At 35.8% G+C, this 71492-nt stretch overlaps 5 protein-coding genes across 13 annotated transcripts; 3 read left to right on the top strand and 2 right to left on the bottom strand.

Moving 5' to 3' along the window:
- Nucleotides 306–4932, bottom strand: LOC109223571 (protein sym-1). Its single transcript, XM_019387935.1, has 7 exons — nucleotides 4319–4932; nucleotides 3537–3624; nucleotides 2447–2541; nucleotides 1555–1627; nucleotides 1363–1455; nucleotides 1157–1243; nucleotides 306–641 (listed from the first exon to the last, which is right to left on the bottom strand). The coding sequence occupies exons 1-7, from the start codon at nucleotides 4693–4695 to the stop codon at nucleotides 561–563; spliced, it is 894 nt and encodes a 297-aa protein (XP_019243480.1). The 5' UTR covers nucleotides 4696–4932; the 3' UTR covers nucleotides 306–560.
- Nucleotides 11575–17163, top strand: LOC109223573 (probable 18S rRNA (guanine-N(7))-methyltransferase). The gene is made up of 9 exons (XM_019387938.1): nucleotides 11575–11828; nucleotides 11918–11993; nucleotides 12839–12922; nucleotides 12999–13054; nucleotides 13962–14018; nucleotides 15012–15061; nucleotides 15399–15551; nucleotides 16337–16472; nucleotides 16584–17163. The coding sequence occupies exons 1-9, from the start codon at nucleotides 11727–11729 to the stop codon at nucleotides 16746–16748; spliced, it is 879 nt and encodes a 292-aa protein (XP_019243483.1). The 5' UTR covers nucleotides 11575–11726; the 3' UTR covers nucleotides 16749–17163.
- LOC109223574 lies at nucleotides 21558–28684 on the top strand. Of its 7 annotated transcripts, none has more exons than XM_019387939.1 (8): nucleotides 21654–21773; nucleotides 22544–22570; nucleotides 23591–23681; nucleotides 23805–23848; nucleotides 24125–26593; nucleotides 27020–27124; nucleotides 27304–27478; nucleotides 28231–28684. In XM_019387939.1, exons 3-8 carry the CDS (start codon nucleotides 23595–23597, stop codon nucleotides 28435–28437), a joined length of 3087 nt encoding a protein of 1028 aa, XP_019243484.1. In that variant the 5' UTR covers nucleotides 21654–21773; nucleotides 22544–22570; nucleotides 23591–23594; the 3' UTR covers nucleotides 28438–28684. The 7 variants fall into 7 exon arrangements, with proteins under 7 accessions (XP_019243489.1, XP_019243484.1, XP_019243486.1 ...); XM_019387941.1 differs by lacking the exon at nucleotides 21654–21773 and adding an exon at nucleotides 21787–22095; XM_019387942.1 differs by lacking the exon at nucleotides 21654–21773 and adding an exon at nucleotides 22349–22437.
- On the bottom strand, nucleotides 31265–38145 carry LOC109223576 (DNA-binding protein RHL1). Its single transcript, XM_019387946.1, has 9 exons — nucleotides 37705–38145; nucleotides 37043–37153; nucleotides 35746–35832; nucleotides 35407–35618; nucleotides 34868–34941; nucleotides 34486–34616; nucleotides 32687–32797; nucleotides 31747–31785; nucleotides 31265–31585 (listed from the first exon to the last, which is right to left on the bottom strand). The coding sequence occupies exons 1-9, from the start codon at nucleotides 38128–38130 to the stop codon at nucleotides 31547–31549; spliced, it is 1230 nt and encodes a 409-aa protein (XP_019243491.1). The 5' UTR covers nucleotides 38131–38145; the 3' UTR covers nucleotides 31265–31546.
- On the top strand, nucleotides 50106–59075 carry LOC109223577 (plastid division protein CDP1, chloroplastic). 3 transcript variants are annotated; one of them, XM_019387947.1, is made up of 12 exons: nucleotides 50106–50763; nucleotides 52703–52816; nucleotides 52894–53031; nucleotides 53402–53506; nucleotides 53607–53729; nucleotides 54137–54505; nucleotides 54675–54770; nucleotides 54855–54971; nucleotides 55594–55659; nucleotides 55736–56521; nucleotides 56985–57175; nucleotides 58545–59075. In XM_019387947.1, exons 1-12 carry the CDS (start codon nucleotides 50455–50457, stop codon nucleotides 58627–58629), a joined length of 2499 nt encoding a protein of 832 aa, XP_019243492.1. In that variant the 5' UTR covers nucleotides 50106–50454; the 3' UTR covers nucleotides 58630–59075. The 3 variants fall into 3 exon arrangements, with proteins under 3 accessions (XP_019243492.1, XP_019243493.1, XP_019243494.1); XM_019387948.1 differs by having other exon boundaries at nucleotides 55739–56521; XM_019387949.1 differs by having other exon boundaries at nucleotides 54137–54427.

Below are 71492 nucleotides of genomic sequence, written 5' to 3' on the forward strand. Positions count from 1 at the left end.
TAATAATCTACGATCAGGCTGGACCTTTTTTTTTTTGGCTTTATTACTTTCTCATTGTGATGAAAAACAATAAAGTTTCTCATTGTTAACTTGAATCAACACAGGGTACTGAAGCACAAGCAAAAATCCTCTTTTGTGTGACATGTTGCCTCCAATTTTTAATTTCTTCAGCTTTATTCTCTTTTAAAAAATCAACCATTCTAAACAAGAAAAAATGATACTAAATTTACTTCCTATTTCTAAAGGAGTTTGCGCATACCTCTGCTAATCCAAAGAAGTGAAAGAACAGTCACTATTAGATGGAGTTGGAGAAGGCCGCGGGGCATATAACAATTGCACAACATTCTTCTCCAGGGAGGGGAAGCACCTCGGGTGTTTCTTCTGTTATAAACCCGCGTATCAAATCACATTGACTAACCAACCAACCATACCGCGTGTTCAAATCTCAGGCAATACGTATATCTGACAAATATAATTTACTTCTTCTGATACTTCTAACAAACAGTTTTTTTGTTTACTTTTTCTCCGATAAGCAAATAATTATCCATTCCTATGTATACCTATTTCACAATAACTTCTTTGTGGGCTTTATATGACAGTATGACATTCCACACTAAAGCGATGAAGTTAGCAGCAAGGACCTGCAACAACAGAAGAGAGAATAGAACAGTCCGGTTGGTTACAGCAGTATACAAACATGTAAATAAATCTGAACACAAGAAATAAACTGCACGTAAATAGTAGTAATTGCAAACAGACATTTGCTCCCAATTAGAGAATTAAAGGCTGTAAAGGCATGACTACAACTTATATGCACGCTTAGCATAATGTATCACAATAATCAAGACTCAAGAGTGATCGAAAAAGAGGTTCAGGTGACGAGTTCTTCGCAGTATTGCTAAAACAACCAACTGAATCTCCAATACTGTAGTTTGGCGGAGTCTGCACACCCCAAAACACTACAAGTATAGCTTAAATTGCTAATCCGGCTTTATGTTAGTTATTTTGGCTAATTCTTTACATGAATGATTGGGCATTTTTGCCAATTCATGACAATAGATCAACATTTTGAAGAAAATGTCTCCAAACTACTAAAGGTTGACAGGAAGGCATGCTCATAACCAAACAAACTGATGAAATTGACTGTTTCACTAACCTGAAATTGCTGAGGTACAAACCGGAAGTTGATAAATTGGAAAGGTATCCAGAGTTGCCAATTTGCAAGGACAGATGAGAACCACTCCTTAATTTAGAAAAAAAAATTAAAATGTGAATCGAAGTTCAGGAAGAGAAATTATCAGTAAGCATCTATTCAAAGGTCCATTCCAGTGAGAAGTATGAAAAGAAAGCCATTTAGAATACCTGTTGAAGCTTTGGAATCACTTGTGATGACCTTCCCTCAAGTGTTACCAAAGAGGATAAGAAAACCCCAACAAAAATTGGAGCAAAAAGGAACTGTATCAAAGCAGCTCAAATTCAATGGCGATATCATTCAGAAGGCAGTAGTTACTCCAGTAAGTAAGACATTATCACTAAATGAAAAAGAAGGAAAACCTGATCTAGTACAAGGCGCATGACAGCACCAGAGGCCCCTGGAGTTGTGACCAATCTACTCAAGTAGAGGTACCTACATATATCAGAGTCAGAACACGAGGAGCTATTCTACAATGCCATTAGGAAAATTCTACCCCTAGGCATTCACCAAACAAACAAGATATTCACCCATATCTGGTAGATACATAATATTTTTAGGATCTTTACCCAAATAGTTGGCCGGATTCACCGTTTACTTTTGGTAGCTGGTATTCATAGATTACACACTTATACATGGTTATACATATATTATGCATCTGCCAGCTATTTTCAGTCTAAGCGGTTTGGTGGACAGCTATTTAGCTTAATTCTTCTATATTTTTTAGCAAGGCAATGAGCTAAATGATATTTAAACAATACTCAGTAGATAATCCTGCATAAGTTTTAAAAACCAAGCTCATTAACAACAAATACAAATCAGCTTTTATGATTGCACGTAAAATTTAAATTGATCAGCAGAAACAAAATTGAAGATCTAGAACTACCCTCAACCTTTTTCCATCATAAAATACAGTGATATACCGGCAGTTAGTATCATTTAAACCTACCGACGAAAATCGGATTACTTTACATATCGTCCACTGAATTGATATAGCAAACACTTAAAAATCATTACGTGAAGATAAAAAAGCTACAAACAAACAAGGAGCATCTTCTATTTTTGTATTCCCAGTTTAAGTACTGGGTTAGAAAGACAGGTCTCCAGCAGATGAGGCAATCAGTATGCAGTAAATAACATAATAACAACACCAGCTTCAGTAGAAGGTTGAGATACACAGACCAAAATACAAGTTGTACAAGCAGATTCAGAGCTGTATAGAGAGGAAATGATAATGGGCTGTGAAGATATTACCAAAAGTGCAAAGATGGACCCACCAAGACCAGCCCCAATAATGTGAATATAAACGTCCTCTTTACATCCACAGATGCTACTTGGTCAATCCACAGCTGTGACACATAGCCAGCAATTAAAAGGTGAAGGAAATGGAAAAAATAGCTTGAAATCATCGCAAAGAGAATATATTTCAAAGAGGGAAAAGATGGTATCACTAATTTAAAGAGTTGCTGACGCTTTGCACAGTAAGAAGGAAAGTGAGAAGGAATTTGTTTTTCAAATTGATGGAGAGAAAGGGAGGAAGGAGTGTGATTAGACACTGAATAAAACTAATATAATGATTATATGGTTCATAATGCCTACTGTCTTTTATGACATTACAGAATTTCATCAAGGAGGTTTGCCTTCCCCACATTTGTACAGAAAAGGAACTTGGTGTATCATTCATGACCCAATGCATCCTTTTTCCTTCCTTTCTCTCCCTATAATCAATTCAAAAAAAGAACTGCAGCCATCCCGCTCCTTTCCTCCCTTTCTTTCAATCCACAAGATCAATACACATTTGGACATAAAAACTTGATGTTTCCTTCATCATTCTATCCATCCTTTTATCTCCCTTTCCTTTCCTTTCTCTCTCTAAAATCATTTTCAAAAAAGAAAGTTTTACGCTTGCCCCCTTCCTCTGCTTCTTTCTCTTCCGTTCTTTCAAACCAGAAAATATCTGATTAGCATCAACTTAGGAATTACCATCTCAAACACCAAAATCCTTACCATAGAAGGAATACCATAACTACACATGACAAGTTATCACGATGTTAACCATAAAGTAGAATAAACATTTGACATTGTTAATCCAAAACCACGTACCAAAGAATATATTTAATGATTAAGGAAATAGAGTTCATTATAAGCTTACTTCATCAGGTGTTAGAAATTAACAACTAATACTTGTTAAACAATTCGGAATCTCTGACTTGCAAAATGTTGTAACTTCTGCATCAACAGAGAAAACATACACTAGCATTGACAAGCACAGTATGAAAAAAGAGTGTATCCCCAACAGACTCTACCGATTCTTGAAGCTTGAATTTCATTTTACTGAGTTTACCTGACAGATTAGATCTCCAGAAAGTGTCAACAGTGCAGATGTAACTGCTTTTGTCCATACTGGATACTTCTCAAGAAGAGATAAGTACCTACAGCAGAAGAAATAATTATTCTCGGGCCACAATGGTACAGTTAACAACATTGTCAACATATGACTTACAAGAAAAATGAAGCTTTATAGTATTGTATATATATTCTTTTTTATCAGATGTATATATATTACTATTCCGTTTTCAAAAATAAGCTAGATATATAATATCCTTTATTCTTAGGATTCAGCCTACCAAAATCCCCCTCCTTTATATGAGCAAATTCATAATAGGCAACGATTCATATAGGCGACCCCAACTTGTTTGTAACTGAGGCATGATTGTTGTTGTTGTAGAGTATATATTAATCTTAAAGCAATAGAAATGGTGGAGAGACACAGCAAGCCTTTAATGAAAAGAAAAAGGAAAGAGAGAATAACCACTGAATAAAGATGTCAAGCAGGTAGCATACGTGCTGGCACTGATAGCTTCATATGCAATAATTATGCTCTTTTTTTTCAAGCTATAAATGGTTTATCACTTTTTCAGTCTTATCTGTGACAAGCAGTAAAATATCCTTCAAAACAACCCATAGCATAAAAAATGCTAGTAGTACTTAACATGCTTACAAGCATTTGGCTAACTTATTTACTCAAGGAGATATTTAGTACTCCCTCCATTCCTATTTATGTGATGTTGTTTGACTGAACACAGACTTTTAAAACTTGTAATCTAAAACAGGCAATAGAATTACCAGGCAAGTAATGACCAGTTACTCCCACCACCACCGCCAGCGCCACTGTCACTGCCACCGTCACCACCACCGGATTTTCCATCACCAGAGCCTCCATAACCACTACCTCCACCGCCTGAAACCGCGGACATCTGAAAATTCTTACAAGAATCGAACAGTCTAGGCCCAATATCAGAAAGATGCAAGCTTTTCAGCCCATGAGTAGAGGAACCGAGTTGGGTCCCACAGTATTTGCCAGAAGAAGAAATCGCAGAAGAGGACCTTCCAAATCGACTTCGGGTCTGAGCGCGGAGTTGTGAAGTGGATTTTAGGGGGAAATCCACGAACCGTAACGATAAAAGAGAACCGCGGGTGAGAATTGAGGCGTTTGAAGCCATAGTTACCTGCAGTTCCTGCTTCGAATGGATAGCTTTTCAGGTTGTTCCTGCTATTACCAGAACTGTGCGCCTTTTGTGTTAAGGTTTTGAGGGTTTAAGAGGGTGTTTGGCTAATATTATAAACCGGGTTGAAGCGGAATACAACGTAGCTGATTCTCGAATTAATTATTGTCGTCACCTGAATTAGGATTTAGGATATGTATAAATGAATTACTCCTATCTAGTATTAACTCTTTAAGGTTATAATAATGTAAGATTTTAAATTAGGAAAAGGTGTGAAGCAATCCTCAAAACACGCATGAAACTTGTTCCTTTCGGAACTTGGATTAATTAAATAAGAATTTTAAATATTCAGGTAAAGCATTAAAATAACATTTTTTGTTCTTAAAATAAATATTATTAAAAGGGCAAAGCGATATTTGAGCAAAGACCTGACCTTAAAGATATTTGAGCAAAAACGGGCAAACCGATGTGGCAATCTTTGGCATATGTTCCGTTGTTTTTGTTTGAGAGTTTTTAGTTTGTGACGAACATCTTCCCTCAATTTCTTAATATAACATAGATAATTTTATACATGGTTATTGAATTTTTGTGTTTGTTACCCAAAAGTTATTTTTCTTTTTTTTGTTACGTAAAAAATCATTCAACTTTGTGTTCATTACACAAAAGTCACTTTTTTTTTCTTTTGTTATACAAAATTCATTTTACTTTGCTCTAGTTATCACAAAAGTCACATTTTTACTTGAAAAGTCTATTATGACCTTGATATTATATAAACCTTCATATTTATGTAATACCTTCTATATTATATACTATATAATATATTTCTACCTATATATTTTATTTATAAATAAAATAACTTAATATCATTTTATTTATTATTTTATAATATATTCGCATATTTAATTTTTTTCTAACTTTAATTTTCAAGATATATTAGTAGCGTTATAAAATAACTTTTTTCAGCAATTCTTTTTTTGAATTTGATTGACCGACCAAAGTTGGTCGGTAATTTCGGACCAACTTTGATCGATATGCCCTTCCGACCTTCAAAATACCAGCCACACGTTAATGGTCGCGTTTTGGACGATTATTGGCCATTACCGACCAACTTTAGTCGATTTTTTTGGACGATTTTTCCCGAACTTCTAGTAGTATAATTTCCCAAATAACCAATTGCCCAGGTAAATCCCCAAGAAAATATTCTCAGCTAAATTCGCATGTAGGGTTACCTAGGGATTTTCCTTCAGATTAACATATGATTTTTTCCTCATTTTCTTTGTTTGTTTACCTACGAATTTTCTCACAGAAATGTACTTGCCGATTTATTTCTCTACTAATATATATTAAAGTTACTGACAAATTTAATAACGCTACTAATATATTTTGAAAATTAACGTTAAGAAAAAAATTAAATATACGAATATATTATAAAAATAATAAATAGAATAATATTAAGTTATTTTATTTAGAAATAAAATACATAGTTAAAAATATATTATATAGTATATAATATAGAAGGTATTACATAAATATGAAGGCTTATATAATATTAATGGCATAATAGACTTTTCAAGTAAAAATGTGACTTTTGTGANAAATGACTTTTGTGTAACAAAAGAAAGAAAAGTGACTTTTGTGTAATGAACACAAAGTTGAATGATTTTTACGTAACCAAAAAAAAAAAGTAACTTTTGGGTAACAAACACAAAAGTTTAATGACCATAAATAAAATTACCTCAATATAACACATAGCTACTGCAACTTATGCATTTGGAGTGTGATTTAACTAAAATATAGTGTTTCGTGAATGAATGCAGATCATATCATGTTCTGAAAATTCTTTGATAGATCATCCACCACTGTCGCTTTGTCAACTAAAAGTGATTTTTTTTGTCCAAAGGAAAACTATAATATATTACTAAGTGGGCGTTTGGACATAAGAATTGTGAAACTCCAAAAAAGTACAAAAAAAAAAAAAAAAGTTTAAAAAAAAAATCAAGTGAAAATGTATTTGAAAATTAAAGTTGTATTTGGACATGAATATAACTGCGAGATGTTTTTAAATTTTTTTTTGGTTATCTAAATTGAATATTTGAAAAACATCTTTTTGAAGTTTCTCAAATTTACGAAAAATTCTGAAATTCAACTTCAAGTAAAATTGAAAATTTTCATGGTCAAACACTGATTCCGAAAGAAGTAAAAAAAATCCAAAAAAGTAAAAAAAAAAATTAAAAAAAATGGCCAAACGGGTCCTAAGACATTCAGGGAGGCTTGTGCTCAGATAACTCAGTTATTACAAGGTTATCATCATTACAAAAAATAACTGGAATTGACCCACGTTAAGGTTTTTACAAAAAGTTTGCCACTAAATACATAAATTTAAGATATAACTATTCGAATATAATTTTAATTTTTCCTTTTCTTGTAAAACTTTGATTAATGTGGATAAAATCGCAAAATTAATTAGCTCATAGTTGAAAGGCAATTTGATCCAGTAGTTGTAATAAACTATGAGCTTGCCCTTGAGAAATTTAAAGACGTTTCATAACCAATCAAGCCTACATACTAACTTTACTGATAGACTATCATTAGAAGAAAAAAAAAACTTTGTTTGACCATGCAAATCAGAAGTAAAAAAAAAAGGAACATGTAGAAATTAAAAAGTAAGGAGTGTTTTCAAGGCTCGAGAAAGAGCCAAGGGCGGAGATAGTGTAGTAGCTACGGGCTCAACGAATCCAGTAATTTTTGCTTAAACCTTGTATTTGTATTAGGAAATTTATTAAATATATAAAAATATTTAATTGTGAATCCAGTAACTACAATGACCTAGGGTTCTGTGATAAGATGAGAACCCATAACCTTCAAATTTTAGCTCCGTCTCTGGATAGAGTCTCCCAAATCCGTAATTTGCCTCTAGAGAAATTTAAGGAAAAAATTCTGAATGAAATCCAAGAAATGGAGGATAAGATTTAGTTATTCATACGGGAGGAAATTATTAGTGTCTCTTATGCCATTTACAATCAGAATAGAAAAAAATCAGGCAATGTTATAAAATAGAATTTTATTTATGGTGAATGTTTATATTTAGAGAGATTCTAGGGTTTATTACTTGGTGGCTAAGTCACCCTCTCCCTATAAATAGAGGGGTCCTATTCCATTGTAAATTATCCCAAATCAATAAGAATTCTCTCTCTCTACTTTTCTCTACACTACTCTTCTTCTTCTTTTATTATTTTATCACACGTTATCAGCACGAAACTCTAAACAATTGAGTAGAAGCTTTGGGATTGAGCATAATGATTGTCAATTATTCCATGAACTTCCTTCATGATTAAATTATGAATTTAAGGTAAGTATTTTACTGTATTTTTCTCTTTTATTCTGTACTTTGATTTTAAATACAAGCAAAGACAACAAAGTTTGAGTATAACTCTAATGGAGTTTTAACCACCTGAAGTGGTAAAATTTATATGCCTCGCCATGATCAAATTCATGTATGATTGTCGACAAGAAGTGAAAACCCGTCCCATTGAATTTGCTCCATTCTCATTCCCTTAACAGAATGTGATAGCAATATGTAATAAGTCTGAAAGAAGACAAAATTATTACCGTGAAGGTATCAATGGATGTGGACGTGGCAATAGACGAAATTATAATCGTCATCAGTTGTGGTAATGAGAACAATAAGGATTCTCAAAATAATCTTTCACCCTGTGAAAAATATTTGTCATCAATTTAACATGAAATTTTGTAAAGCACATATAGATGATCATGGTCCATTCATGATGTGAATGTGACAACATCTAATTTATGAATACATATTCATTCTTCAAAGAATATGAACGTGCTAGTGGTAGTGAATATACCGCACTCACCTCTAAAAGGAGGTTTGAGATGATATAAGAAAATAATGTCATTATTATGGCATGAATGGTCATTGGTCACGTACCTATTGTACGCCAAAATATTTTGGCATTGTGATTGTTAAAAGACAACGGTAATGCAAGAAACAGATCTTGCATATAATTTTGACCATAACCATAATGGTATAACTTTCTCTTTAAAAGAGATATTCACCATATGGGTGTTGATGAATATGTGGTACTACAAAATTAATTGAGAACTCTGCAAGAGCCAATTATACTATTTTGGAGAAACACAATTAATTACCAATAAGGTATTGTGTTGTAGTAAGTCTCAAAGAAACTTATTCAGTTTCCAAAGTATACGCGAAAGCGGTTGATTATATTGAGACTATAAATAAAGAAAAGATTTAATATCTTCTATTACTACAACTTGTAGCGGGGTAATATGTATGTGAAAAGCTACCCGCTTTATTCTCCAATTTGTACTACATAAACAAAAGAATACCACAATGAAGTGGATATTTATTGATATAAAAACTCATATCATAATAAACTTGGAGTTTATTCATAATTGCACACATCATGGTGTAAACCTGAAGTTTATCAATATTGATAATTTATCCAGTTGGCATAATTGGTTTAGCCATGTTAATTCAAGTATGATGTGCAAAAATAAAAGAGAATTCACATGGGTAAATATTAAAGAACTAGAAAGTTCTTTACGAATTCTCTTACATTTCTTGTTCTCATTAATTAATAGACCAACTAAAATTGGGATTGAATCCCATGAATGCTGGAAATATCAAAGGTGAATATGGGCCCATTCATCTGCCATGTATACCATATTAGATGCATCTATGAGATGATTACATGTGCGGTTATTAATAACCCGCAACATGGTGTTTGCGAGGTAACTTGCTCAATAATTTAATTTAGAGCATAATTTCCAGATTTTTTATTCAAGATAGTTCATCTTGATAAGTTGGTTTACATCACAGTTGGTTTAGAAAAATGATTCATTGAGTGCCTCCACTTAATAGCTAAACGATTGCTTATGAGAACAAAGTTATCTATATCAGTTTGATATACGTTATATACCAACGTATATTATTTTCTCCCCTCACAAGTGGTTCAGGGTCAGGAACTAAATAATTCCATCTTATTATTATTGATGTGCGGTGTATATTTTGATTAACACCATAACGCACAAAGGTGGATTCTCAAAGTTGAGGAAACAAGTTAGTTTTTCTAACATGAGGGGGAGGCAAGATACAACAGTTGAGAAAAAGTTACGTGTAATGAATTATCATTTGTACATCTAGATCCTCGAATAAGATAATATGAACTTGAAGTTCATAAAGGATAATTCATGTGCAATATATTACAAAGCATGCCAAACGCATTTGCTGACCCAAAGAAAGTAACTATATCTCACTGCAAATGCTCCTATTAGAATAAGTCCTAGAAGGACAAAGTCTATGGTACGCTTAAAGCGTATAGACAAATCGGTTTCAAATAAACTTCTTGTTAAAGAAGATGAGCAAATGATCAAAATGATCATAATAAAGGAGGTAAGTGATCTAGAAGATCACATGACATAACACTTCATAAAATCTCAAGAGAGATTCAGGTACCTGAATATATGAATGAAGAGATCTCTATGTTATGTCTTTATGAAAAATAAGGAGGTTGGAACCGATATAAAATGTTTGTCGACGATATCTATGACAGCGCTAAATATATATGAGGATCTTAAGTTTGGAGAAACAATTTCGAATATAATTGGTTTCATATGAAAGACATGCAGTTTTGAACATGTAGTTCAAACACTTGAAAGTATGAAGCCAATGATATGTGCAATCAGTTTTTGATATCGTATTTGTCTAGCATGACATGAAAACTTGATATGCATCTAATTAAAGTCTATTGTATGACTTATATGACAATCCTTGAAGGATTTAAATCGCTTGAAGCATATACAATTCTTGATCTTGAAGTACTACTTCCTCAATGCAATTTGTGCACAAATGTATCTTGCTATAACTATATGCATGATAATATGATAGCAAGAGTTTTCATCTCTATGTGAAGATATTGAACTGGCGATTCCAACAAGATCATATGAAGACAATCCATCTCTATCAAGAATGATGATTTCAAGGTACAATATATTCATTCAAGTTAATATGACTGATTTGTTTATCAAATCTCTACCAACGATCTTTTGAAGATGGTGCACAAGATTGGAATGCAAATGCTTAAGGATGTGAAGTGATGCTCTCATGAAGGGGAGTTAATACGCGTTGTACTCTTTTTTCCTTACAAGGTTTTGTCCCACTGGGTTTTCCTTGCAAGGTTTTTAACGAGGCAACCAAAAAGCGTATTGTTAGATATGTGTACTCTTTTTCCTTTTCTAGAATTTTTTTCCCACTGGGTTTTATTTAGTTAAGGTTTTAACGAGACACATTATCTGTTGAATAGACATTCAAGGGGGAGTGTTATAAAATAGAATTTTATTTATGGTGAATGTCTATATTTAGAGAGATTCTAGGGTTTATTACTTGGTGGCTAAGTCACCCTCTCCCTATAAATAGAGGGGTCCTATTCCATTGTAAATCATCCCAAATCAATAAAAATTTTCTCTCTCTACTTTTCTCTGCACTACTCTTCTTCTTCTTTTATTATTTTATAACAGGCAATAAATATTTCATATATTTTTAGTAATCTCCTGAAAGATAAACAGAAAACTAAAAAAAATATTTGGAATACATTATAAAATAATAAAAAGCAAATCTATCTTTCATAAAGTGTGAAGGCAGAATAACCAGCCAATAAAAAATTAAACTGAAAATGTAGGGATCTAAATGAAAAAAGAAAACAAGGACCCAAATCAACTACTCCATAAAAAAATAAAAAATAAAAAATAAAAATAGCAGAAACCATAACTGAAAAATTAGGGTTTTGGAAATTGGAACAATTAGCATGGCCCTTGCGCAAGGATGACATGCACAAATCAAAAAATAGTACAAATTTAAAAAAAAAAAAAAAAAGAATTAGGGTTTTGGAACATACTTTATTACTATCTGTAAAACCAAATCCTTTTTGACCAGTTGACTCTGTTAAATAAAATACCCATAATTCCACACTTTCTGAGTGAAGAAAATGTCGACATCAAGACCGGAGCTCCTAGCGCCGCCGGAAATATTCTACAACGACGATGAAGCTCGCAAGTACACTTCATCTTCTCGAATAATCGACATTCAGGTTTGTGCTTTCTTATACTGAAACAAAACAAGACATTCCGTTCATAATTTTGGATACTTAGCTGACTTTTGTTTGTAAATTATGCAAAGTCGCAACTTACAGAGAGAGCATTGGAGCTTCTTGCTTTGCCAGATGATGGGGTCCCAAGATTACTTCTTGATATTGGTATGCACTTGTTTTACAGTGTAGTTGTATTAGTGAATTTGATGAGCTAAGTTTTAGCTATGGATTTTTTCGGGGTGAATAAAGAGAAAGGGATTTGTTTTATTGCATTACACTAATAAAAACTAGTAGTGTTTAGTGAATTGTAATGGAAGCATCGTAAAAGCCTCGAGTACATTTTAAGATACTTGAAGAAAAAAACGGGCTAATAATAAACCAAATGAACTATGCAACAGCAACAACAAACCCAGTATAATTCCACAAGTGGGGTCTGGGGAGGGTAGTGAGTACGCAAACCTTACCCCTACGCGAATGTAGAGAGGTTGTTTTCAATACACCCTCGGCACAAGGAAAGATGAAAATAAAGCAGTAGGAACAAGATAATAAGAAAACGAGGCGAAATGAACAACATGTAGTGACGGAAGTCTAACAATAACCAAATGAACTATTTGGAGAGTAATTAATTGATACCCTCCGAAATCTATGATTGTTCCAAATAAGGAGGAACGAGCGATTGGCCTTCTTAGATTGTTGAAAGACGCACAGTAGATAAAAATGGTTAATTGCTCATTCATACTGGAGAAATGAGGAAGGGTTTAATATTATCTTTTTGCTGATCAGTAAGAAACTGTTTTGCAGTATATTTGGTCTGAGTTAAGCAATTTCATGGAAGGTTGGCTCCTTCAATGTGACCTTTCAGAATTGTTGTCCTCGTGGCTTCTAACAGATGTCTTTTTGAAACAATGATTGTTCTTTATCTTTTCAATTGTGGAGATTTAGTGTTTTCCATTTATTCCACCTTATTCGTTAAACAACCAGGCAATAATTTCTTGTTTTCTATTCTGAAGGTTGTGGATCAGGTCTAAGTGGCGAAACAATCACTGAGCATGGACACCAATGGCTTGGCTTGGATATATCACAGTCAATGCTTGGTGCGTAAATGTCTTGTCATCTAAGTGCTAAGTTTTCTCGTTTAACAATTGTTAGATAATGGTTTTCATGTTCCAGACGTTGCACTGGAGCGTGAGGTTGACGGTGATCTAGTACTTGGTGACATGGGTCAGGTAGGTACCTAAAATCTCAGTCTACATGATTTCTTCATATTTCTCCCAACTGCAGGTATTAAGACCAGATACACCTTGTTGCTTGTGGATATGTATGCCTTTATACCCATAGTACTTATTGTTGCAGTCATACGGAAATCTCAAAATGCAATTGAAGGATGTCGTGACAGTAACGATGAAGCAGAGTTATCAACCTATCTAAAACATATTAGAACATAGTAATTTGTAGCATACAGTAACCTGTTACTACATTAGCTGTTGTTTCCTGAATACAATATGGAATGTGTCCTGATGCATCTCTCTTTTCTGTTTTAAAGGCCATGCTAGTGGTGAATCTTAGTTTACCAGCTTACGTTTGTGATGCTACTCCTGAAACTAGAATAGGAGATTTCATACTTGCATAGAAATTTGCTGGCAGGTCATCACTACTGTATATTATGTGATGTTTTACACAAAAACCAGTCGGAGAAATTTTGCTTGTATTGTTTGGCCATAAGTCTAATCATCCCAACAAAAAAAGTAACTTGTAGCTTCCTGCCTGTAATTGGGATATTTTAGTCAAAAGCATTTTGAACATGTTTTTAGTCATTAACTGTGTACAATTTTCTTGCTTGACTTTTTGCAATTTTTCTTATAAGTCATGGTTGAGGGTAAAATGAAAAGATATAAAAGGTGGTTGCATCTCTTGGTTATTTTTCGTGTATATTGACATTGCTTTGGATTTTTATGAAAGCATTTCTCTGAAAATTAAATATCTTTGAAACTACTTTCTTTCGACACAATACACTTGTTGATGAAGATGTTACTAATCAAAGATTGGCTAGTTCAAATTTTCATCTCCTATATACTTGCAACCTGTTGTTCATCTGATTGAAATAACCTAAATAATAGGTTGCATCTATTTTAGGGTTTAGGGCTTCGACCTGGAGTTCTAGATGGTGCCATCAGTATTTCAGCTGTCCAGGTATATTCTCGTCTCTAGTTTACTGATTTGTTCTTCCCTGATAATGCTGAGAGTAGCTACTCCTACTCCTTATGAAAAATGATGGTAGCTACTTTAAACTGCCCTTCACATTTGGTCTAGGGGAGCTTGATAATGTATAATTATATACAAAATGGTGTTTTTTCTTTTTCCATAATTAACTCGTATATCCATTTGAAAAGATTTGGTCTGTGTATAATTTTCAAGAATTATCAAAGCAATAACTATTGTAATCTCACCATCAACTTTCAAAAGTTCTCCTGGTTGTGACTTGCATCAGATGTTGCTAATTATCTGTATATATGCAAGATAAATAATAAGTATCACTAGCTCTTTTCCTTTCCATTTTCTTTTAATGGAAATCACCCCCCCAACTCCCTACCTGAATGCCGAATACTGGCCATTTCTCACTTTGCTCTGGTGACTTGAATGCCAAACCTTATGGTTGGAGGGGTCAGTTCTTTCTAAGAAGTAGGATGTTCGTCGACCTAATTTAATGCTAGTTATCAGGTTAATGTCCTCTTAGAGCTCTTAATGGGGAGAAAATCTAAGGATGATTATGAGAATGTTGCACATCAATATTAGACCTAGTATAACAAGATTAAAAGGAAAAAAGATACTACTTATTTTATCATACAAACACATGCGTGTGCGTGTGTAAAACCTGTGAGTTAGGCTTCTCTTTCTATTTCAAGTTAACAATGGTGTTTAGGTCAGTTTGCACGCACTTAGTCATTCATTTTAAGCAAAAGGCATTTTCAATTTATTGTAGTCCTTTTGACATATACAAATCAAGAGGGCAAGGCGTCTAAGGGGAAATGGGAGCAGTAAGCGGGCTTCTTTCAGTTGACTATATAGGTTAGGTTGGAGTGATTTTTTCTTTAACATCTCAACTCTTGGTCCTCTTGACATCTCTATGATACTTGCTATGCTTGGTTCTTGCTTACTACTAATGTTCTTTATTTGCTCGAGCAGTGGCTGTGCAATGCTGACAAGTCTTCTCATGAACCTCGGTTAAGGTTGAAGTAAGTGTGAGTTCATTCTATTTTAGATTGATTGTTGGTGGATATTGATCTGCCCAAGATCCAATTATTATGTCAGCAGTATTGAACAAGCAGTGTGAAACCTACACACATTTAGTTAGGTTGTTCAGTTGGAATTTTCACACCCTTGTAAACAGTGTAGATAATTTTTTAGATTTTGTTAGTTCCCTGGTATTAGCATAGTTAGTGTATTTGGATAACCTTTTGCTGTTTACAGTTTTTTGCCATGATAGCTCCCTATTCCTTCTCCTTCTGTAATTCTGCATCTTCTTGACGCTTTACTAATGCAATTTGATTATTTCATCAAAAATTTCTGTAGGGCATTCTTTGGTTCCTTGTATAGATGTTTGGGAAGGGGCGCAAGAGCAGTACTTCAAGTCTATCCTGAAAATATCGCTCAGCGGGAGTTGATACTGGGTTTTGCCATGCGGGCTGGTTTTTCTGGAGGCATAGTTGTTGACTACCCCCACAGGTAGAGAAGAAGCTTATAAACATCCTCTGTTCATTTTTGCTAGTTTTATGCTGAGATGGAAGGTTTACACAACTGAAAGAATAAAAGGTGAAACAGTTAGGAGATCAACATTGGTTTTCCTGTCTGGAAGCTCATCCCCTGAACTGAAATTGCAAGGCATGTATTCCCCAGGAAGCTTTATATGGCTTTGCTAATTGTGTCTACATAAAGCTTAATTCTAGTGGTAGACTTCATGTTATCGCTCTTAACACATCAACCGTAGTTCCAGAATGGGATAGGTGAATCTCTGTACAAGCAGGATCAATCAAATTTAAATAAATACTTAAAACAACTACCTCTTTGTGACTGTCAGGTGTCCCTCCCCTCAACCTCCAAAAGCTCAGTGAATTCGATCAGTCAAAGACATAATTAAGCATAGTGTCCATACTCTAACTTTAAGCTTAAGGAAAAGATAGGAATTATTGTGCGAGCAACACCGAGAGGCTGCCCCCCCCCCCCCCCCCCCCGAAGTTATGCGTACATGCTCATGCGTCCTCCCAATCTCTACTCTTCTTTCTCATACCACAATAGTTGGAGTATATCTAGGATTGAAGATTAAATGTGTACACACAATAATGAAGTGACTGAACTAGAATTAGCTAAAAATGAGGGAAGGAAAAGGCAAAACATGTATGTGAGATATACCCTAAAATCTGATGCAAATAGATGAATTTTCAAGGTATGAAGATTCAACTCTTCGATATTTGGCGTACTGACTTGATGCTGGATGCTCTCTCTTGTCACAGTACTAAAAGGAGGAAAGAGTACTTAGTGCTCACTTGTGGCCCGCCATCTCTCAGCTCCATCACTCCCAACGGAAAGGGTGAAGATGGAGAGAGTTGCTCTGATGAAGATAGTAGCGGGGATGAAGAAAACCAGACAGTAAGTTTTTCCCCCCTTTCCTCTTAAACCCCTCGTTTTTCCTGTTTTCTTTTCCCCCTCTTATTCTGTCAGTCTTTGGTTATCTAATTATCTTTTCACCCTACCATGCAGGTTTTCGTATCTGATAGGCACAGACCTAGAAAAAAGCAAAAAGTGAACAAGAGGGGCAAAGGAAGAGATTGGGTTCTGAAGAAGAAAGAACAGATGAGGAGAAAGGGAAATACAGTGCCTGCAGATACCAAATACACAGCACGTAAAAGAAAGGATCGTTTTTGATTCATCATTCATATGAACTTCATCATTCATATGAACTTCATCTATTCATATGAATTTGAGTTCATTTTTCTGCAAGAGCACATACTTTAAGAGCAATTTTGGATTAAGAGATGAACTAATTAAGATCCTGATGTAATGTTCTCAGAGCTCAAGTTTACATCAAGTTGGTGCATGTGTATTTTTGAGGTATTTCAATCATAGCAGAATGTATTGACTCTCATTTTGGATTTAACGACTGGTTGATTACATATTCCTCGTGCAATAGAATAGTTCTTGTTTCCCAATTTGAGTGCGGGATATATTGGTTGTTTCTTTTACCCTATTGTAAAACTTATCATTAAGGTTGGGTTTTGTATTTCTAAATGATATTGTTTGGATGAATGAAGAACAAAGAACTATGAATCAGTGAAGAGAAGAATTGACTCTTAAATTTTCTGTTTTAATTAGTTATTATTCGTAACATTAGAAATATTTTATTCTTTTGTCTTTCTTTAACGACTGCTTAGTATAATTTGACATGCTTTTGTAATGAACCATGTTTGATTAACTTTCAGAAACCACTATGTTTTAGTGGTTATTAGCTAGTTGTAGCTACCATTTACTATATTACTTCCTATAGCTATGTTTTCAGGTTTTTTAGAGTGTATTCGATGTATTTAAGCTACTGTATTCAAAACTCGGCATGAAACACGGGATTACAGCTAGATTATTATTGTATTCGACTGTATTCACGATATGTATTTGTGTCACGACCCGGATTTCCTACCCTCGGGAGTCGTGATGGCGCCTACTCGTAGAAGCTAGGCAAGCCAAATTTTTAATTACTTTCCGTTTACAACATAATCCCTTTTAACAATTCATGGCAACAATATAAAAACAATGAAATTAAATATTAGCGGAAGTCTTAATTATAGAAACTGAATCAACATGCGGAATAGTCAATATAATTCTCTACCCAAGACTGGTGTCACAATACTCACGAACTGCTAAGAAATACTAAACACAAACGTATGAAAGAAAACATAAGCTGTTTGTCTCGAATACAATGAGACAACAGGCTAAAAAGAGAGAATAAGGGAGACGCCGGGCTTGCGGACGCATGCAAGGCTACCTCGGGTCTCACCGGACTGAAGGCCTGCTCCCGTACTAATACTGTTGCTGCTGCTCGAAACCTGGACCTGTGCAAATAGCACAGAGTGTAGCATCAGCACAACCGACCCCATGTGCTGGTAAGTGTCTGGCCTAACCCCGGCGAGGTAGTGACGAGGCTAGGACCAGACTCCAGATGAACCTGTGCAGATATATATATACAAGTACAACGGAAAAATAGCAAGAAAGTAACAATTTAAGCTGGGGAAGGGAGCATGCTTCAGGGTAACATATAGAATCAAAATATGAGGAATAATGGTACGTACATCTACAGTTTAACTTCTAACAATAATGAAAGGTAAAACAACTTTCATATTCAACTCATCTTGTTGCAGGCGTGCAACCCGATCCCATTTCTCATTATTTCGTGGTAGGCGTACCACCCGCTCCCATTTCAACATCACTCGTGGTAGGCGTACCACCCGCTCCCATTTCAGTATCACTTGTGGTAGGCGTACCACCTTCCCATTTCAACATCACTTGTGGTAGGCGTACCACCCGATCCCATTTCAATATCACTTGTGGTAGGCGTACCACCCGCTCCCTTTACTTTCAACACAATACACAATACAATCCCGACAAGGGAACAATCAAATTAATACTCTTCCTGGCAAGGGAACAATCAAATTAATACTCTTTCCCGACAAGGGAACTATAACAACAAGTCAAATATTCCGACAAGGGAGAGTCAGCTATAACCAATCCTATTCAACTTCTTCCTGGCACAACTAATACCAATATTTAATCACAACGTTCATAGGATCAAACAAGGGTACACAATTATCAATTAAGACTCACGGTCATGCTTGACACCGACGCATCGATACTCGTCACCATGCCCATACGTCGTACTCAACACAAACAAGTAGCAATTATGACTCAACTCCTAATTCCTCAAGCTAGGGTTAAACCAAACACTTACCTCGATGCTTTGAACTCAGCTCAAGCCTCAACTATAGCTTTACCCCGTGATTCCACCTCCAATTCGCTTGAATCTAGCCACAAATTACTTAATTACTTTAATAAACACTAACTGAATCAATTTGAATGCATAAAAATGAATTTCCCAAAATTTTCAAAATCGCCCCCGGGCCCACGTGGTCAAAACCCGAAGTTCGAACCAAAACCCGGTTACCCATTCCCCCACGAACTCAAATATGTAATTTGTTTTGAAATCGGACCTCAAATTGAGGTCCAAATCCCCAATTTTTAGAAAACCTAGGTTCTACCCAAAACCCCCAATCTCACCCATGAAAATCATTGATTTTAAGTGGAAAACATGTTAAATGATGTTAATGATTGAAAGAAATGAGTAGAAATCAACTTACAATTGATTTGGAGAAGAAAGATTTCTTGAAAAATCGCCTATGGATGTTTGAGTTTGAGAAAATGTGAAAAATGAAGCTCAAAATCGGTTAAGTATAAAATATGCTAGGCTGCGGATATGGGAAATGCGAAGTTGGGTTCGCAATTGCGAACCCAGCAGGTATGGGAAATGCGAGAAAAATATTTGCATTTGCGAACACTGGCTAGTTTGGGGGTTTTCGCATTTGCGACTATATCTTCGCATTTGCGAAAAGGCCAGGCTCGCATTTGCGAGCCTTTTGGTCGCATTTGCGAACACAGTGAAATGTCCCCCTTCCTCGCAATTGCGATGCCAGGCTCGCATTTGCGAGCTCGCAATTGCGAGGCCTGCTTCGCAATTGCGAAAATTGCAGAACTGAGATGCCAGATTTTCCTAAGTTCAAAAATGCACTCCGACACCTATCCAAAACTCACCCGAGCCCTCGGAGCTCCATACCAAACATGCACACAACCTCAAAAATATCATACGGACTTACTCGCGCGATCAAATCGCCAAAATAACATCATATACATCGGATCAAGCCTCAAAACTCATGATTTCTTCCAAATTTTCATAAAACATCAATTTTCCATTTTAAGTCCGAAACACGTCAAACGACGTCCGTTTTCAACCAAACTTTACAAAAAGCGCTTAAACCATATATAAGACATGTACCGGGCGCCGGAACCAAAATACGAGCCCGATACCATAGTCTTTTAATCAAATTTCATTTTCATTTTCCTTAATCATTTCCAGAAAAAAAAATTCACACCAAAATTCATTTCTCGGGCTTGGGACCTCGGAATTCGATTCCGGGCATACGCCCAAGTCCCATATTTTCCTACGGACCCTCCGGGACCGTCAAATCACGGGTCCGGGTCCGTTGGCCCAAAATGTTGACCGAAGTCAAATTTAATCAATTAAATATCAAAATTTAGCATTTTCCTCACAGAATTCATATTTAAGCTTTCCGGCTACGCGCCCGGACTGCGCACGCAAATTGAGGCAACCCCAAATGAGGTTTTCAAGGCCTCGGAAGTACAGAATGGATAAGAAAACAGGTGATGACCCTTTGGGTCGTCACAATTTGTGAATACAGTAACGTAAATAGCGCAATTAATGGTCTATTCAGCTGTTTTTGAATCAATTAACATAATAGACTCCTATATAACTCAACTAACTCAATTATATCACCATTAACCTGTATTTGACGCGAATATGCTGAAGATTTTTTCCCGGACGATAAATAGAACAAAACAGAGCATCACCGAGTTTCTAATCCTTCCCTTTTCTATTGTATCGTTCGTGGGTGTCTCTGTTTTCAACCAATAAAATTCGAGATTCATCTATAGTGCAAAAACATATTCTGGAGATACATTTGATTACGTATATACATCTGAATACATAAATTATATTAATTAAAAAAATAAATGAATACATTCATGGAATACATCGAGACAGTGAATACAATGAAATACATGGAATACAGCAAGATACATTGAAATACAATGAAAAAAAAAGACAATGAATACAATGAAACACATGGAAATATTTAACATAATCTTCAAGTTGCTCAGGCCCAAACTCCGTCGTCTTTGTTCAAGAACAACCCTAATGTCGTCTCATCGAGAGGGCCACGATTCTGACTCGAAACGCCACTGTTCCTGTTTCGATCAAGAACTCAGCCCCGTTTCGACCTGTATTTGGGACCAGCAGTTCGCCATGAAGTACAAATACCACCAAAAGCAATGAAATCTTCCATCACTTTAACACGCTTTGCAATCGTAGTAATGAGTTCGTGCGACAATTCTGCCCAGTTCGCCATAGCAAAAGTGGATGGAAGAGGAAGGAAGATGTAAGGCGGCTTCTAGGGCAAAAATAGCAACAGGAGGATTGTAATGCTTCTAGAGCTGCAAGGATTACAAGACAAAACAATTCGAGAGGATTTGTTTAGGAGCGAAAATCTATCAACTTTAACACTTACCACAACTTTGGAGCAAAAAAATTTGAAAATTTTGCGAGACGATGGAGATGAATCAGTGGAGAATCGTGGTTGTATTCATGGAGAAAGACTGGAGTTGAGAGAGAGGGTGGAGAAAAAGTTGAAAGAATGAGAGAGAAAAATAATACAAAGCGTATTTTATGGCTTAAGGATAGGAAGTGATAATAAATAAGGTATCAACCTTTGCTATAGAAAGTATTATGGATATTTATATTGAAGTCCCATTATATTTGAATTTAAGCCCGTTAAAAAAAAAGTAAGACTCAATGGTCCCTGTCCACTTCAAATTGTGACTATGAGTCCTTATCTCATTGAAACCCCACCTGTCGAAATATGAGTGGCCTCTTGTCTCTGACCCCCCACCCCACCCCCAAGGAAACAAAAAAAGAAAACACCAAAAAGGAAAAAACGAAACAAAAGACCCCACTTTCTTGCTACATCCTTAAACATAATTCATACATAAACACTGCCATGATTCTTTGAACTTTTGCTGTTTTTTTAATCTTGTCGCTCGTTCTTCATTCTAAAGGCAAGTCTTTTTTAATCTTTTCTTGAACTCATTTTGTACGGTTTTTGAGGGCATCAAAACACAGAAAGCACAAAATGAAAAAGAAGAAGAAAAATAAAGTTAATAATTTCGTAGCCCTATTTTTCTAGGTGATAAAATTTTTTATTTTTTATTTTCTTTGGTCTTGTACCTGAGGTGAATGGTTGATGTTTGAGAAAAAGGACTATTCTTGACTTACAAAATGTATAGCAGTCATTTCCTAAATTCCAGGAACCTTGAATTACTCTTATTTTTTTTATTAAAGTATCAAGCTTTGTGATTTTGGGTTTGCGATTGGATTAAGGTATTTACATGTATATTAGTAATAATCCATGTTTTGTCTATGTTTCTCTTTCTTGGTTGTTTCTATTTTGTGGCTGAGTGTTGTATTTGGTTGCTAATTTGTCCACACAACAAAAAAATTAGTGATTAAGACTAAATTAAATTGGGTTTGTGTTAATTTTTGTGGCCTCTTTGATTTCAGTTTCTGCACCAGTAAGGGAAGTGCCCAACTTGAGTTTCACATGCTCACAGGGTTCTTCTCTCTCTTTTTATTTTTATTTTTATTTTTCTATTGATTTTTATTCTTTTGTCTTAAAGCATTAGTTGCAACATAATGTTCTTGTCATCTTTAATTGCTTGGCTGGTATAATTTTTTACCTCTCTTTTTTACCCTTTTCTCATTGTAATGTTCAATGATTTTTTGGATTTTGAACATTTAATTTTATTATGTGCATTAATTTTTCCTGCAGAGATAATTGCTGAGGTCTTGAGGTCAGGTATTTGTTAATCTTCAGGTTCATGTTTTAAGTTATAAAGAGAAAATTTGTTGTATATACAAAGAGAAAATGTATTGTAAATCGGTTCTGATGTTTGACGTGATCCTTTAAAGTCTAATTATCTGTCCATCCCCTGTCAGCTAATCTTCTGGATACTATTTGACTGGAAATTTAGGTGTCATTCAAATCTCTGGTTTTCCTGATTCAAGCTGGCATAATTTATAGTACTATTATATTAGTGATATTTTCATAACTTTTTTCGTTGTAAATCAGTAAGCTTTCCTCCTATTATTACTTCGGAATGTATTTTTAAAGGCCATAGAATTGAGCATCTATTACAATGTAATTTTTGAGAACTAAATGACCTATAAAAACCATGTGAAATTTATTTACTTAGTCACTTTTGTATCCTGTAAACCTTCTTCTTCTAACTACTCCTGGTAGTTGTTTTTCCTAACACTGAACATAAGCAGCTCTGACGTAAGTTTGCATGATCATATTCATCCAAAAATCAACCTTTACTGCTCGTAATGTATTGGACCACATTGTTCTTAACCTTCTTCTTGCTTTGCTTGGCCATGTTCTTTCTAAATGGAGCTCCATTTATTTAGGAGTTCATTGATTCACTAGGTATATGCGAGTGCAATTGAACCTCCTTAATTCTAGTATGTACCTACTTTGGCAAGCATGGAATTTAGGTAAACAAAGTTTGAAAACATTGTTTTCAAATGTCACATCAGGTTAAAATAACATACAATGGTACTAGTTTATATTTATTTGAATTCTTCTCTTTTAAGAAGGAAAACTTTTAAGCATTTAAATTCTAAGTCAAGTTTTTGGGGTATACGCACAAGATAGTAGGTGTAGCTTTTCTAGAAGAAGTAATAAGTTATGCAAACTTTAGGCAGCCTTGCATCTTGTATTTCATTCTTTGATATATGTTAATATGCATTTCCCTGAAGTTGAAGACTACTGAAGTAGCACATATGGTGATCTCTATGTGATCTCTTTACGTTGCAGAAAAATGCGTTGTATCCTTAGGAGATCAGGTAGCATCATTCAGAAAGATCCAGATATGGATGACAGTACATTGTCCCTGAAATCTCTAGAGGTGCATAAGTTCAGTTCATCTTCTATGGTTGTGTATATTAATTGCTGCAAATCACATGGATATACTAACGCTTTGTCATTCATCTGGAGTAGTTCTGACATTTATTGTGGTACTTTCTTCTAGGACTATGGAGTATCTTCTGTTATTTGGAGATTTTCCAATTGTAGGTAAAGACAGTTTCTTGGTACTATCGATGAGCTACATATATTTTTGTATTTGTGTATTATTGTTGAAGTTCATTTTCTGTAGCTTGTCACTCTATACCAACTACGTTGTTGGGAAGTGGAATTGTATAAATTTTGACGTCATATACCACTTTTATAGCTTTTCTTATAATAATTGAAATATCGAATGAGATACCAACAGTTGGCCCGATATCTTGTCACATGATATTGATTTAAGCTTAACAACGTTCATATGTGAACGTATGAATCATTTTGCAGGTCTACAGATGTTACATTCTTTGTCTTGGCATCCAATGGACTATGGAGAGTTCTTGTTCTTCCACAACAATATCTCTACCGTGAAATCTGTCGGAGATCACTTCAATCAAATGTAAATAGTTTTCAAGCTGGTTCGTTGTTGCCATTAACTTCTTTCTTGTTAGGTAGTGAGAAAATTCAAAGAGTTTTTAATATTGGCTCTCCTCTTGAATCAATCTCGTCTAGAAGCTCTCTACACGATGGAGGTGCTTTCAGAAATCTAAAGAAATGGGACATGTTATCAATCATTCCTTCTGGTCAAAATCCAGTTATCGAATGTGAATTTCCTGGAACTATCTCCCGGGGATCTGATGCCAATAGTGTAGAAGATATGGATGTTCATGACCCTAAGGAAAATAGATCCACAGACAGATTCTCAAGGAAAAAACCTAGAAAGAAGGGGAAGCGGAATAGAAATCTCAATTGCAGTAATGGCCTAAATGAGTTGCAATCTGCAGTTGGATGTTCAATAACTCAAGCTGCGGTACAAAGTATACAACATAGATCGATTAGTTCTTCTGCTAATATGTCTAATTCCTTGATGACTGATGGCATGACCGTGAGCTCATTTGCTCTTGGTTCAAGCAGTGATGAAAGATGTTGTTCGGGTGGATGTAAATCACCCCATAGTATTGTAAGAACAGAAGTTTCCTCTACTGGAGACATGTTAAACAGTGCTGGTGAGAAGAAAAAGCGCTCAAAGCAGCATGTTGGGAATCCTTATGTAACAGAAAAGAAGGATAAGTATATTAGAAGAGTTCCCAAAGACTCAAATGTCTATGCAAGTAGTACTGGAAACCAGAATAGCCATGCGAGAAAAGAAAATTATCATTGTATTTGGAAAAGGGTCCAGAAGAATGATGCTGATGTAAGCAACTGTGACTTGGAAAAATTGAACTTAGGTTACTCACAGTTTGATGATAGGTTGAAAAAAAGTACATTGAAGAAAGAGCTTCCTAATCGTGTTGATTCTATTATATTATCACAATCCGCACATGAAAATCAGGAAAAGCTCAAAGTTCCAAAAAATCCCAGGAGAAATAAGTGTCGAAATCCACTGGAGGAGAATGAAAGTCAATATCGAAAAGGATCTCCAGTTAATGGAGCCTGTTCAAATGTTTGTTTGAAGACTAACATGCAATCAGATGATGTATTTGGTTCAGCTACCCAAATAGCTACGGCAAAAAGATCAATAAATGCTGCAGATTCTCAAACTGGAACAACTAATTTTAGGGCTAGACACAAGAAAAGGAATGTTCAATATGTTTCTCTTAAAGCAATCCCAAATCCCCAAGCTTGTTCCCGTAACGTGGAAGCAACAGAAAATGTCCCAATTATTGTATCTTGCGTGGATGATCAAACGGTAGAACATCAATTTGACTTGTTATCTAGATCAGAGAAGTTCAATGACCTAACAGAGCAGCGGCGGGAGCTTCCTGCTGTGGATGGAGAGGGTGACAAAACGGACAAAGAAGTTTCTCCTTCTTGTCAAAATGTTACACAGGAGCAACTGGCTTCTAAATGTCAAGCTCTTGTTTCTTCCTCGGTGAATGTCAGAGTGATAAATGCAGGTGAAAATTCAGAAAATATAAAAGTGTTACCTGGTGATACTCAGTTTGAGAAGTTGAGAAATCATAACACATGCACTCTAGAGCAGGGCTACGAAAATGCTGCTATGGCGAAGTTCTTCGTTCCTGAAGCTAAAAGCCAACCCTTTCATAGTCTTGAAAATGATTGGAGAAACATTTCTCAGGCAGTGAATGATGCCCATAGTGCAGAGCTAGCCTCTAAAGCCATTGAGATAGGTAAGGGCTATCCTGCTGCCGAGTTTGAGAAACTTCTTCATTCTGCCTCTCCATTTATATGCCCATCTGTTAGTATTCGGACTTGTCAAGCTTGCTTCCTTAGTCGAGCTAATGCACCTCTATGCAGACATGAGATACCCAATATCTCTTTGGAGAACTTGTGGCAGTGGTATGAGAAACATGGGAGCTATGGTTTAGAAGTAAAGGCAGAGGATCACAGAAATGCAAGACAGTATGGGATGGATCATTTTAAGTTTCGTGCATATTTTGTTCCATATTTGTCAGCCATTCAGCTCTTCGAGGACCATAGGACTCGCCCAATCCATAACGATAATAGGACTCTGGGGTCCATGGATGTGGTGGACTGGAAGACGAATAAAATATCTGAGAGTTCACCTAGTGTAGATCTGGGCTCCATATTTTCTGTACTTGTACCTCAACCTCTTGTTGAGGATTCAAGCTCTTTACAAAAGGGTGTTGTTTCTGGCTCGGGGTCGTCTTCAGAGTGCAGTAATGGTGATTTACATCATTTATCTAATGATATTAACTTGTCTGATGATGTGGAGCTTCTCTTTGAATATTTCGAATCTGAGCAGCCTCAAAGGCGGCGACCGTTATTTGAAACGTATGTGATACTTAAGTTGTTTCTACTAGCATTTTAGTTTATCTTTTGTTAAGTGTTTATCTTGGAAAATAAATATAATGACCAACCTATCATGTCCTCTTGCAATGCAACATTAACCCATCACTAGCGAATTTTGTTGGCACATAGTTGCCTCAGTACTGATCATTTATGCTCCATGATGATTACCCTTACTTTGCTTTTGGTGAAGAACTAACTTTTATTTCCATAATCTCTGGTGTTGGATTTTTGGTAAAGCATATTTAATTTGTTGTTATTTCCCATGCTCTCTAAGCAGGGAAACTCTAGTTTGATTGATGTGTCATCTTGAGTTCTGTGTGAGGTTCTGTGCAGCTCGTCGCCAAAAATTTTTTTTTTTTTGTGGGTCAATAGCACTCTGCTGATCTTTCTTCAAATTCTCTATTACAGAATACATGAACTTGTCTCTGGCAATGGACCCTCAAACAGTAGATCATATGGAGATCCATCTCTCCTACATACTGCGAGCTTACATGACCTGCATCCTCATTCTTGGTTGGTAGCGGAAATGCATAGCTAGTATGATTTTATATTGTTCTCAAATATGTGAAGGGCAATGCATATCTACATCCCTGTTTGGAGAAAAATAAATATAGGGAAATAAGTGTGTGAGAAGTTATTTTCTAGTTCCAGAGCAAACTTCTCATAGATCTGATTATGCCGTGTATTTGCAGGTTTTCGGTTGCATGGTACCCCATTTATAGGATACCTGATGGCAATTTGCGTGCTGCTTTCTTGACTTATCATTCGCTTGGCCACTTTATTCACAGAGATCAGACACTAAAATCCTGTAGCGTGGATGACTGTATAGTTTCTCCAATCATAGGCCTCCAAAGCTACAATGCTCAGGTAGAATCATAGTGGCTAATCTCGCAATTTGGAGGTGTCTCTCATAGGACTTCTGAAGTTTATTAGACTACTGTTGAGTAAATAACATGCTTAAAGTTAAAATTATCACGATAAGAATAATTCTTAAAAAGGAATATATCTGTAACAAAATGCTGAATGATGGAGAGATTCTTTGGTGATGTCAACCCATAGAGCATAAAATGACTTTAGGAAGTATGTCCAAGGCATGACTAGAATTAATTGTCATGCTATATTCTCCGTCACAATTCCTGAAGTTCTGTTTAAGAAACATAATATGCTAGTAATCATGGAAAGTTCCTGAGATAGTCATTTGAAAGTCAAATTTTTGCTAGCTTAAATCATATATTAGTCGTCTGAACTTATATGAGCTTCACAAAGCATAAGTGCTCCCATATCCATATAAAAAAGGATTGCAGTGGGTTGACAGTCAAGATAAAAATAATGTAATAATGATTTATTCCAAGAATACTGCATTTAAAAGAGCAGAACAGAGACAGCGAATTCATTTAGCTGACCCCAACTAATTTGAGGTTGAGGTGTAGTTGGTTGTTTGAATGGCTTGGTTAGGCTAAGATTACAAGGTGGTTCAAGCAACGTGAGTTGTACTCATTTACAACTTGGAGAACTGTTTGTGTATTCAACTCTTCCTTAATATAATATTATCCCTTCATGTAAAATACACCATATATGGCCATGACATTACTTCTTGTCTGAATGGCAAAACAAAATAGGGTGAATGCTGGTTTCAGCCAAGGCACTCTGCTGACGACCTGACTGAAGAATTCTTGGATATGGACCTTCATACAGTTCTGAGAGAGCGAATACGAACATTAGAGCAGACAGCGAGTATTATGTCACGAGCTGTGAGAAAGATTGGAAGTGATACGCTCGTGAACAGACATCCTGATTATGAGTTTTTCCTATCCAGGCGACGCTAATTGCTTCTGATCCTTGTATTCTGATTGTAAGTTGTTATGCTCTGTAGATAGCGTAGTATACTTATAGGATCTCCTTTTCGGGGTTGAAAGTAGTGCTTACTGGTTACAGTTAGGAATTTTATCGGTGCTTCTTCTTGTAAGCTCTGGAGTGAGTTGTATATATGTAGTTTTGTCTAGTTGGAATTAAATTATGCAGCATGTTATGAGATGATTTTTGCGGATTAAAAGTCACAGATAGTTCAGTTAATAAGTTGTAACTTTGAGATTCGGTTTCCATATCCGCTGTGTGCGCCGACTTTCAGCATGCTAAGGGTCTATCGGAACCAGCCTCTCTGCCCGTCCAGGGTAAGGCTGCGTACATCTTACCCTCCCCAGACCCCACTTGTCAGAATTGGGTCGTTGATGTAGCTGGTTAAGAACCCGAATAAAATAGGAAGGTTATAGTCAGAAATCAGAAGAGTCTGCTCGCTCTCGTTACATTGACAATGCAATGAATTTAAACAGAGTAGAGCTGAGATACAATGATTATATAACCCACTCTAGTTGTTTGTAGCATAGTTGGTTGATAGTACGTTTGGATGGTAAAAGCATGGACCTATTCATACTGAAAACTTGGGAAACAAGAATAAAGTTAATTTGGATCTTAGTTTACAGATTATATTTGTGAACTCAGGTTGGCTAAGACAACTATTTGGTTACCCCCCCTTTAATCTCCCTTCTTTACGTTAATATTTGATTGGTTAATAAAATTCCCACCTCAGATAAAAACTATTTCTAGCTTTTTTTGTTTTGTTTTTTGAGAACAACTTTTTGTTCAAAAGTATTAGTACTTGTAGAAAAATGTCTCCCTGAACTATCTGATGAACCGCCAAAGCACACGGTCACCAACAATTTGTTGGTCTCGTTGATATAGGTATATTATTCTGCAACATGGATGAACGGATCAATTCTGTTCTTTCAGTTGCTTTTCTTTTGGGTGTGATTGATGTTACATTTGCCGATTATCCCCGTTCTACAAGAAATGAATGTTGGTCTTTAATCCCCATTTATATTTATGACAAAATTACATAATAATGCACTCTATAAGTTGACCTTGCATTATTTTAGCCCACTTACAAGTTTGCAAATGTGTAGCCAAGTATTAATAAGCTTAGATCTGAATTTTTTTCCAGTTTTTTTTATGCTCTTTATCTTCAAGCGTGAAACATTTCCATTCTCTTTTTTCCTCAAATTTCTACACACCTATCACAACTACGAAATTCAAAAACAGACGCGAGAAATCTAAAATCTCATCTTCCTTAATGCTAATCTTGTTAGGTTTTGAATATGATTTTGTGAGAAATTTGGAGTGGGTATTGTTTGAACTTATTATAATTAATGTAAGCAGACTGTATACGAAGTTTGGAGTCATTTAATGGAAATTTGGAATAGTTTTAATCAAGAATTGCAAGTGAAAATTGTACAAAACGTTCATCAGAGATGCTTATACATTTTTATACAATATTATACACTTTTATACAAAGAGGTATATATATATATATATATATATATATATATATATATATATATATAGTTGTATAAAAATGTATAAAGATGTTTAAGCACAGTAATAAAAATGTTAGTGATACACCATGTATATAGGTGTAGTAGTTGAAGAAGAAGAAGAAATGTGAGAAATCCACCAAATACCTGTAAATAATGTATAAGAGGTGTTTATACACCATTACACATTACTTATACACTATTATACAAATGAATCCTATTAATGGAGCTTCACAGGTTCTTCTTCTTCTTTGGGCATCTTCTGAAATTCAACTCAAATCTAGCTTAAATCTGCTCCAAATCACTTCAAATTTGAGTTTTTAACTCCCCTTGACGATCCCAATCAATTGTTCCAACACCCAATCCAAACAACTAACAAAATTGAAAAATCCAATTTCTGAAATTGAAGCTTCAAATAACCTTTAATGGTGACTCCAAAAATAATAATTCTCTTAAGGGGTATTTTACTTCACATCTTAATAGTGATTGTAAACTTTGAATCTGGAAGGAAAATTGAAGAATATATGTAATGGTAGAGAAATTTTGGGATGCAAAGTCGTGAAACAGGAAGGAAGAAGAAGAAGAACGAAGAAAAGAAAAAAAATAGGGTGGGCTAATTGGTGAAAAATAACTTTCAGATTACGTACAACCTGGGCCATATCAGGTAAGAGCTTCAAACGTGGGCCATTTTTTGATGGACTGTTGGACCAAGTGACAAGGAGCATAATTTCCCGGGAGAAATTCAAAAATAGCCAGATTTACCACTGGTCGTTGAAAAATAACCAAGTTTCAAAACTCATCGAAATTTAGCCACTTTAAATCTGAGCGAAAACACTGTTCAAAATTCGGAAAAATACGCCCGCAAATTTTACGGGAGTTCCAACATAAGTATGCTTGAACTCCCGTAAATTTTACGGGAGTTCCAGCAAGTATAATTGTCCAGTATAATATACTGGAGTTTGGAGCACTAGTGCTCCAGTCTCCGCAAATTTTACAGGAGTTAGCAAAGTATACCGGTCCAGCATAATATGCTGGAGTTCGTACACAAATGCACCAGAACTCCCGTATATTATACTGGACCGGTCCCTGTTGCAGCAAAATAGTGGCTATTTTTCATTGACTTGATAAACGCTGGCTATTTTTCATTGACCAGTGTAAAAACTGGCTATACCATGATATTTTAACTAATTTCCCCTTAATTTATCTATCTACTTTAAATGCGGTGGGTGGGTTGGGTGTGTGGGGGGGGGGGGGTGTTGCACTGCTGTATAAGATAAGACCAACGTACGAGAAATTTCTCTCCCAACAACGGCCAGACCTTGCATTTTGGAACTAAAACTTCAATGTTACATATGTTCCCGTATGGAAATTCAAGTCACTCTACAGCCACAGACTTCATGAATGTGTGTGTGTGTAACTTAAGTTGAAATGAAACAAACAAAAGATGACAACACCTTTGTTTGCCTTTTGTATTCATGACATCTATAGCAAGGTTCGCCCACGAGAGCAATTGCAGAACCATTGAGAACAGTTGCCATCATTCTATCGAATTATAAAATATAATAACTCAAGCAGCCCAATCTTCATCGCTAGCTTCGTCTGCATCCTGAACATATTAAGAATCAAAGTATGTTCCAAAATGTGAGGGTCTAGGACTTCACAGCAGTGTACAAACTTGACGACACAACACAGCAGCAGCTAAATTACCATATAAAAAATATTCAATGAAAAGAAGAAAAAGAAAGGGAAGTGTGTCAGAACTCAAACCTTTGACGAACTAGAGAACTCTTCAGTGTCATCTTCACCCTACAGAGCGTCAAAGCACAGAGAACAGCAATTATATTTTATATTACCTGAATTTAGAAATGAGAGAGTTGCACAACCAGTACAGATATTTTTCTTTCTTTTGGATAAATCAAATGAACCAAGATACATTGATCTCTAGTCAGCCGAGCATGAGAAAAGTTGGCTTTCCAATCCATGAAGCTGCAGTCCATTTTATATTATACAACATGAATGGATAGGAAAATAAATGCACTCATCAGAACAGGTTTTTTTTATTTTGTTTTTAATTTACAGACAAAAGAGTTTTCATGAGTTCTGGACCAAATATATATAGCAACAGTCTCAGAAAACATGACAGATAAATTTAGAAAGCTATATTCAAAGCTGCAGATCAAGGAATCGGCATAACTTCCAAGTGAAACTGTTTTTCATGGGAGAAATGTTAATTACCGCAGTGAATTATCTTCGAGAACAACTAATCTTGCAATGTGTATTATGAGCACACAAAAGAGAGATCCTCGCCTCTCCCAAACTTTCCTTAGCAGATGAAGGTGATAAAAAAGTTTGCCAAAGCTAGCACTGTGTCTACTTTAACTCAGATTAAGGTGAACTACTTCCCAAAATTGGAAAATCCAAGCATCATTCAGGGGTGAGAAGATATCCAATTGTCGAACTAACAACGATTCAGAAAATTAATTACTATGTATTTGACCTGGATTCATAGTCTATGAACCAATCCAATTATTATAAAATATATCTTCAACAGTCTTATAAGAGCCTGCCAGACTTCCTTTCTTTATCTTTGCTAGGTAGTCAAAACTACCACTTAAGAGCAAACAAAGAAGATGCAAGAAACAGAGTCACCCAGAATAGGACTGAGCGCACCGAATGGATAAATTGCAGAACATAGTCTGAATTTTACCTGAGAAGTACCAAGATGATCAGACACGGTCGAACCACATCCTGTGCTGGATGTCCCTTTGTTTGTTGATTTTGTTGTTTTTCTTTGGGAAACTCTAGCTGGACTGACAAGCTTCAAAATTTGTGGAGAAATACGAACATAATTATTTGTGCATCAATAGAATAAGTATGAGCATGACCCAATAAAAATATGAAGAGACGTTGACAAAAGAATCACTTTTACCCCAAAACAAAATTCAGTGTTAGCCATGAGAATCCATCTGTGATAGTATGAAATATTATGTGGTATCCCCGCCTATAGTCCCTCAGTTATCTCTTTGAGAATACAACTCAATGGTTAAGGTCATATTCTGCAATAAAATGTAGGCAAAATGCCAGAAAAACTAAAAAGAAGTTTGCAGTAATTTTTTTTTTTTGGGGGGGGGGGGTGTTGTTGTAGGAGGAAAGTTCTTAGAAAATTTTCCCCAGGGAACTATTTCAGAGAATGCCATTATGATAACTTCCACATTATCATCTGAGAATGAAAACATCAAAGCTATTGCTCCTATTTGTGAAACTGGTCTCCAAATTTCCTATTCTTTCCTCCCATGATTCTTGCATGATCACTCTTTGCCATCTCTACCCCAGTGTTTTTGAGAGCGGGAGCGCAAAAAAGCGACAGGGGCTCGCCTCGCTTCAAAAGCGAAGCGCAAAGCGAAGCGCACGCTCCATTGAAGTGAAGCGCAATTGTGAAAATACATATAATATATATAATAATTAATTTATAAACTGAAATACATATAAAATTTATCAAACTGAAAGTATAACATATATATAATAATTAATTTTATAAACTGAAATACACATTAAAAAATCAAATCAACTGAAAGATATAACACATATATATAATAAGTAATTTTATAAACTAAAATACATATTAAAATTAAGAAGAATAAAAGGGAGGGAAAAAAGAAAACCAACGCCTGCCCTAGCTGTGCAGACGACGCTGGAGGAGAAAAAGTGAAAAAGAGAAGAGAAGAAGAAGGAAAAAGAAAGAAAAAAGAGCAGAATCTGGACGGGAACAAGAAGAAGAAAGAAAGAAGAAAGAAAAAAATGAGAAGAAGAAACTTACCTGGAAACCCTAGTTTTGTCGATGAAGAAGAGAGAAGAGGTCTCTGTTTTGTCAAGCAATTACAGAAGCGAGGTTAGGGGTCTGTTTTGTATAATTTACAAACAGAACCCAATTTTTTTTTTTTTTAAAAAAAAAAGGGCCCAGCTGCGATTTTTTAACAGAAGCGATCGCTTCACTCGCCTCGTCGCCTTGTCGCTTTTTCACTGAAGCGTGCGCTTCATACGAGCGCGTCGCCTCAGGCAGTAAAAAGCGATGCCCTGTCGCTTCGCGCTTAAAGCGACGAAGCGATCGCTTTTCCAAACACTGCTCTACCCTCTTTTACAGGGAATGTTGTTAATCCAGGACAACAACTCTTTTTGCTCCCAATAACCATATTCTGCTATGCCTATTGAAATTCGATCACCTTCATAACCATGTCACTACAAGCGTTGTACTGCATATACACAATCACATGGTTTAGCATCAGGTGTCGCTAAATACAATTTCTGAATGCAGGTTTCAGGATACAAGCTTTAGATCGATTTAAGGGATGAAGAGCTGTGGTGACCCGTGAAGGGAGATGGTAAGAAACAAGCATGGGTCCCTCCCTCTCTCTTCAACAAGTATGCATCGACATTGTTAGACAGACAAAATATTCAACAATTTCAAAAACAAACTTGCAGCCTCATATCAGAGCTACGAGTATGTACCTTGTCCACTTTCTTAAACAATGTGGAAATAGTAGTCTGAACAAGAGAATTTTGCTTAGTACGGGAGGATTCCTTAGACTTGGAAGCAGATTCAGCAGCAGCTCTAATTCTTTCAGCAACTTGACCTTGTGCTACAGTATCATCAAAAGGAATGTCACAGACTGCACCACAGATTCTTCAATCCATGAAACTATGTAAAGGAACTAGGAGATAGCAGGTAAAGGGAGATGAACAACAGAACAAGCCCAGAGAACAGCGAGATTTTGAGTGACTCTGACTCTAGTGGCTTCTATGAAGAGTTTGAAAAAAAACTATAAACGATATAAGAAATTATTCATGGAGATGATTCCAAGCGTACAATTTTTTGTTGAATGATCCCTACCACTTTTTTCTTCTTCTTCAGAAGTTTCAGCTCCATTGTCAGTCAAATCATCCCCGGAAGAAGCTTCTGCAAAACTGAGTTACTGAACATAAAACTCCTGATAATGGTTAAGCAGAGGAAGACATCAAACTCGACTGGATCTTAGTTAATAAAGAATAAAACATCCCTCAAGAAATTAATGCAAAAAAAATACAAACTATAATTTCAGAAAAAAAAATTATAAGCATAAAAAGTTGCAACAAAATAGAAGTGATCATTCAGTCACTTCTTTGGATAGTCCTTGAATGAGTACCAAATTAAGGCTCCTTTCCCTAATAATAAAGGCACATTTTCTGGATGAACTTAATTTAAAATGCCTTTCTCTCTTACGCTTTACTTTATGTAGGTACAGTAATCCTGGGAAGTCCATGAAGTTGTCTTTCAGCTCCTTGATAAAAGCTATGTTATATACTAGTACAGTTGCATGCAATATGATACAGTCAGTGTGCAAGGGATCAATAATGAGAAAAACTACATATTATACAAGTCAAAGCATATACTTGATTTTCTTTCCTGCTGCCCTGGCTGAACGACGAGTTGGAGTTAACTCAACAAGTTCTTTTGAATCATTTTGACTTTCTGATATATTCTCCTCCTGTTCGTGTTCAGGAGACAGTTGTTCCACATGCTTGACCTCACATTCGCCACTGCTTCGTTTTTTCACGCTTGTAGCACCTGCACCACCTTTGAAATCACACTCCAATTTCTCTTGCTGTAAACAAATAAGAAATCTAGAGTAGTGTCAGCAATCCTTTGAAAACAATTTGTAACTTTAATATACTCTACTAATTAAGGCTTTAACTGGTTGAATTAAGGGAATAACTCAACAAAAAACTAACCACATTCAGCTCCTTTGGAAACTCAAGCCGTGCTTCTTCTGGATTCTCGTCTTTCCTCCCTATCCACCATGCATCAGAAAACACAATCTGCAAAAGAAATAAGCCATAAATCAAGAAAAAGGAAACAGGAGAAGTAAATGTAACTAGGTGCAGAATAAATCCTTTCTCTTTTTCATCAGAACCTTATACTAACTTGAACCGTAACAGAAGTAAACCAAACCCCAAATTTTGGTTGAACAGAGTCAACAAACAAAAAGTAGATCTAAATTTTTTCTTAAACTCGAGAGAAAAAACTTTTGGAATGGTCATTGGCATTTGATATTCAACATGTTTTTAATATCTCAAAATAACATAGTTTAAGAGAAATCTACAAGGTCATCAGAAACAGACTTAACAATATGCCTTCTTGATGGATAAGACAACTCTATTACAAGAATATTTGCTGATTAAACTTTTGGATTGTAAAATCAAATCAATTGTGCAATTTATTAACAAATGAAGGTTTCATCCTTACGGAAAAACATGAGAGGAACATTCCATAGAACGGATGAGAAGTACAAAACAGAGAATTAATTAATAGCAGTCAGTTTGGAAGTTTCCTTCACCTTTCACAATGCGAGTCAAAACTATTCAACTTACAGCATTTTTAAAAGATCAATAACTTGAGAAGGAAACTTGAAAGAACAATATCCATGCTAATCAAATGAAAATCCAAAAGCACAGACAGCTTTAGCCTAATAAGTTCTATAAGTCAATATGGACCAAGCTAGCTTTACAACGCACTCACATTCTACGACCCCAGCAGTAAGCTCCTGACCGACAAAGAACAGAACCACTGGACATTGTGAAATCACAAATTCATATATCAGAATATGACAATCTTAAAACGTATCAGAAATATGGTCTGTGCCAAACTTAACTAAAGAGTCATTCTTGGTTCTATTTTTCATTGTCATGAAACATATCTGTTAGGTAAAAGATAAATATTTCCTCTCGATTCATCCCCATTCCTGAGAGGAAGGCTCCTGGATACTTCCTTTTCAACCATCGGAAGAGGTATTTTGTATCTGTAGACAATATAATTCCACAGCCTACAACAGATTAATGTGAACAGAAATTTTACTACCTTGTTCCATCTAAAATGATGCCTTCATGATGATTTTTTCCATTGTGATCGAAACAAAATTAACTACTTAGGAAGATAAGTATTTGCAAAACGAAGCTCCTGCCATTCAAATAGATACTAAGCTAAACAGATTAGGAATCAGAAGAATAGAGCATGTGCGGGATTACCAACCATATTGTCAAAGTAATCTTCGCACACTACATTCTTCCCGCCTCTTGAGAACTGCAAAGTCAAATACCTATTCTCTGGATATACAATTGTCCCAAACAACTTCATTTGGCCCTGCAGATCCAAAGGAGTACAAAAATGAGTTTGCACTCAAATCTTAGATGAAGATTTAAATGCTAAGAATTATATGGTAGCAATTACTTTCAGCTTTTTTTTTTGAGAATAGCAATTACTTTCAGCTTAGTAAATATAAAAGAAAATTCAAGACAATTACATATAAACACAATGATAATCATACACACTAAAAGGTCAGCCCGGTGCACTAAGTTCCCGCTATGCGCGGGGTCAGGGGCCGGACCATAAGGGTGTATCCTACACAGCCTTACCCTGCATTTCTACAAGAGACTGTTTCCACGTCTCGAACCCGTGACATCCTTATCACATGGCAACTTTACCGGTTACGCCAAGGCTCCCGTTCTAATCATACACACTAAAAACCTAAAAATAAAAGGAAAAATTAACTCTACTTGCTCCCAAGTAATCATTACTATTTCTTAGCACTCGATCCCAAACAAGGAGAAAATCTACTTGAGAAGAATGAATGTAAAATGTCCAATCAAGAGCAAGTAGAAATAATTGATTAAGTAGTACAGAAATAGTTATACCTGAGGAAAGTCGAGGTAGAGAATAGGGTTTTTGGTACCAAGGTCTTTGAGCTCGCCAATTTTACCTCCGGAAACAGGAGCAAGTAAACCGGGAAAAGAGAATAGGAAACGGTTCTTTCGCTGAGACTTGCGCAAGATGTCTTTGCCGTGGTGTTTAATTACTGTCTTTGATGGGCTCAAAGCACTAGTCCGAACCCTTGAAGGATTTTCCGAGAGCATTTGCTTTGAAATTGCCAGTTTCTTCAACCTCTTTTTCTCCAGCATATCTGGGTTAGGTTCTCCATCTGCTGCTGCTGCCTTCTTCCCGCCTCTAGCCATACTCTTTGCTGAAAAACAGTACTGGCCTAGACCCGTGGTGGTAGTATGCAGCAAATACAGAGCGGGGAAAAAGTTGCTCTTATAAAATCGTGTTACTGAATACGACATGTAAAGTGCATTCAGCAAATGCGACTATAAGGGCATTTGAGTAGTTGCATTTGGACTTGCGCATTCACATTTCCAATCTTTCGCAGTTTAGTTACCAATACGACATACAAAATGCATTTCGGAAATGAAATTTTAGCTCTCTATCCTACTATGAAACATGTAAATGCCTTTTACATATAAATTTTCCACATTTTTAAAAAAACTCATAAAAACTGCATATTAATGAAATTTTCCAGTTAAAATTGCACATTTTAGAAAGAAAAAACCATCCTCCATCCCAACAGAAGTACTATCCCGGTAAATTGGCGATTCATTTTTTTAGTCTATTTCAAAAAGCACGATCTTTTTAAAATTGAATAATATTAATTTAAAATTTATTTTAAAAATTTATAAATGTATAAAATGTAACGACATATTTTATTTCGCACTATTTAGAAAATGACATAAGTTTTTTCATTAAATTTAAAATACTTTGATATTATTTTATTGTAAATTTCTGCTTATTATAATTCTTCTCGTTATCGATGTAAATTTTATTTCAAAAGGTTTTGAAGTCAGTTTTTTTGGAAAGAGGGCACTCAAACCCTTGAATATTCATAACACTCCTTGTCAACCAGCCAAACGTTGAAATAATCTTCAAATATTATTTTAAATTAGGTTATAGGCAAACGGGTACATAAATAAAAATTAATAAAGAGTTATTTTCTATTGCTTCCCCTTTCAAATACTTGAACGTATAAACTTCCAATCTTAATTATATTATTATCATTGCTTTCAATACAATTTCAGGTAGACATTATATTATATCATAAAAAACTTTAAGAAAATTTGAAATTTTTAACCGGCGAAAATCAAATATGATAAGAGAGGAAATGGGATTGACTGATGAAAATTATATGGATTTTAGGGGATATTGCAGAATAGAAGTTAGATCTTCCAAACATGTGACACGAGAAAGTCTATAATAAGTATTCAAGGAAAAAAAAGTTAAGAACAATTATGACCTCGCATGTGCTGATAATAAATTATCAAGTTGTAAAAAACTCATAAAAACTGCATATTAATGAAATTTTTCAGTTAAAATTGCACATTTTAGAAAGAAAAAATCATCCTCCATCCCAACAGAAGTACTATCCCGGTAAATTGGCGATTCATTTTTTTAGTCTATTTCAAAAAGCACGATCTTTTTAAAATTGAATAATATTAATTTAAAATTTATTTTAAAAATTTATAAATGTATAAAATGTAACGACATATTTTATTTCGCACTATTTAGAAAATGACATAAGTTTTTTCATTAAATTTAAAATACTTTGATATTATTTTATTGTAAATTTCTGCTTATTATAATTCTTCTCGTTATCGATGTAAATTTTATTTCAAAAGGTTTTGAAGTCAGTTTTTTTGGAAAGAGGGCACTCAAACCCTTGAATATTCATAACACTCCTTGTCAACAAGCCAAACGTTGAAATAATCTTCAAATATTATTTTAAATTAGGTTATAGGCAAACGGGTACATAAATAAAAATTAATAAAGAGTTATTTTCTATTGCTTCCCCTTTCAAATACTTGAACGTATAAACTTCCAATCTTAATTGTATTATTATCATTGCTTTCAATACAATTTCAGGTAGACATTATATTATATCATAAAAAACTTTAAGAAAATTTTAAATTTCTAAACAAAATGGCCGGCGAAAATCAAATATGATAAGAGGGGAAATGGGATTGACTGATGAAAATTATATGGATTTTAGGGGATATTGCGGAATAGAAGTTAGATCTTCCAAACATGTGACACGAGAAAGTCTATAATAAGTATTCAAGGAAAAAAAAGTTAAGAACAATTATGACCTCGCATGTGCTGATAATAAATTATCAAGTTGTAGACTTTCAGTAGTGATATCATTATTCAAGCATTGATATAAATTTGTAATAATAATAATGTATCAACAAAGCATACTGTGTGATGAACGTGTGGAGTATTTTGAGTCGATTAATATCTTAAAAGGGGGTTAGCATATAAAATCAAATCATTCTAATGTGACTTAGTAGTTAATGAGATGGATATAAGCATTAAAGATGATAGTTCAAATGAAGTGAATATTCAAGGACTTTTTGGGTAAAAACTTATTTTAAATTAAGAACAGCTAATTTTACTAAATAATTATATAATTGATCGTATATTGAATCTCCCATTTTTCTTTCTCTCTTTAAAACTAAGTTTAGCGGGGGTGACTTTCACAAATAGGATATTTATATATCACTTTTTAAGCTATGATCACATCTAAATAAATTTAGAAAAAATAATCTGTAGATTATAACTTTGCCGTAAATCTTCGCGGATTGAAATCGATAGGCAAAGACTTATTTGGAAGTAGGTCCTTACGAATCACCAAGATTTCAGTAAAACAAATTGTTCATTACTCCTAACAAGTCGCTAAGTGTAATGGATGGAGCTATAGACTAAGTTTATTATTTGTAGTTTGACCCTCCTTAGTTTTACTTTTACAGTTTAGCCTTAGTTTACAACCTATTTTCATTATTACCCCTCACAGGCTTGCTTTATATCCTTTAAGCAGAGAATTATCGAGGCATGTTGAATGAAAATCAGAATTTTTATCTTTTAATTTCTTTTCTCTTTCTTTAAATTTCTCTTTCAAGTTTTCAATGGCGAATCCACCGTGGGATTCGCTACACTAAGAGCTTTTGATGGATGAAAAAAATACTTGCCTTGGCACAAGTCCTGAGAGATCGTTAGGACTTTAGTACAAATTATATTACAAATTTTGAAAAAATTATTCAAAAGTCCGAGCTGATCACCAATACAAATTGTATGACAATTTTGTTTAAAATTGTTCAAAATTTTCATTGGTTAAATTCAATCAAGTCCTTCAAAAATCAATAGACACACTTTGTCTTCTTTAACCATCAAGCGCAACAAACTCCAACAAAAGTGTTCTTCGTGCTTCTTCAACCAAACCAAACACAAATAAGCAATGGAATCTTTAATTCTTTTTCCAGTATACATAAAATAGTGAAGAAAGAGGAGGGAGAAAAAGAAGAACAAGAATGAGGAGGAGGATAAAAAGTTATGGCAAATATCTATGCTTGCTAATTTTTTTGAAAATAGGAAGCAAAAACTAAACACCAACTCTTAAGAAAGGACACCCGATGAAATTTCTTCTTTGAAAGCATGAGTCAAAATTACATTGGGTGGAACTTTCTAGAATCACCATTTATATTTTAATCCCGTTAAGAAAATTCTAGTAAAATAACTCTTTTGGCAGTATTTTATAGTCCATGCTAGAATTGTGAAGCACGCTGCCAGAATTTTTCCCATATGAAATTTTTTAACGATTGCCATATTTTGTGGCAAATCCTGATGATCATCATATGAATTTTTTGACGATCACCATATTTTTACAAAATTATGATAATCATTCTGAGATTTTCTTTTTTCCTGCAATTGCCATGTTTTTTTTTTTTTTTTTTGCAAATAATGATCACAATATAAAAATTAATGGCGATTTTCATATTTTATGACAAATCCTGGTGATCACCTAATAACAGCAAGGTCGGGAATCCAAACTCGAGTAAGAATTTAAGAAGTAAATGCTGAAGCAATAACAATAAGAAATTGAACGACTAGAATTAAAGTGCAGAAAATAAAGGATATGGGAAAATTCAGGGAAAGAATTCCAAGAACGCAAGTTCTATAACCTTGACAAGATCCAAGTAACAACGTTTTGATTTATTGAAGAAATCAAACGCCTTTACTTAAGAACAAATCAAAAATAATAGATTCGGATCTTGACCGCTTTACGAGTAACTTGAGACAACAATTAATAACTAGTATTAATCGCCTTCTAAGAATACCACAAAGAAATCAATGATATCACAATAAAGAAGTTATCTTACTACCTTGAACTATGAACTAGTAAAGGTTGAAAGATAAATCTCAAAGTATAAGTAACAAAAGTTTAAAAGAACTCTTAAAGTATAATATTATTAAGCAATAATGAAGTACCACAATGAATGAAAAGAACTCCTATTTATAGGAGTAAAAAATTCTTAAAACTAGGTAAGGTGGCTGCCAAGGCAAACCCTAACTTGGAGATTAAGCTAAATACTAGAAAACCTAATAAAAGCTAATAAAAATAAGAGGGTGGGCAGCCAAATCCCTTAAGGCAGATTTGGGCCTTAAAACTACTAGTTGGGCCATTGGTTTGGACTCCAGTTGGGCTCTTTTTGAAACACCCCTTTTTGGACCTCTTTTAAGCTCATTTTAAGCTCTTCTGGTGCTCTTTTGGTGGACTTCAAGGGCTGATGTTGGGACCCAATCTCCCTCCTCTTGAACTTCAATTTGGGCCACCAAATAATTGTGAAACTTGGACAATTCATCTCCTTTGGGCTCGAGTTCTTCCTCTACAATTAAAAGCTTTTTATTTGCCATTGAAGTCCAGCAACCTTAGTTTGTAATTCTTTAGCTTGAGATCTTGTAAATGGCCTTCTTGGAGCTTCCAAAACTCTATCATTGTCCTTGATGCTATCATTCCCCTCTTCTTGAAAAGAATTCGTCCCCGAATTCGATCTTACATCAAACAAAGACAAGTCAGCAACATTGAATGTAGCACTTACTTGAAACTCACCAAGAAGGTCCAGCTTGTAAGCATTGTCTCAAATCCTTTCTAGGCCTTGAAATGGGCCATCTCCTCTAAGATGCAACTTTGACTTCCTTTTGGAAGGAAATCTCTCCTTCCTAAAGTGAACCCAAACTAAATCTTCAGGTTGAAAAATAACTTGTTTTCGACCCTTATTCTTTCTCAAGGTAGTTTGCTCATTTTTCTTCTCAATTGCAAGCCTTGTTTGCTCATGATTTTTTTCATCATTTCAGCCTTTGTCCTACCATCAAGATTAGCAATATCATTAAGAGGAAATGGTAATAAATCAAGGGGAATAAAGGGATTAAAACCACAAAAAACCTCAAAAGGAGACATACCTGTAGAAGAATGGATTGTTCTATTGTAAGCAAATTCAATCATAGGTAAGTGATCTTCACAAGAAGTGAATTTACCTTTCAAAACAGCCCTCAACTTGTTTCCTAAGGTTCTATTAACTATTTCACTTTGTCCATCAGTTTATGGGTGACAGAGAAGTAGAAAATAACAATTTAATGCCTAACTTCCCCCAAAATACAGGCCAAAAGTGGCTCAAAAACTTAGCATTCCTATCACGAACAATAGTTCTAGGTATACCATGCAATTTAACAATTTCTTTTACAAATAGATCAGCAATATGTGAAGCATCATTAGTCACTAAACAAGGAATAAAACGAGTCATTTTGGGGAACCTATCTACCACAATAAATATACTATCCTTACCATACCTTGTTCTAGGCAAACCTAACACAAAATCCATAAAAATATGAATCCAAGGTGAAGTAGGAACAAGTAATGGCGTGTAAAGTCCATGTGGTAACACTTTAGATTTAGCTTGTTTACATTCCAAATATTGTGCACACACTCTTTCAACATCTTTTCTCATGCCAGGCCAAAAGAAATTTTCAGCAAGTGTGTCTAGTATCTTTGGGACTCCAAAGTGACCCATAAGGCCTCCACAATATGCTTCCCTTACAAATACTTCACGTAAATAGCAATTAGGAATACACAACTTATTTTCCTTAAAAAGAAATCCATCTTGAAGATTAAACCTCTCAAAAGGACCCAACTTACAATCTGCAAAAATCTTGCCAAAATCAACATCATTAGCATAAAGTCTCTTGATTTGATCAAAACTCATCAATTTAGAAGTCAGAGTAGTAACTAAGACATACCTTCTTGAAAGTGCATCAGCAACAACATTCTTTTTCCCTTGTTTGTAAGAAATTACATAAGGAAAAGTTTCAATGAATTCAACCCACTTAGCATTCCTCCTACTAAGCTTACCTTGACTCTTCAAGTACTTCAACGATTCATGGTCAGTTTTAATGACAAACTCTCTTGGCCACAAGTAATGTTGTCATGTGGCTAAAGCCCTTACCAAAGCATATAGCTCTTTGTCATAAGTGGAATAGTTCAATGTGGCTCCACTTAACTTCTCACTAAAGTAGGCAATAGGTTTAGAATCTTGCATCAAAACAACACCTATTCCTTTGCTAGAAGCATCACATTCAATTTTAAAAGATTTAGATTGTAAAAAATGAGCAGAACATAACTTTTCTTTCAACAAGTTAAAAGCATCATCTTGTTCTTTTCCCCGTGTAAAAATCTTATCCTTTTTAATAACTTCAGTTAAAGGAGAAGCAATGGTGCTAAAGTCTCTCACAAACCTCCTATAAAAACTAGCAAGTCCATGAAAATTCCTAACTTCAGTTACACTCTTAGGTTTAGGCCATTCTTTTATTGCTTTGATTTTCTCTTCGTCAACCTCAACTCCTTTAGAACTAACTACAAAAACCAAGAAAACCACACGATCTACACAAAAAGTATACTTTTTAAGATAAACAAATAAAAGTTGCTTTCTAAGAACTTCAAAAACTTATTTTAGGTGTTCTACATGCTCCTCTAAAGTGTTAGAAAAGATCAAGATATCATCAAAGTACACCATAACAAATTTTTCATGAAAATCCTTAAAGATATAATTCATTAATCTCATGAAAGTGCTAGGTGCATTGGTCAAGCCAAAAGGAATAACTAACCACTCATAAAGCCCGTATTTGGTCTTAAAAGCAGTTTTCGATTCATCTCCAGGATTCATTCGAATATGATGGTAATCACTTTTTAGATCAATTTTAGAAAATATTTTGGATCCATGTAATTGACCCAACATGTCATCAAGACGAGGAATAGGATGTCGATACTTTACCGTTATCTTGTTGATTGCTCTACAATCCACGTACATCCTCCAAGTTCCATCCTTTTTGGGTACCAATAGGACGGGAACAGAGCAAGGCCTCATGCTTCTCTCATAAAGACTTTCTCAAGCAACTCCTCAACTTGCCTTTGAAGCTCTTTTGTCTCTTCTAGATTACTCCTATAAGCAGGCTTATTTGAGATTTATGATCCAGGCACAAAATCAATTTGATGCTCACTGCCACGTAAAGGTGGCAATCCATTAGGAATATCTTCAGGAAAGTCATCTTCAAAATCATGTAAAAGAGAAAAAATACTACTTGGCAAAGAAGAAGTTAGTAACTCAGAATTAATCAAAGTTTCTTTATAAGTGAGTAGTATTATGGGCAACCCCTCTGTTCTTGCATTTAAACAATCTTTGGCTTTTATATAGAAACTCTCCTTTTTCCTTTCCTTAGCCTCTTTCCCCTTACCAAGACCTTCTATTTTTTCACTCAAACCCCTTTTTATCTCTTCTCTCAAATTGCTACCCTCTCTCTCTTTCTCTCGTTCATCTCTCTTTTTTCTAACTCTTGGCCTCCTTTCTTTTCTTTTCCCTCAAGCTCACTTTTTATCCCTCCCCTTGGTTTTCCCATTGTTTTCCTTAATCTCTTCTGATCTTCAAACACTTGAGAAGGAGATAAAGGTGCAAGAGTAAATTTCCTGCCATTAAGCTCAAGAGAATATCCATTCTTCCTTCCACATGAAAAACATTCCTATCATACTGCCAAGGACGACCCAGTAAGATATGACAAGCTTGCATAGGGATTATGTCACAAAGAAAGTCATCCTCATATCTACCAACATTGAATAAAATCACGCATTGTTTGTTTACCTTTAGTTCACCACTATCATTTAACCATTGGAGTCTATATGGAGTAGGGTGTTTCATGCATGCAAGTCCCAGTTTTTTCACAAAGTAGGAACTCACCACATTAGCACAACTACCACTGTCAATGATCATAGAACACGTTTTCCCCTTTGTCCCACACCTAGTATGAAATAAATTCTCCCTTTGTTCTTCATTATTGCTTTCCAAATTGATAGTCATAATCCTCCCAACTACCCCAATCATGCCATCATTAAAAGGTAGTTCTACTTCATCTTCATCTTTACTCACACCTCTCTCCTCTTCCTCATATTTATTACTCTCGTATTCTCCACTCATAATCTTCCTAGCCACCCCAATCATACCAGTATGAGGCAGTTCTACATCGTCTTCGTCACTCACGTCTCCCTTTTCTTCTTCTCCCTCACTTTTTTCACTCTCATATCCCCCATCTTCTCTAAGAATTATGTTTTTTCTACTTGGACATTCATGCATCATATGTCCCCTTCCTTTACATTTATGACATTGAATAGTATTAGAAGGTGTAGAAGGTTTAGGGTTAAAGGTTTTACCTCCCTCTTTATTTTCCAATATTCCTTTACCCTTGTCTTCTTGAGGTCTAGTAGAACTCTGCATCTCTTGATTCGGCCATGGCTTCTTGGAGATGGTGTTTGACCGACCTTTCCACTAGCTAGTTTGCTTTTCTACCTTTATAGACAAGTCAACTAACTCATCTATTGTTACATATTGTTGTAATTCTACTACATCAACTATTTCCTTATTTAAACCATTTAAAAACCTAGCCATTGTAGCCTCTTCTTCCTCCATACAGTTAGCTTGGATCATAGCCATATCCATAGCCTTAAAGTATTCATCCACAGACATGGACCCTTGCTTCAATGTTTGAAGACGTTGTTGTAGCTCTCTTTGAAAGTGTGATGGCACAAATCTCTTCCTCATCCCCCTCTTCATCTCAGCCCAAGTAGCAATTGGTGCTTGTCCTTATTGCAATCTATCCCTAGTAAGTTTTTTTCCACCAAATAGCAGCATAGTCAGAAAACTCAACAACAACAAGTTTAACCTTCTTGCCTTCAGAGTAGTTGTGACAGTCAAAGATGGCTTCAACCTTTCTCTCCCAATCAAGATACAAGTCTGGATCCCTTGTTTTCTTGAAAGATGTCATCTTCATCTTTACACTACTTATATTGTCATCTTCTACTCTACCTCTTTGTCCCCTCCTATCTCTTCAGACCCTATCAAAATCAATGTCATTTAAGTCATCTATAGGGTTTTCTTGATTTACAATGGGAGCAAGGGGTACATTTCTCCTAGCTTGGGGCCTAACATTATTTCCCCTCCTAAGTTCAGCTATTGTATCATTTTGCTCGGCAATGGTGTCTCTCATTTCTTGGAATTGCAAATTCCACCTTTCGAATTGTTGATGCATAGCTTGCAAGGTAAAATCATTTCTTGCTTTGATTTTGGCTTCTTGGAGAACCCTTTGTTCATCATCACTACCTGTACGCGACATCTTAAAAGAAATAATTAAATTGTATCCCACAAATTGGATTTTCCCTCAATTGTTCTCACACATACTTGCCTTTTTTCCTCTCGAAATAACCTTTGAACAAAATACTTTGTAGATTTATAGTTAAACCCAACTCGTATGAAGTTCTTAGTAGTAAAATATAGATTTTTGGGGAACGAATGAAAGAAGAACCAAATCCTAGAACTAGTAGGCTCGGTTGAAACAAGACACGAACAACTAAGGAAATGATTATATATTTAAATCATAAAGAGTAAGAAAAATTAATTTTTTTCTTATCTTTGAAATCTAGGATCCCCTCTTCTTGTTTCCTTTGTTAATTTTTAGAAACAAATTAAATACAAAAGAAATTTCTTGGAGAGCAAGCAATTCTTTTCTCTTTTTTTTAACTGATTTTTGTTTTTTTTTTTTGCTTTTTTTTTTTACTTTTTTTTTCAAGTTACTATTCACGATGCTACAGTATAAGTTTTTTTTTTGCTCTTAGTATTCAAGAAATCCCAAGAATTATCAAGAACGAAATCTTGATAGAACCGCTCTGATACCACTTGATAACATCAAGGTCGGGAATCCAAACTAGAGTAAGAATTTAAGAAGTAAATGCGGAAGCAATAATAATAAGAAATTGAACGGCTAGAATTAAAGTGTAGAAAATAAAGGATATGAGAAAATTCAGGGAAAGAATTCCAAGAACTTCTAAGAACGCAAGTTCTATAGCCTTGACAAGATCCAAGCAACAACGTTTTGATTTATTGAAGAAATCAAACGCCTTTACTTAAGAACAAATAAAAAACAATTGATTCAGATCTTGATTGCTTTTCGAGTAACTTGAGACCACAATTAATAACTAGCATTAATCGCCTTCTAAGAATACCACAAAGGAATCAATGATATCACAATAAAGAAGTTATCTTACTACCCTGAACTATGAACTAGTAAAGGCTGAAAGATAAATCTCAAAGCATAAGTAACAAAGGTTCAAAAGAACTCTCAAAGTATAATATTATTAATCAATAATGAAGTACCACAATGAATGAAAAGAACTCTTATTTATAGGAGTAAAAAATCCTTAAACTAGGTAGGGTGACTGCCAAGGCAAACCCTAACTTGGAGGCTAAGCTAAATACTAGAAAACCTAATAAAAGCTAATAAAAATAAGAGGGTGGGCGGCCAAATCCCTTAAGGGCAGATTTGGGCCTTAAAACTACTAGTTTGGGCCATTGGTTTGGACTCCAATTGGGCTCCTTTTGAAACAACCCCTTTTGGACCTCTTTTAAGCTCATTTTAAGCTCTTCTGGGTGCCCTTTTAGTGGACTTCAAGGGCTGATGTTGGGACCCAATCTTCCTCCTCTTGGACTTCAATTTGGGCCACCAAATAATTGTAAAACTTGGACAATTCATCTCCTTTGGGCTCGAGTTCTTCCTCTACAATTAAAAGCTTTTTTATTTGCCATTGAAGTCCAGCAACCTTAGTCTGTAATTCTTTAGCTTGAGATCTTGTAAATGGCCTTCTTGGAGCTTCCAAAACTCTATCATTGTCCTTGATGCTATCATCACCATATAAATTCTTGAGAATGCAAGGCTATTTTTCCCAAAATTATGGCAACACTATTTTTCAAGACTTTTTTACCCGATTAATAGCCTGTTTGGCCAAGCTTTTTTCTTGGCCAAAAGTGTTTCCCCCCCCCCCCCCCCCCAAGTTAAGGCGCTTGGCCAAGCTTTTTGAAGGAAAAAAAGTGCTTTTGAGTAAAAGCAGAAGCAGAAAAAAGTAGCTTCTCCCGAGAAATACTTTTGAGAAAAATACATTTAGAAACAATTTTTAAAAGTTTGGCCAAACACTAATTGCTGCTTAAAAGTACTTTTTAAATTGATTAGCCAAATATAAGTTGATTTTCATCAAAAGTACTTTTGTTAAAAGCTCTTTTGGAAAAAACACTTCTCAAACTAATAGCCTGTTTGGCCAAGCTTCTCAAGAGGCCAAAAGTGCTTTTTCTTTTTCTTTCCCAAAAGCACTTTTTTTCCCTAACTTGAGGTGTTTAGCCAAGCTTTTTTGAGGAAAAAGAGTGCTTTTGGGAAGAAGCAGAAGTAGTTTCTGAGAAGCAGAAAAAAGTAGCTTCTTCCCAAAAGCAGAAGCAGAAGCAGTTTTGACTTTTCTTCTTACCAAAAATGCCCTTAACAAAATATAGTATATACCAAAATAACCGTTAAACCTAATACTTAGGATATTAATGTATTAAATATTTCTTCTTATTTTTAGGATATCTTTCTAATATATAGTGACTTTAGCGGCGAATGCTTTTATATTTGTTGAATGATTTTTAATATATTTAACTTATATTAAAAGAATTGAGTACTTTTTAATTTTATTTTCATCTTTTTTACTTAAATAAGATGAAAAGATTTAATTATTGCATGTAATAACAAAATTTTGAGATTATTTATTTACTTATAATATTAACTATAAAGTAAATCTATTCATGTCCTTATTCGTAATTTGATACTTAAAAGCACTTTCTGAAAAGTTTGGCCAAATACAAATTATTGTTCAAAAGTGCTTTCCAGAGTAATTAGCCAAACACAAACTGTTTCTCTTCAAAAGTGCTTTTTAGCTTATTTCTCCGGCTTGGCCAAACATGCTATAAGAATGTTGGCCAAATATCATATAAATAACGTAATAATGACACCAAAGTATCCAATTTGTGTCATTCTCCCTTCCCATTGGGCCAATTCTTTTAAGATGGTTACAAAATCGGAATCAGATAAACACGAGTGTCAGATGTTTTTACATTAATAATTTCTTTTCCCTTTTCATCTTCTTATACCAAAATCTTCACACGTTAATCACAAAAAAGGGAAAAAGCACTAAAGCAACGGTAATCGAAAGATTCCTTCATTCCAAATACTGCAAGGTATATAACTCAATTTGCATCTCAGCAAACTGAACTGCAGAACAAAGAAAACATTCACTGTAATGTATCTAAGTGAAAATGTCGAAGCTGTTACAGTGTTGATTTTATCAGCGAGCAAGAATTGAACAGAACAATATAGAAGTAGTATATATGACGGCAGTATTTCATCAAGTGCCAAGTGCACTTCACTTTTGCTACATTGAGAATGACCTAGACAAAGTGTGTTTGTACAATGGTGCTATAGATGTGCCAATCAGAAGCAAAAGCGATAAGAAATGGGGGAAATTCAGAGCTAGGGTTACGGTTAGCCGGTACGGTTCCAGGAAGAGAGTTATTCGTCGGTGGAAATTGTATGCTATTGATACTCGCGTTCTGGAAAGCAGCCCAGTGGACAGGAGTAATGCTAATGCTCAGAATCCAACAGCTCCGTCAATCGAAATCCCAGTCACTTGTTACCAGGTGCCTCCTTTAGTTGCATTATTAATAGCAAAATGACTTTGACTTGTCTGCTTCATTTTTTTGATATGGTCTTAAATGATATTGTGATATTAAATTGCTCCACTCGTGTCGTATTCAAGAGTCCTGAAGAAAAAAGTATAAGCCGAGATATTAGGCAAATTGCATTGTTAGAACAAATGGAAGCTATACTTCATATGTGTCTCATATAAATACTAATTGACAGGAGATACCAGGTGCAAACTAGGTAATGTTCAATTACTTCAATCTCAGAGAAACAATATGGATATCTCATTGATGGAGTAGATCACAATATACAAACATGTGTTTGTATAAAAAACAATGTCTTGAATTTTTTCTATTCACATTTGGCAAGTTGCTTGGTGGATACTTGTGAGCAAATTCGAATGAGTTGTCTCGCAACACGATTACATAAACTAAAACAGGATGGCTGAAAGCGATTGGAAGATACCTAACAATGTGATGGTCAGTACTGTAGGATGGTCGCAGACTCAACAATGTTATATGAGAATGAATCTTGGTCCTCTAGGGTCCAACATATTCACAAGATTAGTGTTGTAGAAATATGATTGTTAAGATGCATGTGGTGTCATACAAAATTAGACAAGCTTTGAAATGAACGTATCCGTCGGAAGATGCAAGTTGCATACATAGAGAATAAAATAAGAGAAAATCGCTTGAGATTACCAGGTCATACCTTATATAGACCTCCAAAATGCACCGGTTCGTAGGTTGACACTATGATGGTTGATGGTATCAAAAGAGGAGCAGATAAGCCTAAAATTTGGTGGAGGTAAAGTTGTCTCAATGTAAAGATAATTTCTCAAATTCTGTATGGACTTAGCAAAGAACGAATGACAATCTAAGTAAATGATCCATGTAAGTGATACAAATTAGTGGGTTTAAGGTTTAGAAGTTGTTGATACTTTTATACATGTCCGGTGATTGTTTTTGATAAAGTAGGTTAGGTGATTGTTAGGAGTATCTTTTGTTTACTTAAGGATTTGTGTGTTAGTATAGGATAAGTATGAGATATTCAAAAGCTAATTTGTCTTGAGTAGAGGAGTGAAACCTGACCAAAAATGATATAGATGATTCATATCCTTGACCCTAACTAGTTTGGAACCGAGGATAGTTGTTGTTGTCCAAGCCATGGCTTCAACTTGCCCGTCACGTAGTTGTGTTACACATTCTTTAGTAGTTAACTTCAAACCACTTAACTTTCCTTGTATCACTAATATTGGTGAACCCAAGCTTTTCATTCTGAATTCTAATTATGAGTTAGAAATAGTGATGTAATTTGCTTTTGTTTAACATTTTAAACCCAGTGGCCATGTGGCCCTTAGCTGCTTATAATATCCAAATACTGCATAAATGTATCGAAGAAGGGGTCTGACCAAAGTCTAGTATGGCTATTGCAGAGTCAGCATAGACAGGAATAATCCGATAGAGCTAGAGTGTTTCACTATTGGCTATTCCCCGTTCCATACATCTCATAAATATGCAGGCAAGAACAGTGCTTTGAAAGATTTCAAAGGCTTGTGAAGGAAAAATCGAGACTGTACTCAATACAAATATAAAATGAATTATGTAAATGATATGGACATTCTGTGACTTCATGAACTCCTTGTGGTTGGAAAAAAAAGAAGCTCCTCGTGTTAGTGAAAGGAGCATGGGTCCTTTTTCTACCTTCTTGGTGATCCATTTTAAATAAAGATAACCTATTTCCTTTTTCATTCATTTTAACTTGCCATTCTTTTCTGGGTAAGTGCTTTCAAGTGGGAATATCTTGTTGTGTTCTAAGTCTAGCAAAGTCGATTTGGGCGAGAAAGTGGTACTAACTACTAAAGCGGGAAGTAAGGGGAGGAAGTGAGTTTTTTCCCCCCTAAGAAATGATCCGACTTATCTTGTACATTTGCAGATCCTCGGTGTCTCAGATCGAGCTGAGAAGGATGAAATTGTCAAGGCGGTAATGCATCTGAAGAATGCTGAGATCGAAGATGGTTATACCATGGATGCTGTTGTTTCCCGCCAGGTAGTAGCCGAAACTCAACATATTCTACTATCTTCTAAAGCTCGTCTTTATTCTCATGCTTGGCTACTTGTTTTCAGAATCTTTTGGTGGATGTAAGGGATAAGCTGTTGTTTGAGCCAGAATATGCTGGAAGTATAAAAGAAAAGGTTCCACCAAGGTCTTCTCTTAGAATATCATGGGCTTGGTTACCTAGTGCTCTTTGTCTTCTTCAAGAGGTAGTATACAATATGTTATCGCATTTCTTGGAAAAGTTGCAAAGTAAATAGAATCATTAGGTAATGTATTATTAAGACATATAAGAACTGAGCAGGGCAGATGAAGTTACCAACCAAATTAGGTTTGTAACCATGAACTTTATCCACCCAACCCCCCCCCCCCCCCCCCCAAAAAAAAAAAAAAAAACACATTGTGTCCATGAACCAGTGCCTTTCCCTTTTCTTTTCTGTTTAGCTTTTTCTCAGTATACATACTACATCATACCCTGCTCTATCAGATTTATAATACTTTTGTAGATTGAACTAGCAGCTTACTCTTTGCAAGTTTGGTGCAAAATTATTATTAAACATATTAACAATATTCATTCAGGTCGGGGAAGAGAAGCTTGTGCTAAATATTGGACAAAAAGCTCTTCAACATCCAGACTCTAAGCCTTATGTTCATGATATACTTTTGTCCATGGCGCTTGCTGAGGTTAGGCAAATAGAGAAAATACGCCGTCATAACTCTCTGCTTCCTTTTACTTGGCAGTTTTGTTATGCTTGGGTTTCTTATTATATGTGCTTTCTTGAAGTGTGCCATTGCAAAAGTTGGATTTGAGAAGAACAAAATTTCACAAGGGTTTGAAGCTCTTGCTCGTGCCCAGTGTCTCCTAAGGAGCAAAGTTTCTCTAGGGAAAATGACATTGTTATCTCAGGTTTGTCTCGCTTTAGTTCTATTGTCTTATATCAAGAGTTTATTTTGCGAAGGCTATAAATTATGTTTATTTTTCATCTCATTTGTCATTTTACATGTAAGTGGCATGGTTTAGAGGTCGAATGAGATGAGAACCTAGTGTTAGATATTTGACACTGTGCTATGTAAGTTTGTATCAATTATACTGCATCCATCTTAAAAATTTCTGAAAGTGATACAAACAGAACGAACTTAAAAAATTAGCATGAGTTAGATCTGGATTGTTCTCTCTATATAAGTGAGTAGCTAAGATGTTAAGGCTATAATTGGAGATTTTTAACTGGTTTTAGTCTCTGCAACATTTAGTGCAAATACTTTGTGATTATTATTTCTTGCTTCTCATGAATATATGTTTAACCTTTCCCTTAGATAGAAGAATCTTTGGAAGAACTTGCCCCTGCCTGCACCTTGGAGTTATTAGGCATGCCACGTACACCTGAAAATGCTGAGCGGAGGTTAGGGGCCATTGCAGCATTACGCGAATTGCTCAGACAGGGCCTTGATGTAGAAGCTTCCTGCCAAGTTCAGGATTGGCAATGCTTCTTGAATCAAGCACTCAACAAGCTTATGGCTTCGGAGATTGTTGAACTCCTTCAATGGCACAATTTAGCTCTCACAAGGAAGAACAAAAAGTCCATTGAGTCGCAAAACCAAAGAGCTGTAATTGATTTCAACTGTTTCTACATGGTTTTATTAGCTCATATTGCACTAGGATTTTCCAGTAAGCAGATTGACCTGGTAATTACGATGTTGGTCTGTTTTTTGTGCTTTGATTTTCACTTCCTGAGTGCTATAAAGTACTTTCACTCTGTTAAAATTTAAGGTTGAATCTCATCAACTTTACCTGGAAATGTTAGGACGCCGAATGCAGTTACATGTTGACAAAAATTTCAATTGGTTATTGCAGATTAACAAATCCAAAATAATTTGTGAGTGTTTGATTGCTTCAGAAGGAGTTGATTTGAAATTTGAGGAAGCCTTCTTGTTGTTCCTTCTTGGGCAGGTAAATCTGTAATTTCCTTTTTCATTGGCTATGTATTTCGTCTCTGTTGATTGTTTACGGAGAAAGTAAATGCTGTTTATACAGGGTGATGAGGCTGCAGCAACTGAAAAGCTTCGTCAGCTTGAGCTGAATTCAGATCCAGTTTCACGTAAATTAGCATCAGTCACAGAAAAAGATGCTTCTACTGTATCAAAACCTCTGGTATGTAATGCTTTACATGCTATTAATCAGACTCAGAAACTGTATGTGGTTCATAAAGGCTGGTGTCTGCTTCTGCAAATTTCATTTTATCTTTCTCGGTGTCTCATAACTTCTCTCTTTTAGAATGTAATGCAGTTATCCAAGCCCCCAACTCCTTAGCACCAATTTATATTTGCTGAGTTGTTGTCCACATTTTGTTGCTATTTCACAGAGTCCACCTTTATGTAAACGATACTAGGATATCCTAACCACAGCTACTGATTAAAAGCAAAACTATTTTCTATTTTTCCCGTCAGAAAAGTCAGTTCTGATTGGAAGGCACACTATTAAGTCTTTTGCCATACGACACTTACCAAGTCAGTGCAAGTCATGTTAAATGGATCATCTTTCATTTGGCCTTGAGTTGATCTTTTTCTAAGTTTTGGTGAAACTCTGGGTGTTATATATATATATTCTTTTACCTGTTTTAATCCCTTTCTATATTGTTCTTTCTTCTGCTAGTCCTTGAAAGCTTAATCTGCATTCTTTTATCTAAGGGTGACATTTCTATCTGGGAATAATGCTTTTGTTGAGTTGAGCTGAAGTCAAAAGTTTCTCATCAGAACAACTTGTGGATTTCCAGGAAACCTGGGTGAAGGATGCTGTGCTTGGCTTGTTCCCGGATACACGGGATTGTTCCCCGTCATTCGTGAGTCTTGTTATGAAAAGTTTGATCAGAAAAGTACCTTATTGTAGAGAGCTAAACTAACCCTAAAGCTTTGCAGCAGGTAAACTTCTTTCGCGGTGAAAAACGACCTTTTGCGAGCAGGGAAAACAGAAGAGGTTTGCATACCACATCTCATATTAGTCATAGAACAATTGCACCTGCTATTCCACGGGACCAGAGAGCTTTAGATGAACCACTTTCATATGGTGATACTTCACGACATCTTGGGTCAGCTGTACAGCAGTTAGCTCCACATAATTTACAAGCTCATTTAACCGTGGACAAGGTCAATGTGGGTAATGCTGCTGGGATGCCATCTGTTCAACTGAAAAGAAATTTGGGTGCTGGACGTAAGGTTTGGGAAATTTGGTTGGGCCTGAATGGCATAGTTGAGAAGATAATATTTGTGGTGTCAGTTGGATGCGTCATCTTTGTTTCCCTTAGGCTAATGAACACACAGTTGTGGAGAATGAAAAATGGATCTGCGTGGTGGCCAAACTCACCGAGGATGACAAGCTCCCATTCCTGGACAATGGATTTTCCTCAAGATCCTAGTTATCGGCGTGCAAGTAGTAAGAGAAGTGGCATCGTTGGTAAGTTGAGGAAGATGCTTCCAAAGTTCATAATGCAGATAGGGCGGCACCCACAAGCTTCTGGTCTGCAAAATTCTTTCGCTGCTGCTGGTTTATCACCTTCCACAGCAGCAGCTTACAAGACGCCAATGCCTATGGAAGAAGCTGAGACCCTTGTTAAGAAATGGCAAACCATTAAGGCAGAAGCACTAGGACCTGACCATAATGTTGATGGTCTCTTTGATGTTCTTGATGAACCAATGCTTGTTCAGGTTAGCTGCATTGGTTATTAACACGTGATGTGCCTGTTGATATTCCTAGAAATTGTGGTGTTTGTCATTAATTATTTTCTAACATATATGTGTAACCATTTGCATGCGATAAAGAGTACATGTTCACTTTTACTTTATGGCACTATGCCAAAGATTGGACCTTAAAAAAATTAAAACATTAATTTTCAGATTGTCAAACAAGATACTCTTATCAGCTCAGCTCATATTGAGATAGCTGGCTTAAACTGGTTAAAATTGGTTATATGAAATTCAGTGAACAGTTTAATTTATGCATCTACAAAGTTGTTACGATGAACTAGTGAAGTAAGTCTCTTTAATATGTTGTGATTCTGGAGCAAAGTTGGACCTCATTGATTCCACAGAATGCCAAAAACTTAGACCAATGCTTTTCCTCACTTAAGTGCCTACTGCTGATTTCTGTTTTTTCTAATTGTATTAACAGTGGCAAGGCTTGTCTGAAGCGGCAAAAACTTCGTCGTGTTTCTGGAGATTTGTTTTGCTTCAACTGTCAGTTTTACGAGCAGAGATTTTGACTGATGGCACTGGTCAGGAGATGGCAGAAATAGAGGCTATCCTGGAGGAAGCAGCTGAACTTGTGGATGAATCACAGCTTAAGAACCCAAATTATTACAGGTAATCGGATATTGTTGAAAAATTGCTTGAGTACATCATTTTGACTATGTTTTCTTTCTTTTTGGATTCTGATATGACATGCCTGCTCATACACTCCCGACCCCCCCACCCCTCACCCCACCCCCCCACCCCCAAAAAAAAGGACGAAGCCCAAAAGAAAAGGAGAAAGGGAAGACCCAGAAGTGAATACGCTAGGTGCCTAATGTTCTTTTTATCTTTATGACCACTAGATATTCTGTGTCTCTGATTAGAGATTTGACTTTTTTGAGTGCCAGGAAAAAAGATGTTCTTTTGACAACTGCGACATGATTAAACAAGTGAGATTATTTATTTATTGTCCCTAAGATATTAACAATTCTGATTTTAGTTTGTTTGTGCTCAACATTTAAGTCTAAATTCTTCCAGCCTTCTGTTGCTCTTTTTCGCTTATACTCTCATATCCGTGTAACCCATACCCTCCACAAATCCTTGGTTTTTGTCATCCTCTCACTTGGTGGCTCACAGGATGTTTTCCTAGAGGAGGAGGTGGTTAATTTGAGAAGTTGGTGCAAGCTGTAAGATATGAGGTAGAGTTGGAGGGTAGGGTGCAATGTTTGAGGAAGTATGTGCATAATAGCAATGAAGGGGGCTGGCGATAAATAATGCTGGTCGAGCTGTCAATGTTCTGTTCAACTTAAATTCTGGTGACAAAGTTTGTTCATTGTGCGCATGGTGGTGGTGCGTGGGTAGGGGGCTTTAGAAGAATTAATGACAACCTTACTTCATTAAAAAAAAAATTAATGACAAGATGATACTGATGTAGGATGTGGAGGGGGGTCAATTTCAGTCAAGGTTGCGGGAAGCATTGAGGTTTTAGAATTCTATTCCATGTGGTTGTTCTGTTAGTTTAAGGACTAGTTTGGCTCATCTCTAAGTAGTTGAAGGTTAAGCATGTTTGGTGAAAGAAGACGAGGACTAACTTGGTGTTAAGTTGTAATTTGAAGTCTGAAATTGCACATCATGTGTCTCAGTTGAGATAATTGATCATACTTTTAGAGCGATACATTATAATAATATCACTAAAGAAATAAATCACTATATTGTATAAGTATTATCTAAATGTTTCAGGTGCTGAATTGATTTTTGTCTTTTCACATATAATTTACTTTAGCACTTTATGGAGTGTGAGGTTGGTCATTCAACTTTCCATGCAAATCTGATCACTAACTCGAGGATTTCTACTATAGCATCTTCTAGCGGGTTATTTGACAGCATCTCCTGAAATTATTTCTCCATGAATTAAGAGTTCCAACCTCCTAGTCCCACAACAGAGCTGTGTTTGTTGTTTTCATATAAAACAACTAAAAGTTCCTTGGTGCTCATCTTGCAGCACTTACAAGATTCGTTATGTTCTGAAGAGGCAAGATGATGGTTCTTGGAGGTTTAGTGAAGGAGATATTCTAACAGAGTCATGACTTCTAGCATAGTGAGAGTAGAGCTCTCAGTATATAAACCACAGTTACCTGTATATGACATTTTCTAGCTGACATTGACCGCAGTTCAAGGAGGTAGTGCTCTGTTCTGTTTCATTTACCTTCCTCTTTAAAATAATGCCCTTTTATTTTTTCCTTGTCAATTTTCACAGGCAATTTCTGGCAGCATTAGTAGCTGTTTTCCTTTTTAGCTTTTTATTTTCGTCTAATATTGTTTAATTGCTGAAGGGAGTGGCTAATCTATTGTACGCAGTAGCCAGGTAATTAGACTATAATCTGTTCTTAAACTGGTCCGATGAAATTTGTTGGCAGTATCTGTGCCCTTTATGATTGTGTTACGGTGTATGTACTTGTTAAGAGAATTTGAGCAAACATCAGCTTGTTCATTTTTACTTTATCTGTTATTGAACTTTTGGAATTGTTATAAATTACACTGCTCCAGTTTTTTCTGGTAGACGTTCCTGACTAACCCGCCTTGATTTTTTTTTTTCCGCCTTGACTTCAAAGGCCGAAAGATATAAGGTAGTTCTCTCTGTCAAATATCAATCGTCTGGTCCCTAATCTGCAGAAGTTGTGATGGCCTCCGAAATGTAGTGTGTAGAAAGTACTTCTGGAAAGAAACAAAATCTTAGGATAAATGTCCAACACAATTTGCATATTTTACTTTCCTAAAGCACATTCAGCATTTCACACTAGTGAATTGTAATGACAAGAAATAGAGCAAAATACTCCATTACTTTATTACTTTGGTTTTTATTTGAAGTTTCTTTTTTAACTAGAGAAACTATGTTGGATATTCTGTTCTATTATTTCAGTATAGGTGAAAATGATTATTACTCTATAATAACCGAAAGGGAAATGTTTAGGCTCACAAGGCCCTATCCGATCAGAACATTGATCCATCATTGAGTTTTGAAGTTCCTCGGGCTTTTTTCACTTTTAGCCCGCGTCAGAAACTATTTATATTTGATAGTCGAAGAATTATATAAAATTTATATAATTTTTGTATATATATATATATATATATATATATATATATATTCAGCTATTATTTTCAGAGTGGCTATACAGTGTTATTTTTATTTTCCCAAGTTGATTCCTTCACGCCCTTACATTAGACATCTGCATACAAAGTTCTAATGCATTCGAGTATGAGATAAATTAATAAGCCTTTGTGAAGACGGTGCCTTTGGTGTAATACGCAATGTAATGAATTTGAATTATCAAAAAAGATTTAAGACCAGTTGGGCATACAGTACCTGCAACGAGAATATTGGACAAACCCACCATACCGCCTCATATACTACTAGTTGGAGTTTGGAAATTTGGTGCTACAGTCTACATATTACAAATTTCTACGGTTGGAGTGCACAAATTGTCATTTTTAGGAACCCCATTTAAAGAATGTTCAAAATTTACAATGTTTTTAAAATTGAGCTTCCCTAGATGTGTACAGTTAAAAATCGTGAGACTGAGGTTTCCAAATTCAAACTATTTGGTCTGATATTGAGCTATGCGAAAAATAGGCTTTGATAGAATCCAGCTTTAGACCAGAAGGTGAGAATTTGAGCTTTAACTTTTCAGACTTCTGAGTATGAGGTTAGGCTTTGGCAAAGCTCAACGTCATCCAAAGATCTGAATAAGAAGCAAACAGAAGGTTCAGTCTAAAGTTTGTCGAAGTTGAATAAATTTTAATATTTTAAAATTACATTTTTTTAAATAGATGTGCTACAAGTGGCTATCAGTGTCTACAAGTGGCTATCAGTGTCATTTCCGCCTCAAAATTCGATGAGGCATTTGCATATATACCTATTTTTGGGGCCATTATTGAATTTATACCCACATTGCACAAAAATTTGCAAAGTGTACCCGCTCAGATCTGAAATAGTTCAATCTCTTCAATGCAACTTCAGAAATCAAATATGAAGTTCTCCTATCTTTCAACTGCAACTTCAGAAATTCAAATCTTAAGTAGTTTAAGCTCTTCAAAGCAACTTCAGCTTTTGAATATAGAGTTCTTCTATCTTTCAATTATAACTTTAGAAATTCGAATTTTAAGTAGTTCAATTTTTCTATATAATTTCAGACAACTTCATATTCAAAATCACATTCAAAATCTGAAAACTTAAGTAGTTCACTTTTTTAATACAACTTCAGATTGAAAAATGAAGTTCTGAAATATGAACTTGTTCTTTGAATTCAACAATCCAACACACGACTCAACAACCAAATCTATCAATTATCTTAAAGAACAAATCTCAACCATCAAGTTGTTAAAACAACAACAAATTTAACAAACCCCTTTTGCAATTATGAAGAAGAATAAACCTTAAACACAAAGAAGAAGAAGCAGTAGTAAAAAAGAAGAGAAAAATGTATGTATTTGAAGTTACTAAAAAATTAGGTATTGTCACACCTCCTTTTTTCGAAGGTATCGGGAGTTTTTTCAATTAAAGGACATTAATCGAAATGGGATTATTTAATTAGTCAGAGTTGCCACTTGGGATAATTATTAGGGTGTCCCAAGTCAGCGGTTTATTTAAATCTCAAATCGAGGAAGTTTGACTCTATTTGTGGTTTGCGAACATAGAAGACCGGGTAAGGAATTCTGTTAACCCGGGAGAAGGTGTTAGGCATTCCCGGGTTCCATGATTTTAGCACGGTCGCTTAACTACTATTAATTGGCCTAATTATCTAATTTATTATACATTTTAAATCTATTATGCATTTTTGCTTTTTAAACCGCTTTTAATTAAATAATTATCCGTTTTAGCATTTATGGAATTTGTTTGAACAAGTCGCGATGTCGCGCACTCGTTTGTTTTGTACACATTGCTAATCGCGCCACGTGAAACGCACCCGCAATTTACAACATGTTGATTTTGTTATTATTTGAAGTTATGATCGAGTCACGTGAAACACACACTCGAATTGGGGGTTACATATCATGACTATGCCATGGGAACCGTACCCATAGTCACGATGATTATTATTAATTGCGCCTAAAGCAACTACGATGTTCATAAGTTATTTTTCATAAACTACTTTGAGATTTGTTGTGAGATCATGACTTATGGGACGATTTACGGTAAACAAGATGTATAATTGGGCTAAACTAAGTTTAAGATATTGACGAATTGTCATTCACTGGATATCTGAATTCGTTTGGGCATTTGAATATACTTAGGAGCTAATCGATTTTAAGAAAAGGCATTCACTTAATAGTAAAGGGAAAAAAAACTATGTCAAAGTGATCAACTATTACATTATGGATAAAGAAAACGAATGGGGTTGGGTACCAGGCCCAAACTCTTTAGAACTTTGGATTATTAAACCTTGCGTGCAAATAGCAGTGAGTTTTGGGTTTAAAACCCATTCAACTTCAAATCCGATAGTCAAGCCCCATCGAAATAGGGTCATAATCCCAAATACAATTACATCTAATTTTCAAAACTTAAAATTACCTCACTTCTAATTTTGAACAAACAAACAAGAGTATAAATTGTGTACAATCAAAAGGATATCAACACTGTATTTACAATCGCATTAGGATCACAAGAGTAATCAAAATTCAACAATCATAGCAATTACGAATACTACTAGTGCAATCTCAAGAAAACTTCATTACAAACCACCACCAGTTATGTACTCTTTTATCAAATCTAGCCTTGTGAAACTAACTAATTTGCATTACATGAGCACAATTGTAAAACTCCTTACTTCAAATCATCCTTTCTACCCAGAACCTTCTCATCAACAACATGAAAAGAACACTTGACCTTAGAAATTAATAATGATATATATATATATATATATATATATATATATATATATATATATATATATATATATATAGACACACACACACACATCCAACTCAGTCTATCACTTTAAGCTAAACAAACCCAGCAACTAGTTTAACCCAGTGAGATCATTTTGAACATGAGCCATTGTTTTAGAAGGTGAATTACTGTCAACCACCAGTGTTAGTTCATCCAAAAGATACTGAACAATTTGAATATTCGATTAAACATATTCATCAAACATTCATCAGGAAGCAGAATTTCAAGCAGATTTAGAGACCAACAGGCTGAATCAAAGAAAATAAGCACGAACTTGACATGAACAAATCAGATTTCATTTATAAACATTAAAATAAAGGATAATAGATGAATGTTCACATACCTATAGCAAAAAACATATGACAATGACCAAATAAAGGTCTGAAAATGCATGGAATGAGCTCAACAACACAGGAACAACAGACTTGATTCCAAATTTTGATTAAGAAACAGCTTGAAACCCCCTTTTAAGCTTGCGAAATTTCCAAATTTTGAGAATTTAGAAAAGAGGCAGAGCTTTTCTTTTTGTATCAGTGTGTGTGCTTTTTGTGAGTGTATATGTAGATAATAACGTGTGTGAGAAATGAGAGGAGTCCTTTTTATAGAATGTAAGCATGTGCTATGTGTGAGGGAGAGGGGGTGTGGGAATATTCTGCCAGCTTCCCTGAAAATCAGGGAATTAGCATCTTTTTAACCAATTTTTGTACAGCTGTCCCTTTTCTAGAAACTGCTTCTTATTTCCACGTTCTTCCCCCCCCCCCCTTTTAATTTTGTACTTTATCTCTTTGAGCCTAATTTCTAACCTAAATGGTAATTAAAAAAACCAGTCTAATTAAATAAAACAGTAACTTACTTAAACATAATTAATCAAAGGACCTAAAAAAATAAGATAAGAAAAGAAATATGATTAACCTAATGTAACTAACTAATCACAATCATGCAATTGAACTAATAATTAAGCCACGCAAACACAGAATCAAAACCCTAATTTCGATAAGTACTGTTTTACTAACCAAATTAATCTAAGAGCGAATAACCCAATGTTGTGTATTTAACCTAAATTACTGTGTAACTAGACCTCTTAATCATAATATAGGACAGAACATCTGGAAAGAATTGAAAAAGCAGAAGAGTCGTTTGGTTGAATAAAGAAGAAGACGAACAAAAGAAATAGGGGAGAAGAATTACCTACTAATATCGGACAAAGAAAACTCCGAGGAATGACGATCTTGACCAACTCCGATGTTCTTTGAAACGATCCGAAATTAAAATCATTCGATTGTTCTCGTTGAGAACAATCGAGTAATATAGATTTCGGGCCGAATCATCTCTTGAGAATGTGGAAAAATTGAGCAAGGGGAATCAGGGTTTCTGGCCGTCTTTCAGATCTGAATTGCAAAAGTTTGGTGGGGGTTTTGGGAAAATTGGTAGGGGATTAGGGATTAGGGAGGTGTGGGGATCACAGGGTGTTAATTTGGGTGGACTGGAGGAGTTATGGTGGCGCCGCCGGCGGACGATTTGGGAATTTAGGGGCGGCTAGGGTTTCTTTGATTTGGGGAAGATGAGAGAATGGGGAGAGTTCTGGGGGTTAGGGGGTCTTTGGGACAGTTATAAAGGAATTTGGGGGATAGTTGCGGGCCGTTGGATGGGGAATGATGGAGGGTAGGGATTGTCATACCTCCTTTTTACCTACACCCCCGGAAAGGGGTATATAAGGGAGTTTTTCCAATTAAAGCGACAATCAAAACGGGATTCATTTATTTTTAAAAATTTAGAGTCGCCACTTGGGATAGTTTATGGTGTCCTAGTCACCGGTTTAAATCCCGAATCGAGGAAAAAGATTGACTCTGTTTTACAGTTCGCGAACCAGAAATTCGGGTAAGGAATTCTGTTAACCCGGGAGAAGGTCTTAGGCATTCCCGGGTTTCGTGGTTCTAGCACGGTCGCTTAACTGTTACAATTGGCCTATTATCCGATTTTAAAACCCTTTCAAACCTATGTGCATTTCTTTAACTTTCAAACCGCTTTTATTCATTTTTAGGAAGAGTGCAACGTTATTAAAACACGTCTTGAACCACGTCACATAAATGCACCCGCGGTCCTCGACATATTTTATCTAACATTGTTGAGATTTGGATTTGGGTCACATAAATGCGCACCCGAGTTTAGGAAGGTAAATTATTAAAATAACGCGCCTAAAGCAACTACGCGCTTGCAACTTTGCGAGGGCCATGAAAATTCGCTAAATGGCACGCTTCGATTTATAAGGATAAACAATATTAATTAAACGAGGGCCATGCAATTGAGATTTTGTTCGGCACGGCACACCTCGATTTATTCTAAATCAAAAGGGTTTCTAAATTAGCTCATGAGGGCCATAAATTGTTCATTTGGCTAATTTAGCACGCCTCCAATCTAAAAAAAACCAAATTAATTACCTGAAGACTAAAATGTAACTACTCTAAGATGAAGTTCAAACTAATTTAGCCAGAACCAATGTTGGATACTAGGCAATGTCCAATTCACCTCAAAATCTGGGCATGAAATGAGGCCCAATAATGTGCCGAAATTCCAAAGCCCACGAAGTGCTGATTGCACAATGGCTTAAATAAGGCCCAAGGAAATCCGGCTTTGAAGCCATCCCTACTGTAGCGAAGCTGGAGTTCAGGATCGAACCCCTTTCACAGCACAGCCATACGTTTAAATTTTGGAAAAAAGATTAAAGCCGACTCTTAATCAATTTTTTTTAAAAAACTAATTAAATCAGATAAGAGGTGAATTCCAGCTAATTCATAGAATCTATATGATTTGGCACTGTACTACCATAGCCTCAAATAACAAAAATAACTGAAACTCAAATAAAACCTGCAGGATCATGGCTTCAAGAGAGAGTATTGCTTGCCTAACTTAAGAACCGTAAATAACCATTCTGCCTCGCTCACATGCTAACAATATAAATTGACTAAAATTTAAGGTAAAAGATAATTTGGAACTTAACTGAACATGCTAGTATCCCAAACTTCATAATAGTTCTAGACCAAATACCATGATAGAATGTTCAATTATACACCATCAACATCTAATCAACAATTCAGCTAGACAGAATGTTACCCAGGTTTTCATGGCAATCCTGTGTTAAATACAATAGTAGAAACTGACTCCACCCATAACTTATTCAATCAACATGACAATATCAAATTTTAAAAGAAAAATCAGAATAACACAATTGAACCAACAAAATAAAGCTATGCTTTAAACTTCTGCCCTTGCATTCTCATTCCTCAAATCAAAACCTCACAAACAAATGATGTACAGGAGCATGTACCTGGAAAGCAAAATAACAGCAAAAGTGAAAAGCTCAGCAGTAAGCAGTAGCAGTCAGCCCAGAACCAACAACACCAATGAAACAGTAAATCTTCCACAGCCAACCAAAACCAGCTTTTAAAAATTCAACTCAAACCATTTTCAACACCACATAAATCAAAGGTAACTTCAGAAATTTAAAACCTCCAGAATGAAAGAAGAAACTTCAATGGAACAGTAGGGAAGTCCAAAATCAACTCTAAACCAAAAGCTCAAGCCATTTTTCAACCAGAAATGTAGCTAAAGCAATTTTTTAAGTATTCTGCAGAATTTTGATGGTTTTTCAACAATGAAATGCAGGAACTTCAGAACTTAAAAGTATTCAGCCGTTTCAATTTTTTATCCAGTCTGATCCTCTTAAAAAATTCAGCAAATGGAGCTTTTATACAGGGGAATTAGGGCAGCAGTAGAATTTTCAGATTTTGCTCTTTAACCCTTTTTTTTAATTTTCATTCTTAAACTTTAAACCCCAATTTTCTAACCTGCTTGTCAACCTACACCCAAACCCCACCTTACAGGAAATTTTCACAGCGGTTACACAAGATTCCCTTAAACCAAAAATCCTGAACTATCCTTTAAGCTTAGGTTATTTACCCTCCAGCTCATGGGTCAAGTTAACCCAAATCCCAAACCTAACCCATGGGCTTGACAGCCAGAAATGACCCTTCCCCTCTATGGGCTCCTTACCTTCGAAGCCCAGATGTAATTCCAAAAACCAGAGCAATCTCATAAAATAAAATAATAAAAAAATACAACACCACCAAAGCTATGAACGACGAAACTTCAAAAACAAACAGAAGAAGGAGAAGGAATAAAAGAAAAAGAAGAAGAAATCATCATGAACTAATAATCATTTTACTAAACTATTGATGCTAATTTATCACACAAGAACAGCAAAAGAAGAGAATACTGAAAATTACAGTAAAAAGGAGAAAGATGTACCAGGTTCTAGCAAAAGAATTAACGACTCAGAGAAATCAATGACTAAGGAAGTTCTGGTGAATGGCGAGAATTGAAACATAAGCGTTAACCGGAATTTCTTCGATGGCTAATGCTCCATATCACAATCCTCAACATTTACCCTGAAGTGAGGTGAACCAGAAACTCGGGACACTGACTGCTTGACCAAAGCTGGCTGCCATGAAGGCCTTGAAACTGACTAAATACACGGCTAATCCCCGCATGATATTACCATAGAGACACAAATAGAGGGAAAAATCAGAAAGAGTAGAACACCTCGGATTTTCTGTCTTCCGAGATTTGAAATTCACGAGTATTGGGTGATTTTTGGAGAAAACTAGTGGTGGATTTGGAATGGGGAGGCAACAAGGGTTATGTGGTCAAGTTTTGAGGGGGTTTGGAGATCAACCGCCGCCGCCGGCAATTTCCGGTGGGCGGCGGGCGGTAGTGAGAGATGAGGGTGAAAGAGACGATAGAATCAGGGGTCCTAGGTTAATCTGAGGGGGTTTGGACATTTTTAATTAAAAATGGGGATAGTTTCAGGGCCGTTAGATGAGATACAATGAAGGACCAAGATCTATTTTAACCCTTGAACTCAAAACGACGTAGTTCCACTCTCGTACTACGTCGTTTTAAGGGCTTGGGCGACTAACTTCTTGGACCGGGTATAATAGCGGGTTTTGGGCCAGTTGAACGGGTATTGGAGGAATTCAATTGGGCCTGTTGGGAAGATCTAATTAAAGCCCAAAATCTGATCTCTTCCTTTCCTTTTCTTCTTTTTCAAATTAATTCTTTTTATTTTCAAACTCTTTTTAATTCCTTTTTTTTTAAAATTAAAAATAAAATCCTAAATTAAATCATGAAACCAAATTAGCTTATCAAAAACACTAATTAATTCTAAATAATAATTATCACAAATAATTAAAAACCAAATTAAACGAACAACTATCAAACATCAAAAACTAAAATTAAAAGATGCAAAATAAGTTATTTTTTGTGATTTTTTCCTTTTTTTAAAACAACTAATTTACTACTTAATCCAAAAATGTAAGATTAAATCCTAAATGCAAATACAACATATTTTTGTATTTTTTTATGAATTAAACAAAATTAACATGCACAGGCAAATGCAAGTAATTAACAAAAATGCTACAAAAATCTACGAAATTGCAAACAATGAAAAAATTATTTTGTTTTGAATTTGTGGGAGTGATTCATATAGGGCAAAAATCATGGCTCACAGCTACCCCTCTTTGCTCGGAAACACGAAGAGTTTTCGTGCAAAGATAAAGTGAGCGGATACGAGCGATTTTTGCCCGTTTGAATATTCCGCGGGAAACATTTTTGAAAGATTTGACCGCACCCTGCTTCCGAGGTTGCCTACATATCCTTGGCTATAAAGGAATCGGGCCAGTGTAGTTCGGGAAGTTTCGGTAGCTGGGACTACCATGAAGCTGTGATTTCACTGCTACTGCTTACTGAACCCCTTATTACACCATGACAGAATAAAAGAAGCTAGACTAAACTATNAAATTTGAACTGTATTCCCTTGTTCTCCAGGTGGGCGCCTGATTGCCAAAAACTTGAACTGTATTCCCTTGTTCTCCAGGTGGGCGCCTGATTGCCAAAAACTTGAACTGTATTCCCTTGTTCTCCAGGTGGGCGCCTGATTGCCAAAAACATGAACTGTATTTCCTTGTTCTCCAGGTGGGTGCCTGATTGCCAAAACTTAAGTTGTATTTCCTTGTTCTCCAGGTGGGCGCCTGATTGTTAAAAACTTGAACTGTATTCCCTTGTTCTCCAGGTGGGCGCCTGATTACCAAAAACTTAAACTGTATTCCCTTGTTCTCCAGGTGGGCGCTTGATTGCCAAAAACATGAACTGTATTCCTTTGTTCTCCAGGTGGGCGCCTGATTGCAAAAAACTTGAATTGTATTCCCTTGTTCTCCAGGTGGGCGCCTGATTGCCAAAAACTTGAACTGTATTCCCTTGTTCTCCAGGTGGGCGCCTGATTGCCAAAAACTTGAACTGTATTCCCTTGTTCTCCAGGTGGGCGCCTGATTGCCAAAAACTTGAACTGTATTCCCTTGTTCTCCAGGTGGGCGCCTGTGTAAGGCCCAGTGAAAACTTGTACTCAAAAACATAGTAGCTCGTAGTGTCAAGTCCCGAATATGTGTTAGATCCATTGGGTATTATAAGTTCAGACGAGTCAAAGATGAAGCTTCACAGTGTGATCACATATATATTGGATAGGTAATTTTATGGCCAGTTATGATAGCACATCTTAGAGTAATTGTTGAAGGTCATCAAGGGTTTAGTGTGAGTGTTCGCCTAGAGATTTAGAGTTTGGGGGGTGAGCAGGCTATTCTCAATATTTTCCCCTGAAGATATTATGTGAGTTGATAATAAAGGTTGCATAAGTGTATTCCACATTAGGCCGCACTAGGAGTATGAAGTGTCCCCATTGTCGTTTGCCATATATTCTGGATTCACTTGTCTATGTTAAAGAAAGTGGTTGGAGATCCATCCACCATCGTGCCAGTTGAGTCTATCGAGTTCAATGAAGAGTTATCGTATGAAGAAATCCCGGTTGCTATTCTTGATAGGCAAGTCCGTAAATTGAGAATCAAGGAAGTTGCTTCAGTCAAAGTATTGTGACAAAGTCAACGAGTTGAGGAATCCCCACCTGTTTGAATAAGTCTAGTAGTAATCGTATCCCTAAGCAAACTGATGTTGTGTCCAAATTGGTGCAAAGACACCCCATCTTTTCTTCCTAAATGCTTTACTATTGTAACTCCTCAAGTTGTGCAAGAATTGTAAGTGTTGTGATTAATCGAGTCATGTGTAACCCCTTTTGATAAATGAAAGTTTTGTGATTAGCAAACAACTAATGGTAGTGTAGATTGGTAATGATTAATTGAGATGCATGTAGTATGATGAAACGGTTTAATTGTATGGGACTCATTGAAGTGACTAATTTATGTGCAAAATGTAGCAAGTGATTGAGTATGTGCAAGTGTTGAAGTAATGAATTGCATACCAGTTGTAGGGATAATAGAAATTGTAATGATGCTTGGAAATATGATTCGGGGGCTCTCTGGCAGGTAGATAAGTCTAATTACAAAGGAAACTCTGGCGAAATTTTTCTAAAAATATGGGAGTTAGTGAAAAATTTGGGAGTCTGCATATCATATTTTTCAAAACCAACTGATTTTCAAAATCCTCATTCGAGGATGAATGATTTTAAGTGGGGGAGGATGTAAGGCCCCGTGAAAACTTGTACTCAAAAACATAGTAGCTCGTAGTGTCAAGTCCCGAATATGTGTTAGGGATGTGTAAAATTCTTCGCAGCGAGCTTGCGAGCCGCGGTTCGGACCCTTTGTACTGATTTAGCATTTGAAAATCAAAGAGTCAAAGTTTTTCAGAAAAGTGGTGATATGCGGTCCAGAATGCGGTCGCAAATCAAGTATGCGGACCGCATTTCTGCCGCAGATTGAGTCAGTGGTTTGGTAAAATTGAGGTAAAAAATGCGGTCCATTATGCGATCGCATAACTGATATGCGGACCGCATTTCTATCGCAAAGTAAGTCATGGTGTCAGTCAAATTTGAGGTCAAAATACGGTGCATTATGCGATCGCAAATCGGGTATGCGGACCGCATTTCCGCCGCAAACCCAGACAGTAGGATCAGATTTTTGGAGCACTTTTGCGGTCCATTATGCGGATCGTATTTCCACTCTACGATTGCAAAGTGCGACCGCATACCTGACTCGGGGCTCCAATTTTTCTAATTTTTTTAACCAAGCACACCTTTGGGGGTTATTATAGCACAGCGCATGTTTCTCATGTTCTTCTGTATTTCATTAGCATCTGGGTAGTCCTCAAGTCAAAATCCATGAAGAACTCATTATGAACATCTGCAAACCCTCCATGATTGTTCTATACTATCTCATTGGGTTCTCATATCACTTCAAGTTCATCAAGGGTTGATAGCATGCCGCAATTATTGAAATTGAATGTGTCACACCTCCTTTTTCGCTTACTACACCCCAAGGGCGTAAAGGAGTTTTTCCAATTAAAGGACAATCGGAACGGGATTTATTATTCATATTCAGAGTCGCCACTTGGGAGTTTAATGGTGTCCCAAGTCACCGGTTGAATCCCGAACCGAGAAAATTATGACTGTGTTAACAGTCCGCGAATCATAAATCCGAGTAAGGAATTCTGTTAACCCGGGAGAAGGTGTTAGGCATTCCCGGGTTCCGTGGTTCTAGCACGGTCGCTCAACTGTTGTATTTGATTTTATCTGATTTCAAAAACATGATCTAGCTTATACTTTTATCAGTCACCGCTTTTATTTCTATTTTTTAATAAGAATTGCAACGTCGTAAAAATGCGCCTCAAACCACGTCGCACCAGTGCACCCGTGATTGTTAACACATTTCGACTCCGTTGGGATTTGGATTTGGGTCACATAAATGTGCACCCGAGTTTAGGAAGGTGATATTATTAAACGCCGGGCCTACAGCAGCTAGCGTATTATTAACTTTGTGGGAAGCCATGAAATTCGCTAAATGGCACGTCCCGAGGTCTAATTATTTTGATATAAGCAATTAATGAGGGCCCCGCAATTTGTGTGTTTTATTTGGCGAGGCTCGTCTCATCTATTGTTTATTTTAA

This window comes from Nicotiana attenuata, chromosome 3 (assembly GCF_001879085.1).
Source record: "Nicotiana attenuata strain UT chromosome 3, NIATTr2, whole genome shotgun sequence".
Classification (NCBI taxonomy): Eukaryota; Viridiplantae; Streptophyta; class Magnoliopsida; order Solanales; family Solanaceae; genus Nicotiana; species Nicotiana attenuata.

Excerpts from the sequence above, each read along its gene's own strand:
- LOC109223571 (XM_019387935.1), bottom strand. The coding sequence starts at position 4,695 with ATGGCTTCAAACGCCTCAATTCTCACCCGCGGTTCTCTTTTATCGTTA. Across the intron at positions 2,542-3,536 it reads CTGGAGATCTAATCTGTCAG|CTGTGGATTGACCAAGTAGC; the intron begins GTAAACTCAGTA and ends TATGTGTCACAG. Across the intron at positions 1,628-2,446 it reads GGTCCATCTTTGCACTTTTG|GTACCTCTACTTGAGTAGAT; the intron begins GTAATATCTTCA and ends TGATATATGTAG.
- LOC109223573 (XM_019387938.1), top strand. The coding sequence starts at position 11,727 with ATGTCGACATCAAGACCGGAGCTCCTAGCGCCGCCGGAAATATTCTAC. Across the intron at positions 11,994-12,838 it reads AAGATTACTTCTTGATATTG|GTTGTGGATCAGGTCTAAGT; the intron begins GTATGCACTTGT and ends TCTATTCTGAAG. Across the intron at positions 16,473-16,583 it reads GGGATGAAGAAAACCAGACA|GTTTTCGTATCTGATAGGCA; the intron begins GTAAGTTTTTCC and ends CCTACCATGCAG.
- LOC109223574 (XM_019387944.1), top strand. The coding sequence starts at position 23,595 with ATGCGTTGTATCCTTAGGAGATCAGGTAGCATCATTCAGAAAGATCCA. Across the intron at positions 23,682-23,804 it reads TGTCCCTGAAATCTCTAGAG|GACTATGGAGTATCTTCTGT; the intron begins GTGCATAAGTTC and ends ACTTTCTTCTAG. Across the intron at positions 27,125-27,303 it reads GACCTGCATCCTCATTCTTG|GTTTTCGGTTGCATGGTACC; the intron begins GTTGGTAGCGGA and ends GTGTATTTGCAG.
- LOC109223576 (XM_019387946.1), bottom strand. The coding sequence starts at position 38,130 with ATGTCGTATTCAGTAACACGATTTTATAAGAGCAACTTTTTCCCCGCT. Across the intron at positions 34,617-34,867 it reads TGAAGAAGAAGAAAAAAGTG|CACAAGGTCAAGTTGCTGAA; the intron begins GTAGGGATCATT and ends ATGATACTGTAG. Across the intron at positions 31,586-31,746 it reads AGTTCTCTAGTTCGTCAAAG|GATGCAGACGAAGCTAGCGA; the intron begins GTTTGAGTTCTG and ends TAATATGTTCAG.
- LOC109223577 (XM_019387947.1), top strand. The coding sequence starts at position 50,455 with ATGACGGCAGTATTTCATCAAGTGCCAAGTGCACTTCACTTTTGCTAC. Across the intron at positions 52,817-52,893 it reads ATGCTGTTGTTTCCCGCCAG|AATCTTTTGGTGGATGTAAG; the intron begins GTAGTAGCCGAA and ends ACTTGTTTTCAG. Across the intron at positions 54,506-54,674 it reads CCAGTAAGCAGATTGACCTG|ATTAACAAATCCAAAATAAT; the intron begins GTAATTACGATG and ends TGGTTATTGCAG.